The following is a 72,089-nucleotide window of genomic DNA, read 5'->3' on the forward strand; positions in this document are numbered from 1 at the left end:
TGTCCCTGGGCTGTGGCCTGGTCCTGGCTAAGGATCATCTAGGAAGCCATACTATTACAAGAACATCAGAGCCCCATTGAGCTTTTCTCCAGTTCTAGCCATGACTCCTGGCAGTCAGGAGAATGCCTGCTTCTACCTCTTTGTTTATTAAGAGAGAGAGACAGTAATGGAAGAGGAGGACAGCTTTATCTCTCCCTTGGACACTGAGCCAATGGCTGACACTTCCTAAGAAGTTAGAAGAATAACCCATCTGCAGGTACTGAGTCCCTAATAAATGAGCTATGACAAACTAAAGCGAGACATCCTGAGAGAAGGACACGATGTTAATTATTTTTTACATCCCTGTGATGTCTCTTGTAAAAAAAAATTTAAAAAAGACAATTTTCTTTGATTCATGGTTTCCAGAAAAATCTATCATGATGGGAAGGCATGATGGAGCATCTCAGCTCATAATTCTTGCTAGGTAAGGAGCAGAGAGCAGGTAAAAACAGTGTGTGTGTGTGTGTGTGTGTGTGTGTGTGTGTGTGTGTGTGTGTGTGTGGTTGTGATTGGTGGTGGTGGTGGTTGTTGGTGGTGGTATTTAAACAATCCCAAGGACCTGTCCCCAATAACCCAATTTTTCTAACTAGGTTCCACCTCCTAAAGGTTCTAGAACCTTCCAAAGTATCTCACATCAACTGAGAGATCAATTGCTCAAAAACCATGTCTGTGGGGCATATTCCAAATTCAAATGAAAACACATATCGGCCTTCTCTATGAATGCAAACTTACTGTGTGCACAGGAGTATATTTGCACATAAATGCCCCCACACACACATACCCACACCAAATACAGGAGTAATTACCAGGTTATTACCTTATTAACAGTAGCTAAATAAATTTCTTGTCCAGCCTAGAACTCACTATGTAGACCAGGCTGGCCTTGAACTCATAGAAGTCTACCTGTCTCTGACTCCCAAGTGCTGAGACTAAAGATGTGTACCACCATGTCTGGCTTTTGTTCATCTTCTAATTGATTCAAAAGTTAAAAACCAATCCCTAAGGAAGTTTACTATAAACGTCATCTTTGAATGATACATATGCTTATAATGTCCCTTTTCTTTGTTGTGGTATTATTATTATTATTATTATTATTATTATTTATACATCCATTTTGTATGTGGAGTGTACAGGTACCAAGGTAGATCTGTGGAGATCAGGAGACAATTTGTAGATATCTCTTCTTTCTTTCCATCATGAGGGTCCCAGAGTCTAACTCAGGTCTTCAGGCTTGGTAGCAAGCATCCTTACTTGTAGTTACATTTCACTGGCCTCAATAATTCAATTTTTAACACATCAAATCACCTGCAGATCCTCACGTCTAAATGCTAAACTGTAATGTAACTACAGCCACACTTTGGGAAAAGACTGTCCCTTGCAGTGAGCCACAGTTGAAGTTCAGACCTATACTGTCAGACAAGTGCAAGAGACAGCTGTGATGGATGCTCCCACTCTGTACTCTCAGAACCTCTGATTTACAAATCTGAGAAGCTTCCTACAAAAACTCAAAGATGTTGTTGGACATTTCTCTCCGACCTACCAATTCCCAAATAACCACTCAACGCTTAATGTTGCATATAAATGCTCAGCTGATAGCTCAGGCTTGTTACTAGCTAACTCTTTTACTTAAATTAATCCATATTTCTTATTTATGCTTCGCTACTGGGCTCATGGCTTGTTACCTCATTTTATACATGTCCTGCTTCCTGGTGGCTGGCTGGCATCTCTTCGACTCGACCTTCTTCCCAGAGTCTTCCGTTTCTGGCTATCCTGCCTATACTTCCTGCCTGGCTACCAGTCTGTCAGCTTTTTATTAACCAATGAAAGTAATACATATTCACACTGTACAGAAGGATTACTCCACAGCATAAAGATGTTCCTAAGGAGGACTAACACCCACAGGCATTTGCAGATGGAGACAGAAGTCAGTTGCACCAGAAGGAGGATGCAGAAGTGGGCCAGAGCTGTTTCCAACATCTAGAGGGCACCATTGTGCACTTCTGATTCCAACCCTGCCTAGCCTCTGCTCAGCCACTGCTCACTGGTAGCTTGAACTGTATTTGTGGGCATTTACACTAGGGAAAACAGGAATGCTATCAATTAGGGCTTTCCCCATCATACCTCCAAGCCAGCTGTTAAAACAGAGCAAGCGATTAGGAGAGCCTGAGAAAGAGAACACATATAGGAGGGATGACCGGTTTGGAAAGAGCGTTGTGTGGGGACTGTTGCTGGAGAGAACTTTGCTACATCAACCTAGTGCTGAGCTCCTGTCTGGGTTTAAGTCTGGCTGGGGAAGAAGGATATTTCTTTGACTACCTGTCTACAGCCATAAAACCTTTAAGGGGCCCACATTTCCACCCTCACTACAGTACCAGCATGGAGGAGTGGTAGCAGGAGAAGCCATGGGGTGTAAATATCAATGCTCATCCCTTAATATTTTCTTCCTTGATATATCCCAGAAAATACCAAGCAAAGAAGTATTCACATATGATAGACCATACAGAAGGCAAGGTTAAAAAGTGATACAGAAGTGGGTTCTCTGAGCTCCTTCTTGGCAATGGAAGATGGTTAACAGAGACTCAGAACTGGTCATCATGTAGCAAATGACAGAGTGCTCATCCTTAACTGCAACTAAATTAGTGTCAGAATCTCTCCCCGTAGCTCAGATATTTGTAGTTGCTCTTTTTTTTCTTCACTCTTCAAGACCAGGGGTGAGGAAGCCAAGGGAGGGTGCTTGCTTCAGTCTTCATAATGAATCAACCAGCCACTAAAGAAGAGAAGGACGGTGTGTTGCAGACAGAGGCGTGGCATAATCAGGACAAAGCTGGGGAATCTGATTCTGGAGTTACAAGAATAAAAAGTCAAATGTATGATTTAATGGCTAGGGAGGGAAGTATCCATATTGATTGAGTGTGAACACGTCACTGTATCGTCCGAATGGAAAGCTATTAGAACATGGTGGGAGGCGTGTGTCCAGATGTCTGCAGGTACACATATGTGTATGGAGGTCAGAGGACAAACCTGAGTGTCTTCTCTCAGGTACTGTCCATCTTTATATTTGAGACAAGTTCTCACAACAGCCTGGAATTCACAGTGTAGGCTAAGCTGGGCCCCAGAGCTCTATTACCTGCCTATTTCTGTCTACCCAGCACTGGGATTACAAGTGCATACTATGGGACCTTTTCCCTTTTATCATGGGTTTTAGGAGTCAAACTTCTGTCATGCCTGCAAGGCAATCATTTGACCAGCTGAACTGTCTCCCCAGCCCACAACATTGTGTGTCAACTTGCATTTTGTTTAAGTGTGACAGAACATCGTTTTATTCATTCATTCAACGAAACTTTATTAAAGTCGCTACTATGTGTCTGGTGTTAGCTCACCTGCAAAGTATCATAGCAGTGAGTTCATGGGATCCTTTACCAGGTAACACCTTTGGGCTTTTCTGCTGGAAGGACCCAGGACTACGGAGCCCTTGTGTATTAGTTACAGAGTAATTACCAACCAAATCTCTATTCATTTACTCTTTACTACCTCTTTATCTTGCCTTTATGTATGTCTTTACAAACAGAACATTAAGTGTTCAATCTAGAAGCCAGGGTGAGAGGTGGAGTCAACAACAAGCAAAGCCCATCAGCTAGGCACACACACACACACACACACACACACACACATACACATACACACACATATATTCACATACACATACATACATACACACACATATATTCACATACAGATACACATATATACACATACACATATACACACACACACACACACACACACACACACACACACACACACACACACACACACAGGGTGTGGATCTTAAATTAGCATTTTCAGAATCGGTTAGAATCAACCATTTTTGTTTTCCTACAGATGATATTTTTGTGTTCTATTATAAAAACTCATTAAAAACACGAAGTCATTTGTAATCAGATCTAATTTTTTCTTCATCAGGACCTCGCGTCCTTATTCTGCCTGCAGCTCTCTCCCCACCACCACATATCCAAAGACACCGGAACACACAGCAGACCCCGTGAACCTAAACACATTGTGGAAGACAAAACACGTCCCATTCTGAAAATCAGAACGATTTTAATAATCAGAATAATCTAGTGTATAATCACAGTGCCAAATATCATGCCAGTAATTATAATTATTTCCCTCTCTAAATCAATTGATGTGTAAGCTCAAAGCATGCATTTCATTACAGCCTAATTGGATTCATAGAGCTGTGTTCTCCTGGTAACCCTAATCCCTGTGATAAAATGGAAAAAAAAAATCATCATTAAATTTGATTTACATACTTCTTTTTCAGTACCACCTACATTACCCTCATAGCAAGGATTTTCTGTTAAAATTTTGTTTTGAATGAAGAACTGTAATCATTTATAATAATCCGAGGAGAGTCTCTCATATCTTCCTCAGAGTTAAAATAAACATTTAACACTTTCATTTCTCACTTTCAAAATGAAATATTATCTCAAATCCTGAATTGCTAAAAATTTCCAAAGAAATTCTGAAATCACTAATATGGTAAAGGATCCCCTTTATTCTACTTTTCATGAAATATGTGAAATCAAAATGCATGTTAGTGCAGTAACTCTACTTGCTATTGGTGTGTGTGTAGTGTGCATTGGTGTAGTTGTGTGCATATGTGTAATGTGTATGTATGTGTGTGTGTCTGTAATGTGTGTGTATATGTGATATATGTGTCTGTAATGTGTATGTATGTGGTGTGTGTGTGTCTGTAATGTGTGCGTATGTGTGGTGTGTGTGTCTATAATGTGTGTGTGTAAAATGTGTGTATGTGTGGTATGTGTGTATGTGTGGTATGTGTATATGTGTGTAATGTGTGTATGTGTATAATGTGTATCTGTAATGTATCTGCAATATGTATGTTTGTGTGGTGTATGTAATGTATGTATATATGTAGTGTGTATGTAATGTGTTATATGTGTGATAGGTAATGTGTATGTGTGTAGTATGTATAATGTGTGTGCATGTGTGGTATGTATGTGTGTATAATATGTTGTATGTGTGGTGTGTCTGTAATGTGTGTGTACATGTGGTGTATGTATGCATGTATATGTGTGATGTGTGTGTGTGTGTGTGTGTGTGTGTGTGTATGTGTGTGTGTTGGTGTATATGCATGTGGAAACCAGGGGATGGGTGTCTCCCTTCAATGCACTCTGTCTTTTCTTTTGAGACACCCTTGCTGACCCTGAGGGGGCTGTTTTGACTAGACTGGCTGGCTAGTACGTCTCAGGGGTCAGCCTGTCTCCAACACACTGACTTTGTCTCTAGCTCATCCGCTTCAGGGTCCTGCCATCTTCATCACACTCAAAAGGCCTTTCCAGTGACAATCTTTCCTGCTGCCATCACTCAAGACAGACACTGTAGAGCCCCCCAAGGACATTTAACTGTTTTTCTCAACGTCTTGGTGTTGATTAAGTGGCGGTCATGCCAACGGAGGAGAGTGCTGAATGTAGCGGTGACAGACCACATGGAGGGGAGAGAATACAAAAGGAGAGGCCATATGGAAAGGGAGCACAGAGAGAGCACACTCGCTTTTTAGGCTGGGACACCATCGCAGGTTGATGACATAATTAAGGACATAATCCTTACACTTGGTTATGGAATCGTCTGATGAGCTCATCTTAAAGAGTCCTGTGAGAGTGGACAGCAGGACAGGCATGACAGACCTTTACAACATTCCTACGCCCCTACACCTGTAGATTCTTTCTTTTTGTTCTGTCCTCCATTTTTTCAGGATTTCGACTTGTTTACCACAAGCCACTATCAGCTCCAGCTTCAAACAGCCAAGTGCATGGCAAAGCCGTTCTTCATTGCTGGAGTTCATAAAAGGAATCCAGGATTCTAACTGGGTCCTAAATGATCTAGCTTATAATAAAACCCATTCCTATAGTATTCCCCAAGCTTCTGCCAACACAAATCAGCCACTGATTTGACATTTAAACTGTCTCCTGTGGCTTAAAATTTGTCCTTGTTCCCTGTAGCAAGTTGAATAGTTCTCTACCAGTGTATGGATCTGGGGACAATGTGGGGATGAAGTGAATCTTACACAAAACCGTGTCTATTTGCAGCAAATTCTAGGTGAAGTCATAATGGGGTGTCTGAAAAGGAGTAGTCAACCTCCCCTTCCAAGAGGAAAGGAGACAACTTGGTGGATTTGAGGGGTTTATTGGATTTTCATAGTCACCCCAATTTCTCCCCCGCTCTGATTCTGATATTCAAAGTGTCAGTCAATTAGTTCATTTTCCCAAGAGACATCTCTACTCACACTGCATTCTGGGAGCCTGTAAAACCAAACCGACTGTGGCTTCAAGATGTCTCAGCATCATTAGTACAAGAGGGAATATGTTACTTTAGGATAGTTGTAATTATGTTTGTTCAACCATATTTAAACCCAGGTATTTCAAGCTTTGAGCTTGTAAAGTCAACCAGGATTTCCCACAGTCTTTTTTATTGTTCCTATCAAAATAATTCATTACGACAGCCATTTGGCTTCATAAAAAATTCCTCTCAGTAGACATTTTAGTCTGAGCAAAAATAAACAAAAATAAGCAAATTCTTTCTTGATGGATGTAACTAAAGAGTTACCAACCCCTATTGGTTATCAACGACCTTAAACGTAAGTAGACTAGATGCCTTCATTGGAACGGTCATTTTCCAGAACTCTTCTGATACAAAATGCTTTATGGGTCAGGGTTCAGAAAAGAAACCAAGAACATTCCAGGGGGGCTTGGGTGCTTTGACAGGTCACTGGAAGAACTAGAGGAGGAAATATGAAAGAAAGCCACCATGTGCTTTTGAGTTCACCATTCATTTGCAGAAAATTAACATACAACTCTTGCGGCCCAGGCCAAAAACTCCAAAGACTGCCATGGAGGAACGTTTGTTAAGTACTCAGGCTGCTCTCCTTTGTTTCTTTGCCTGCTTATAGTTATGTAAAGTCATTGAAACATGAAAAAAATGCATACATCTCTGGGTTATGACAAAAAAAAAACACCTCACGGGCATTTCAATAGTCTCTTCCCAGAATAAGGTTACCTAAGATGTAGTTTTCAGTTTGTGTCCTTACAAAGATGGAGGGAATTATGCTGTCCTGGATCTCAGCTTCCCTGGCTTCTTGACACAAATCTCAGAAGGAGTCTCAATTGATAAAATGCCTCCATTAGATCAGGTTATAGGAAAGCCTGTAGGGCATTTTCTTAGTTAGTGATTGATGGGGAATAGCTGGGCCCATTGTAGGTGGGGCCAACCCTGGGCTGAAAGAAAGCATGCTGAGTAAGCCACAAAGAGCAAGCCAATAAGCAGCACCCCTCTATGGCCTCTATTTCAGATTCCAGCCCTGATTTCCCCCAGGACTGGCCTATTACTTGGAAGTACAAGCAAAATAAAGCCTTTCCTCTCCAACTTGATTTTGGACATGGTGTTTTACCACAGCAATAGTAACCCTACCTAAAAAACTAGCTGTGTGCAGTGGGGTGCTCTGGTAGACCTTAACTGCATAAAAGAAAATATAACTTAGATTTCAGGCTTAGTCTATTTCTAATGATAAAATAAAATAATAAGCTAGCTATTTTAAGAGAGCAGCATATTCTTTAAAAATATATTGGTACACTGTAAAAGGAAATCAAGTTTATAAATAAAAATAAACTATTCTTGTTCGGGTTTTAGAATTTCTGGTTCATAAAAATTTAAGAGGCTTGGGGTGTGGCTCTTTCTTTGCTACTGGCTTGCTAGCTAATTACTGGAACATCACTCCCTTTAACATGTCTCAGCTTCCCAAGGTATAAAAATGGAAGGCTCTAACTCCTTCCCATTTCCAAGAAAAAAATGAATCAGTGTCGTCTGCATTGTGGGTGCTGACGCACATCTAACTTGAATTTGGTAAATACCTCTGAGGAATGTCAGACAGTGTCCCATTGATTTGATTAAGAGGAGGTGATTGCCATCTTTCTCATTTCCTAACCCAACCCTTCAGAGGTAAAGGCCACGGAAAGAACTTCAACTGGATGCTGTGTGGCTTTAACAAAGAAACGGGAGTGGACATTTTGTCCATGTTCACAGCAGGTTCTGTTTATGAGAAGCTACTGTGTGCTTCTTTTGCCTGGAATCATTAATGGCATTTGAAGCATAACTAGAGGGCATACAATATTAAAATAGTCTGCTCTCAAACACTTCAGACCAGATGCTCACAACAGTCAGCATCAGGCTGAAGCATCAGGGACCATTACTGTGGCACAAAGTGAGGAGAAAACAAAAAGCACTTTGCCCTTAACTTAGACTCAAGCATTTGAGGAAGTGTGAGAATTTAAGGAACAAGTTTTGGTAAGCAAAGTAAATTCATTTATCAAGTTTGAATTTCTTCTATTAAAATTTCATTTTAATACTGTTTCCAAAATTCTTACACAACTAAATAGATAGATAAATAAATAAATAGGTCTATTTTTATCTCAAATCAGAGCGACTGCCCTCTAAGTGTCCTTGTACTTAGATTGGAGGAGTACATCAGTTATAAAAACTCATGTTCTAGGATTACATGTCTGCTCACATGCCCCCAATCCACTAAGATTTCAATATAAATAGAAAAGCTACAAAATACCACCCAGTGATGTCATGGTCCAAGACCTTTTAAACATCTCAACTCTGCCAGCTGTTTCTCCAACTTTCTGTCATCAAGAATTAAAAGACTCTTCCTTCAAGATATTAGACATTTGTTTTTGGATTTAGCAGTAGAAATACATGGAAGTGTCTTATCCTGAATGGATTCTTCAGAGAATTAATGCCAAGATCAAGCATTCCTTCTACCTTTGTTAGGAGAATGTCAACTTGGGCACACACAGTTATTCTCTACCACACACCGTTTCTTACATTTGATTCTCTTTGGATTTGGCTTATCCTAAATTTCAGTTTCAGAGCCCTTCTGTTAGGCCAACTTCAAATCCACTGTGTGGGAGATGAAGCCATATGACCTGAGTTGGGGAAAGAGTGAGGGGTTTGCACAAAGCTGAAGGTAATCCAAGGTACAGAGTTCAAAGGTGAGATCAAAATGAAAAAGTTATGTGGTTGAGTTATCAATCAAAAAGCATTTGTTTTGTTTTGTTCTGCTTTGCTTTGTTTTGCTTTAATGAGAATGGCCCCCATAGGCTCTTATGATTTAATACTTGCCCTGATTACTTAGTCTCTGGGTGGGGCTGTTTGGAAAGGACTAAGAGGTGGGGCCTTCTTGGAAGAGGTGTGTCACTGGGGCAGGACTTTGATGTTTCAAAAGTCTTGTGCCATTCCCTGCCAGTCTCTCTCTGCCTCCTACTTGGGGTTTGAGACATGAGGTCTCAGCTGTGTCTGCTGCCATAAAAAGGCATTTGGAACTTCTGTCATTCTTGTGGGCAACTTTCAGCATTTAATTGAAAATAAAAATCTAGATATGAAGTGACTTGGGATACTATGACTAAAAACAGAGGGGAGTGAAATATGACAGAAATAAAACCACCAGCGACATAAATAATGAGGTCAAAGGACAAAGACTATAAAATCGTTGTGAACGGGGGTTGTAACTCAGGAGTAGAGATCTTGCCTACCATGTGAAACACCCTTGGTTTAGTCCCCAACAGCAACAACTACAAAACTTGATTGGTGTGCTTAAGAAAACAGAGAAAGTTAGTTTTGCTTTTTTGGTTTTTGTTTGTTTGTTTGTTTTTTTCTGCCAGAGCTGAGGACCCAACCCAGGGCCTTGCGTTTGCTAGGCAAAGCACTTTACCACTGAGCTAAATTCCTAACCCCGAGAAAGTTGTTTTTAAAGGCAGAATTTCTCAGAGGACTCTTATTTTCTGATGTGTAAATGAATATGTTGGGTCTCTCATAGATATATGACTTAAATGCATAGTCTCCAGATGGCAGTACTGTTCTGAGTTCTGGAAACTCAGGAGGTGGGACTGGGCATAAGGAAGAAGGTTATGGAGGGCAGTTTCTTGGTAGTATATTATCGGTGGCTCCTTTCTGCGTGATGTTTGCATCTTGTCCACCAAGATGTGAACTGTTCTGTTCTGCCATACCCTCCCCACACCATGATAACCTAGAATTTCTAAAACCTTAAGCCAGATTGAATCCTTTGTTCTTTAAATTACTATGTTAGCATTTTGGTCACAGTGATGGAAGAAGCAGCCAATACACAGAATTGGTATCAGAAGTAGGGTTGTTGCTGTGACTAAACCTAACCACATGGGTTGGCTTGTGGAAGAATTTGGAAGAGTCTGGAAATATGAGGTAGAGAAGTCCTAGTGTGCTCAGAGCCTAATGAATGATTCTAGTGGGATCTCAGAAGCTGCATTAGTGCTAGAATGCTAACCCAAAAGTATACAGTAAAGGCCAATTCATGAGGTTTCAGAGGGGAACAAGGATTCCGTTGGGGATTGGACTAGGAGACATTCATGTTACACTCTGACAAAGAATTGTATGTGTTTTGTCCATGTCTTAAACTTTTTGGAGAGGCTGCATTTAAAAAAATGGACTAATAAATGTGACAGCAGAGATTTTAAGAGAGGCCAGTATTTAAGATGTGGCATCGTCATTGTTGGTTGATTTTAATGAGCTTTAGAGTGAAAACTGAAAACAAGGAGCAGAAGAGTCTGAAAATCTTGCTGCCTGGCCAGAATGAAAATAACGAATTAAAATTTGTAGTCAATAAAGAGATCAGTGCTATTAAAGAGAAGCCAACCATCTTTCACTGGGAAAAAAAAGGAAACGGACCAGACCACGTCCACCATGGGGCCAAAGGGATGGAATGGCAAGGTCATGTGAAAGACTGTTTCTTGAGAGGAAAGAGCACTGGGATACTCTATTTTCAAAGGACCCCATAGGGATGTATTCTTCCAGGTTCTACCACCCAGGTATTCACAGATGACTGCAACCAAGGTCTAAGGTGACCATGCAGTTGGCAAACCTTGGCCTCACCCATGAGGTGCTTGTTTTGCAGGGACACAGAATGCAGGAGTTATGTGGTGATTGAGGCTTCTCAGGTCTTTAAGAAGGTGTATGGAAGTGGGTGGTTCTCTGTAGAGAGGCCCTCAGAGTGTGCTGAATGAAGCTGTGAGTGCAGGGCCCACACTATGATGTACCCTTGGCATGGTAAAGATACCAGAAATGTGGGACATCTTCCAATAACAGTGGTAGGCTACCATTCAAGCCAGCCCAAGAAAACAGTCGGGTGGATTGCAGATGGTGAGAGGATAGGAATGGAGTTGCCCAAGCTTGTGGGAGCTCACATCAAACAGCATTTACTTTGGATGTTGGACATGGAGCTATAGGATTTAATGACAATCTTCTTGGTTTTATGTCTTAGGTTCTGTGGTCATTTGACTAAGAATGGCTCCCATAGGCTCATATGGTTGAATGCTTAAGTCACCAAAGAGTGGAACTGTTTGAAAGGATTAGAAGGATTAGGAGGTGTGGACTTGTTGGCGTAGGTGTTGGCTTGTGGAAGAAAGTGTGTCCTTGGGAAGAAAGTAGGCTTGGAAGTTTCCAAAGCTCATGCCAGGCCCAATCTCTCTGTGGTCAGGATGTAGCTCTCAGCTACTTCTCAAGTCCCATGCCTGCCATGCATGCTGCCATGCTCTCTGTCCTGATGATAATAGGCTAAACTTCTGAAAGTGTAAGTTAGCCCCCAATCAAATGCTTCCTCTTCTAAGAGTTGCCCTGGTCATGGTGTTTCTTCATAGCAACAGAACATGAACTAAGACAAGTCCCATCTCTCCTTTCTATGATCTAATTTGGACACTGTGTACCACAATATACTGAAAGTATATAACTTTATTCTTAGTTTTTAAAAGTTAAATGTAAGTATCCGAAGAATTTTAGTAGCTTCTAGAATTTAGATTAAATGCATTTTCTATTATAGGATAGGCATCAGCCTTTGAAGGCTAAGGACAGAATGTTATGGCTTGAATATATAGTGTCCTCTATAGGCTCATGATTTGAGTGCTTAGCCCCAAGATGGTCATATTACCAGGTCATTTGGGAGGACCTGGAAACTCAGGCAGTCTGATGACCTGGAAGAAGTAGGTCACTAGGGGTTTGAAAGTTTGTGCATGTGCTTTTGGAGACCAGAGTATAGCATGAATCTTAGAAGGTCTTATTATTAAGAATGAACCTGAAGCCAGGTATTGGGGTGAAAGCTAGAAGATCAGAGAAGCAGAACAAGCCACAGCCACCTCACCTCGCCATGCCCTCAGCTGATCCTATTTCCTCAAACTGGAAGCCTCTGAGTCCTCATCCAGAATGAATCTCAGCTGAACTGTGTCTCAAAAGCCTGAAAGCTTAACCCACTCTAGTTCCTGTTCCTTATGCCTTAAATACCTTTCTGCTTTCTGCCATCGCTTCCTGGGATCAAAGGCATGTGTCACCATGCCTGGCTGTTTCCAGTGTGGCCTTGAACTCACAGAGATCCAGACAGATTTCTGCCTCTGGAATGCTAGGATTAAAGGCGTGAGTGCCACCATTTTCTAGCCTCTGTAACTAGTGGCTATTCTGTTCTCTGACCCCAGATAAGTTTATTAGGGTACGCAATATTTTGGGGAACACATTACCACCACACCAGAGGTCAACCTTAGGTGTCATCTTGTATCACTCTGATTTTATTGTTTGGAGACACAGTCTCTCACTGATTCTGGAGTTCAGCAAGTGGCTAGACTGATTGGCTGGCCAGCTGAGCCCCCATCCCAACCTACCAGTGCTGGGGTGATAGGGGTTTGTACCATGCACAGTTTTCTACATGGGTAAGGGATTTCCAAAGTCAAGATCTCAGGCTATACAACAAACTCTTTAACGCCCATCCACCTTCCCAGGCCCTGAGGCATTAAGTGATTATCGATGAGAAGCTGAATTTTAGAACACCGGATCTCTGTGGAATCAACAGACACATGAATGTATGATCACCTCCACTTTTAACAGTGAAGAGGCTCAAAGTTGGAAATAAGAACTGGGTAAAAGCTAGACTGACACTTTCTGGCTCTGACTCCCAGGCTCTAGAAACTTCTGCAAAGTGTACTAAGTCCCGCTTTCACTGTAAAACATGATGAAGTCACTTTTGTAACTATTTTCATAACAAAGACAAATGTTGATGTATAGCCAACAAGACATGGAACAAACTGGAGAAAGGCACGACACTGGAGCCTGACATGGCCCACATCGTGTCTCACTAGGTCCAACGCGGCCAAGTTCTCCCCAGCGCTGGAAAGGATTGCTGTTGAGTCAATGGAGCACCAGATGAAGCTGTTGGCTTGCCTTCAGGAGCCGTGTTCTAACAAAGACGAACCTTCTCTGAAAACATCAAATCCACACTCAGCCAAGTGAGACACACATTGTGCCGAAGCAACTGTGCCAAACCCACATCTCTCCTTTCTCCAGCCACTGTTTCTCCACCTGCGAACGGAAACACAGGGAGCCTCAGTTATTTCTACCTGTCTCCCAAGGACTTTGGAAGGGCAAACACAGACAGGGGTTATAGAAAACTTTACAAAGCCCACACCAGTAAAATAAAATCTCCCAAATCAATTTGTCACCTCTGCTTGCTTTACATGGCCAACATTTATATTAATATGCATCTGTACATATTACCATAAAGTCCAGGACCACCTTAGTGGTCTCCGGTCTAATGCTGCTGTGAAATCCTACCTGCCATGCAGAGTCCTCACACAGGGAGCTCACTTGTTCCCAGTGTAACCCCATCAATGTTGCACTTAAGACATTTTCGTGACTTAATGGTCTGATTTTTTTGATTCTTTATCACCTTCTTTCACTGATTCCAGTAATGTCTCTTGTAACCACAAGGCAGGCAACCCTCCATGTGACACTTCAGATACTTGGCGGCAGCCATCATATCCCCCTCCTGTCACAAGACCAGTCCTCATGTACCATTCTGGGCACCTGCCACAGCATATGCAAAATTTATCAGCGTCCCCATTCCAGGGTAGCGGAACCCAGCCTGCCCATAGATTAAGTTCCACCCCTGGGTAGTTATTTTCTATCCTGGGAAACTGCTGCCTATGCCCTGTAGTGAGACAGGGTAAGCAGTTCTTCACGTGCATTCAGAGATTATAAAACTCTACTACCTCAATGCCACAAAAAGGAGTCCAATTTAAAAAAAAAAAAATGATTTCTTGCCACCTGTATCTATCTGTTTCATTTTCTTAACAATTCATTTATGAAGTTTTCTGATTTGACAGGGTAAATTTTGTCAGTGTTTCCCCTTGTGGTACACGGTGTAACGTCCTAGTTAACAAGTGCTAATGCAAGGCCTGTCACCTTTCCTTTCCAAGTTTATCATTTAAAGGCCTAATGTGAGGTTTGTTTTGAGTTGTGCCCAGTGTGAAGTTCTGTGGAAATTTAGTGTCAGAAGCATCTGTGTTTTCTTTCTGTTTTTATTAGTATGTATTCATTTTTATATGGTTTTCCTTCCTTCCTTTCTCCTTCCTTCTTCCCTCCCCTTCTTTTTTCCTTCATTCTTTCTTTCCTTCCTTTCCCACAGACTGTCGTGTATCCCGGGTTTGGCCTTGAACTTGCAGTGTGACTGAGGATGACCTTGAATTCTTGATCCTCCGGCCTCTGCCTTCTGAGGACTGGGATTACAGACTTTACACCCAGCTAGAGTAATGGGGTTTACTGTATCCTTTCTTTATGAGCATCTCATGTCCTCTCGGATCATTTCTTTATATCGGCTCTCTTTATTGCTCTCTTTCCCCCTTCCTCTTCCTTTTCACACTCTTTGTTATCTCCCTTTCTATCTCATGCCTTTCCATTTCTTCTTAGCTTTTGCAAATCAGACAAAATGTGTTACAACCTGGCAGAATAAAGTGGATGGAACTGAGGACCATCATGTTGAGCTAGTGAGTCCTGTAAAGGAATCCGATTTTAACATTTAATTAGTCAGTATTTGAAATCTCTCCAAGCCTCATGTTCAGGATTGGACATGCATGCTATCCCTGGAATTCAAGACACTAACTTACATTTTTGAATGCCAGGGGATAATCAAGACTATCATGCTAGTTCTCAAAACAAAACCTACTAACCTAACACTACTTAAGTATTGAGAGCCGAGCAAGGCCATCTCACCAATAGCTATAAGAGATTGACAATTGGAGTTCACTGAGTTCCCACAGTTCCATGCTCCTTAGAAGACCAGTGGATGAAGGGTTCCTGTCTTTGCAACCTCTTCTAAGTACTCTCTGAGCTTTACAGCAACAAGGATGTGCAGCAGACCCATGGGGGTATACTGTGACATCTGTTTATAGTTTTTTTGTTTGTTTGTTTTGCTAAGAGTTGACAAGTTTAGAACTGAGGTGTTGGGAAAATTATTCATAGTCCTAGAGGAAGACAGGGAAATATGCTGATCAGGCTTTTAATGAGGCCCCCTTAATGTGAACAGATGTAAAAAGACACTGAGATGTAGTACTAGAGTGCAGGCAAATGAACACGCTAGTTTTCCTGCAGGCTGAGAGGTGTCGAAGGGCACAGTGATTATGTCCATAATGAACAGGTTATTTGTGAAGCAGAGTTTTGTTCATTGTTAGTGATGCAATCAATTTGACTTGCCCAAAAGACTTGACCTAGAATAAACAGACCAACATGTTAGTCAGAAATATAGCTTTATTATCATAATATTTCATAGTCTAAAAACTTTCTTTTTTCACCCCGGGAACAGAAATACTCTAACTTCTATACAATTGACTGGCCCTGCAGAATACTGGAATACAGCTTCCAAGCAAGCCACACTTACAGTTAAGAATCTGTTCCTAGTTTGGGGGCTGGGGGAGGGGTGGGGGGAAAGAACAGTTCAACAGATCTTTTCCCCTTACAAAATAAATAATAAAGTTCAATTTTTATTTTAGTTAAACCTTACTATGGTTTCTCAAAAACTTTGGTGATTTATTCAAAAAGTCACTGCCTCAAATTTAAGGTTGATTGCCTCAGGGGGCAAAAAAAATATCTAAAAATAACCCATAAATGGAACTTGGCCATGGTGTGAGTGCATGATCCCTTCTGTGAGCCAGCTCCCATACATACCTCAATAGCAGATTTCTGTCTCTGGGCAGTCTATTGAACTTAATGTCTTTCCTTTGTATGGGGGTCAGAATCCAGTTAAAACTTAAAAGAATTTTTTTTAATTTTGTAATTAAATCTTGAAACTATTTGTTTTGTGTAATGTCTACAGAGTAGATACAACATTATGGTGTATAACTGTTAAAGAGGGCTGTCATTCCTTCTAGGCATATTAAATCAACACCAAAAATGAATTACTTTAAAGAAAATGGGAAACCAATCTGGCTATACTACCTTCAAAGCCAAGCTGTTGTTGTTGAGCACACACCACAGGACAGGGAGCATGCAGTACCATCACCGCCCAGTCATTTCAATGTGGAGAAAGCTACAATGCAATCATGATATAAACATCAATTATAAATGACTATGGTGGAGATTGCTTATCCAAATAAATGATAACATTACAGTTTTCACAACATCCGCCTCAACAGTGATAGCCACAGCTATGTTCTTTCCCCATTTGGTATCTGCCCATACACCACATGGAAGATCTGCCCCCAGAAGTCAGAAGTCAGGGAAGACTCAAACATCAGCCTTTCCCTGAGGATAGGCTCCAAATATCTGAAAATATTCTTTTCAATTTATTGGCTTCCTAAGTAACTTCTTTAATATCTATTTTTAATATAATGCTACTCAGATGCTTGTTGCAATAACAATAATTCTACTAGTGTTAATTAGGTTACAGTTTTAAATTTTAAAGTAAAAGAATTTGATTTACAGAAACAAAGCTATATAGTTTTAAAGCCACCACCACAAACACATACTTTTCATGAATATTTAAAAATAAACTATTAATATGCTCCACATATATATATGTATATATTGTGTATGTGTGATATATGTATATACCTATGGACATTATCCCTGTTTTACGAAGGATGTCAGCATGTGTACACTCTAGAGACCTGATGGTATTGTGCAATTCAAGGAAAAGGTTGAAAATTCCTTCTAGAAGAAAAGGTAAAGACGGGAGATTCTTGAGAGTTCTTTTATGGGGACAATACCATTTGGGGAGGATGGTGTCAGAGGTCAGATCCCCCATGCATCCCTTTTTTTTTTTTTCCCTGAAATTACAATAGAATACACCACACAGTGAACACCCTAGGTGCATGACTGACAGGTAGGTAAGTGTACACTAGTCATAGAAGTAGCAGGAGGTGACGTGAGCTTCCGGGTGGAAAAGGAAGACAGCAAAGAGAAGGGCATGCTTGCTCATGGTTAACAGACAGCAAGCCCGTGGTACTTCCAGGGAAGCAGGTAGTAGCAGAAGGCTGGGTCTCCCTGCAACATGATAAGGATGTCCCTGGTACACCAAATGTGCTCTCCTCTGGCACATCAAGCACGTAGGCACCACATCAATGATGCTGCTGACCCCAAGGGTTTTAGCAGCTATCTAGACAGAGGCTAGTAGACAGCTCTGAGGGTGTGGCGTGCTTAGCCAAAGAAGGCAGGTGGGTGCGCCCAAATCTGAACGAATGTGCTCTGAGGGACCCCAGATCTGAATCTAACAAACCTAAAAGCCATCTGGCAAAGTGGAATCTGAGGTGTAACAGAACACATCTGGTAAGCCACCCAGGAAATTAAAGTCTGGATTCACCAGAATCCACAAAGGTAACCAGAGCTTTTATTATAGAGACTTTCAAATGTATCAGAGGGAGTCTAAACACAAACAAACAAGGACAAAAAAAAAACCCTTTTATTTCACTGCCCTCACCAGAACTTTACACTCCCAGCTGGGGTGGTGGCACACACTGGTAACCCCAGCACTCGGGAGGCAGAAGCAGGAGGATTACTGCAAGTTCATAGCTAGCCTGGTGTATGTCAAGTTCCAGGCCAGCCAGGGCTCCATAGCAGAGCAAGGCCCTGTCTCAAAACACTAGATATGAATAATACATTTTTTTTTCTCAAAAAGTAGAACTTCACAGTCACATTCCTTGCCTCATAATTCAGAGAGCAGTGGACACCAAAGCCTGGCATCTTGTGTGGCCCAAGGACTAATGGCCACTGCCTAGAAGCCCAGATACCAGGACTGTTGGAGACTGGGCCAATTATTTCAGAAGTTACAGGTTCATGTTTACCAGAATGATAGAATAAAAGTGCTTCATGTTTTACTTTCTTATTTCTTGGTTTTTTTTTTTTTTTGTAATTTGCCTTGCTTGCACCTAAATTTAGGTTGAAATACGATCTTGGTTCACAGAGACCCTCTTTTTAAAACTCTGGTTAATCAGGGTGTCCCTCTATGTTGTGTTCCTGATTCTGCCCTGTTGTCCTACAGCAACATGTCCCAAAGGCCCCTGGAACATCATTCCCCAGGCCCCATGCCCATGGTGATGCTTCTGAGCCGCCCACGCTCTAGATGATATTCACGATTGCTGTAGGCTTCTTCTTAGCCATTTTGGGCCTGAAGTTGCCTTTCCGGCTCAGGCCTAGATGCTCCCCTTTCTTAGCTGGTCTGAAGAACTCTCTCGGAGACTCAGCCTGTTCGTGAACAGCCTTGGCTGGCTGCATCCCAGCTCTTTCGTCCTTGGCTTTCTTCAGGTAGCTCCTCCCCTTGAGATGGAAATGGGCCCTCAGCTCTGGGTGGTTACACACAGAATGTGGATGCCCTCGGCTTCTAGAGGGGTCGAGGAGAGGAACACAGAGAAAAAGGGGGGCTTCTTTATACCTTAAAAGAAAAATAATTAACCACTCCTGTCCACCATGGCGACCATGCTCCCACTGAGATAAGTCATAGATACTGGTATTTCAATTGCCTATGGTTCCTGTGACTGAATGAGTCTAAATCCCAGAGAGATAGTACTAACTCCACTACTAATGAAGAAACAGGCATAGAAAACGTAAATGACCAGCAGAATGCTGTACAGACATGCAGCATGGAACTTACCTCTCTTTACACTTTAAGTGACCACCGGAAGACTCAACAAAAGATGTTGTGTATATATTTTAAAGTATATGATTTATAGAAATAGTACATATAGAGTAGTAATATAGACTATATATCACATATATATTATACATATATGTGTATATAACACACACACACACACACATATATATGTAAACATTATACATTAGTAAGAAAAAATTACTGTAGATAACACCCTGGGAACATCACTCCAGTGTTGCTATAGTATCACTCACTGACCAGCTGCTACCTATTTAAAAGTGGAAAGGGCATGCAGGTAAACATTCACACAAGCCTTTAAAAAAAAAAAATCCATGTGTAGATATCTTATCAAACACAATCAGCTTAGAAATCCACCCGTGGATATCTCATCAAATGCAGCAGGAAAGCATACAGTGTAAACATTATCCAATGGCCCAAGTATAAAAACAACATACTTACAGACATCTGGGCTTCCTATTCAAGGAAATGTCTGTGAGCTGATGGGGAACAAATAAGAGAAAACATTAGTTCACTTGAGGGCTGGGTGTGGTTTGTGTATTGGTATGTGGGGTGGCGGGAGGTGGGGGAGAATGGAGTATTCAGTGAGGGAGGGCACTTAGCCCAGCATGTGCACGCAGCAGCTAGAGAAAGACCCTGGATGTCTTCCTACGTTAATCTCTACCCTGTTCTCTCAAGACAGGGTTTCTCATTGAATCTGGAGCTTACTGTTTTTTATTTAGGCTGCTAGCCAGTAAGTCCCAGGGATCTGCCTGTCTCTTGCACTATCCCCACTGCTGTGATGGGGTAACATGCACACAGAGCCCTGCTCCACTTTTTATGTTGGTCCTGAGGATCTGTATTCAGATCTTCATGGTTTTGCAGCAAGCACCTTACCTGCTCATTCGTCACCTCATTTCCTGGACACAGTTTTAAAACTCTATTGTAGACAATTGCTAAATGGTCTCATTAAATAAAAAACCCTGAGCCAACCGGGTGGTGGTGGCACATGCCTGTAATCCCAGCACTTGGGAGGCAGAGGCAGGCAGATCTCTGTGAGTTCGAGGCCAGCCTGGTCTATAGAGCTAGTCCAGGACAGGCTCCAAAGCTACAGAGAAACCCTGTCTTGAAAAAACAAAAAACCAAACAAACAAAAAACAAAAACAAAAACAAAAACCCTGAGCCAGATATTGGGGTTAAAACCTGAGAGATCAGAAGAACAGGAAAAGCCACAAGCTAACTTCACCTTTCCAACCCTCCGCTTTCAACATGGCAGGGGTAATTCACCAACCAGCTCTGGGAGCCATGCTTTCTGCTGACTCTGGGAGGTGGTGAGTCCATGCCTCCATCCAGCAGTGTGTTGCCAAAAACATCTTTTTTGTTGTTGTTTTGTCTGTACTAGCAAAAGCTAAATCCCCACACAGTGCGCTGCATGGCTTGGAGACATCACTGTGTCCTGTGGCGGGAATCTGCCCTGCTGAACTCGCCATACTGTGGCTCAAGTCCACACGCCATGGTGTCTGTGCCTTGACATCTCTATATCTCACCCCACCTGAGACATGAAGTAGAAAGCTGTTCTTAGCTCAATTTTATAATTTCTTTTTAAGTTCTCTCAAGTTTTAGGTGGAAAGGTGAGCTAACACATTGGGCAGCCATATAGTCAAGAAGTTTTCCTCTGTCCCGCCTGGTCCTGCAGCTGCTCAAACCCAAGTAAATACACAGAGGCTTATATTACTTATAAGCTGTATGGCCTAATGGCTCAGGCTTCTTGCTAGCTAGCTCTTTTAAATGAACCCATTTCTACTAATCTGTGTTTTGCCATGTTCCATGGCTTTACTAGTCTGCTGGCATCTTGCTCCTTGGGCAGCTGGCTGGTGTCTCCCTCATTCCTCCTTTCTCTACCTGTCTCTCCCCTTGGATTTCCCACCTGTCTCTAAGCTGCCTTGCCATAGGCCAAAACAGCTTTATTTATGAGCCAATGGGAGCAACACATATTCACAGCATACAGAAAGACATCCCACAGCACTCTGTCTTCTTTAAGCACACTGAATTCTCATGAAGGAGGCCTGTAACTAGATGGTGGCATTACCTAGGGAGCCATCTACTGCATCTGAGTGAGCACTCAGTGAACCTCTTCGTCACCTGTTCTCAGTTTTCCAAGAAGTTTGCATTAGAATGTCTCAATAATTTCAAAAACAAACAAACAAACAAACAAACAAATAAATAAATAAATAAGCTTCCCAGTAAATCCAGGTTGGAAAAAACATGTTTTTACAAACTGGCACAATGTGGCATTATTTCTCAGGCTCTGACTGTATTTGCAGCTGATTTAGTACAGCTGTCACTAGTCACAAAGTACCAATGGAAAGGAAATGAGCGTCAAATGTTATTTCCTAAATATATCATTGCTAAAGTGAGAACATATGAAGACCAACCCCACAAATGTCCCCAAGGCCACCTACCATCGAGATGATGTCCGTTCCTAATAGCCCATGCAATAAAATATCTGCCTGTGCTTTGTGGCTGGGCTCAGAGTGCCTTCGTTGGCAGCAGAAATTGATGAGTATCATATTGAGATCCAGATGTCATCGGTCCCCTTATGGGGAAGCCCAGGGTATTGCCAGCCCTAGGTTCCCAACCTCCCTCAAGCACCTCTCACTAGGATGAAGTCAGGTCACATCTTTGGGCAGATCCAAGAGGGAGAATGATGTAGGAAATATGGGAGAAAGGCCTCCTTGGAATTTGGACCAAGGGGAAATATGGCATGCTTAGTATCGGTAGAGGACTTGGTCTCATGTCGCTTCAGGCCAACTGCTCTCCTTCACCTTCTCAGTGTGATCCTCCAGCAGTTCACTCCTGATCCCCTGCGCCCCTCACCCACTCAGCGTGACCCTCCATCAGCACCCACTGGCTTCTTCAGCTCTACTCCAAGGAGCATCCTAAGCTACCACCTCCATCCTCCTTGGCTGCTCCCTCCCAGCCACCACCTTTCACCTCCTATCATAAAATCATCCTAGCCTCTCTCATGGTGATGCTCTTCCATCCTGGAAGCCTTCCCATAGCTTCCCTGTGCACTGGGAATAGATCTAAACTCCTCCTGTGACCTGCAGCTCCCTGGCTTTGCCTCCTACCACTTGACCATGCCAAGTTTGTTCCTTCCTAGGCACCGGCACCACAGTGTCCTTGCATAGAACATCCTGCTCCTGACTTTCCACAGAGCTGTATCCTCATCTCACTTAGGCCGCAGTGCAGTGCAGAGCTCTCTCTGTCCATCGCCCCAAAGCATCCCTCATCCCAAACATCTCAAATATTTATCATCTTCCACTGTCTTTGCAGTAGTTACCGCCATGCAAGAATGTCATTATTATTGATTCGCTCGCTGTCCCCTCCACACAAGAGAAAAAGGACCTTGTTTGTCTTGCCCCTGGCATTGGCACCTCATGTGCCCTCTGCCCTCAATAAGTACGAGGTAAATGAGTTACTGCTAGTCCTCAATTAGCAGCCCGGAGGGAATGATTGCAGTCTTAAAACAAGATTAGCCAAGCTGTTTCACAGCCCTCTATCTGAGTGGTTCTGAGAATGGTTATTGGCAGATGGGATATTAGGCCACTTTGTGTCTGATCTGACAGCTTTTTTTTTTTTTTTTTTATAGAGCACAAAGATAAAGTATCTGAGTAAGCATGCTATATTTTTAGAAATCAGCCAGGTGAAAAAGAACATAAATGCTCAAGGGGATTGAGGGAAAGATGCACATTGTTTCAGAAAAAGCACAAAAGGTGAGGAGCAAGAAAGCTTCCTCCCCCACCCCCCAACCAGAAGATGCAATGCTAATAGTCACTTTCTGGAAGAGGCAACCCACTTAGCACGCTGAGGATGGCCCTTCTCTCTGGAGTGCATCTAGGGGAGAGGGAAGAGAAGTGGGTAGTGGGAGAGAAGTGGGTCCACAGTGTGCAGCCTGTAATGAGGGGTAGGAGCAGAGCAGGGGTGGGGGGCAATTTTCCTAATCACTCGGAGGAGAGACACCGAGGTGCTAGCAGGAAGAGATGAGCTGTGAGAGAGTCAGGCAGAGTGTCTGCTTGTTCTGTGTGTCACAGAGTAAGTAACTATTCTGGGTGACTCCAGAAGCTTGGGTCAGATGGGTGCTTTGTAACACGCTAAGCTGTGCCAAATATGTGATTCAAAGTTCTCCCTCCTAAAAGGATCCGGGTTATTCTATCTCCATTGCTGATTCACCTTTGTTACAGGGCCTGCACTTTAAACTACTAGTGGCCTGCTGCTAAGGCCAGACAATGGCTCTGGTGCTGCCACTGAAGGAAGTTCTGACTAAATATCTACTGTTCCAATAAAACTCAAGATTCAAAGTCTAGGATGAAAACTTGTAAGCTCAGAGAGTAAAAATAGCCACTGGCTAACTTTGACTCTTTGCTGGTGTCCCTGGAAGCCACTCTCTTCCACTCCACCTTAACAACAACAACAACAACAACAAAAATGACACTAAGCTCCTCCCTGCTACTTCCTGTTAACCAGTTGCTAACTCCGCCTCTCTGAGCCCCGGTTAACTGTATTTAATTAAGGCAAATGCAAAACATCTTTACATAGTTAACAAAAGCAGCAGAAACAGATGTAACACACGTTCACATAGTTAAAGTAATATTCCACAGCGTAAACAAATGTAACACATTTTTGCCCAGTTAAAATAATATCCCACAACACTCCACAGTCGCAGAGAGTGTGGGAGAGCGGACATAGCTCTCTTACTATATCAAAGGCATGGCTCCTCATTTTCAGGCAGGAGTGGATGCATATGGCTACAATGAGAGAGAGACAGAGACAGAGAGACAGAGACAGAGAGAGAGACAGAAAGACAGAGAGACAGCGACAGAGAGAGACAGAGAGCACCAGTTGTAGGGTCTGCAGACTGCCCAACTTGACTCAAGGAGAGGTGGACGAAGAAACAGAGGAGAAACTACCAATACATGTGCCTAATCCCTTCTGAAAGCGCTCCTCACTCTGGGTCTTCCCAAGGCCAGACCTCCAGTCTACAACAATTAGGCCATTCCTCTCACTACAGCCTGATCATGCTAGTCCCACAGCTCTCCTATCTAAATTGTTCATTACAATCTCAACTGCACTTAATAGCATTTGGATCAGCCAAAGCTTCCTTAGGTTGAACCAGCTGGCTTACGGCAGATCATGTGGTTGAACCAGAAAAGAGATCAACATAAATACTTAATTTCCTACCATGTGTGAATGAATTTGTTTGTGTACATTGTGTAAATATATATATTTATGTGTATATTATGTGAATTTGCACGTTTACGTGTGTATATATCTGTGTAAGTATATATATGCTGCATGTGCACATACAGTTTTGCATATGTATATCTGACCAGAAGATGAATATTATTCAACTTTTTATTACAAGATTAAATATATATGAAATAATTAGTGCTATGACTCTCAGAAGACTCAATTTTGAAGCTGGGAAAATAGGCTAAGCAAAGGGCATGAGCACAGAAATATAAAAAGAGGAGGCACTTATGGCTTCCATGCTTCCTTTCTGCCTTCGACTGCTTTCTCTTTTAAGACACCGCTGGCAGAGTGCAGGGTTTTTCACACATGGATGTGCTTGGGGTAATTCATCCACCTATGCACCCCAAATCTTAATGCTGCATTACGGCTTCAGGACTCTGAACCATCACGGGTGAACTGATAACTTAAGAGGCCAAAACGGCTTTGAGAGCACGGGCCCACTGACTTCATTTCCTAGAAGAGTTACAGGTCCCGGAAGGCAAACTGTCATGGCTCAGTAAGAAGCCAGTGAAGAGTGTTCCAGATGCCAAGCCTTTTCACCTCACATCTGTGCTCCATGACCGCAGGCCAGAGCCCTTCTGTGAGAGGGAATTATGGGAGAAGGTGGCCAAGAGGGTTCGGAGTATCCGCCCAGTTGCTGCTAGTCAAGAGAGAACGTACTCTAACTAGATAGGACATTCTCGGGGTTTTCCTAGAAGAAAAGAGAGGAGTCAGCTTGGGGAGTGATGGTCTGCCTCAGGGGGATTACACAGAGTACATAGGCACCGCCACCTGGGAAAGAAAAGATAGGGTATACCAGCAGAGTTGATTTGAATATAGTGCTGAAACCTTGGAATGGAAGCCAAAGAAGAGCAGGTAAGTGTGTACCTCAGACTTCGCTTCCTCCCTGGAGCCCTGGTTCCATGGCTAGACAGAGGCTCGGCCTGGCCCGGGACTTCCAATGCTACCTAGGAAACCTCTGTGAGTCACACAGCTCCCTTCTCCTCTGTCCTAGCTCTGTCTGGATCCATTCCCGCTGGACTCAGGGGGCCACGGCTGGAGGCGGGTTGGGTTGGACTCACCACGTGCTCAGTAGTGTCACGGCTGAAGCCCGAAGCCTGCTGGCTTCGATAATACTCCAACTGCTTCTCCGCCAATTCTACCCTCTGCAGCAGATTCTCAATGAAGTCGTGGAGCCTTGCTTTTCCTTGAACCTCCTTCTCGGCAGCTGCTTCCAGGAAATGGTTGAACGTGACAACTTCTCTGTAAGGACCAGACACAAAATGACACACTGAAAGTCACTCCCTCATTGCATCCTGACAGACACCTCCAGGGCCTCGGTTGTGATGACCAAAGGGATCAGACTCCATGTTGACAGAGGGAGACAGTCACCACAGAATGTAGAAATAAATGCGTGTGTCAGGAGGTAAATTAACAACATGGAAACTAGGTCCAAAGCGACAAAGCTGACTCAGAGGGGGCAGTATTTCAGAAAGCAAAGTCAAGATCAACCCTGTAGACGGAGACACCTGCGGGAAGTCCCAGGGAAGAAGCCACAGAGACACCTGGGAATTGTAAACCAGATACATACAGATGGATCTAAACCAGTGCCAGGATGTGCATCTAGAGGAAGGAGCTGGGAGGCTCATAGGTCACCGTGAAGATCCCAGACTTGGGAAAAAATGATGTGAGAGACCACTGGACACCACTGAGAACCACACCTTTATTTCCCTGAGGAATGGTAGGAGATTTCTGGAGAGGGAGGAATGAAGGTCAGTGCCAAGGCTAAAGCTCAGTAGGTAGAGTGCCATCCTAGCAAGCACAGAGCCCTAGGTTTGATCCCTGGAACCACATAAAACTGAGCACAGTGGTGCATGCCAGTAAGCCCAGCATTTGGGAGCTGGAGGAAGGAAGATTAGAAGTTCAAGGTCATCGTCAGCTACCCAGTGCGTTCGGGGCCAGCCTAGACTACAAGATACTCTGCCTCAAAAATAAAACAAAAGGCGGGAGGTGGGGGGAGGGGCTACTGTATTCCGTTTATAACTTGCTTAGTAATTATACGCCAAACCATAGAACACTTGATAAAGGTACCCAACAGAACAATGGATCTCAGTGTAAAAGAACGAAATGTTCATGTTCTGGCTTCCGATTCCGCAGCACAGTTACTCTTTCAGAAACTACTTCTTGTTGTTACGTTCTGACATGGTGTCATCTGCAGTTGACTGCAAAGGTTAAAATACCCCTCAGCCATCTCGCTAGGTCTCTGTGTGATTCCCCACTTCTCCCATTGAGTTTCACCCAAACAACACAGGTGTACCAAACTGAATGTAGAGCTACTGAAGTCCAGCTGTGCTCAGAGAAGTGAGGTAGAAAAAGTTTTCCTAGGGTGGGCAAGAGAGTTTGCAGCAGGAGCCTGCAACCTGAGTTTGGTCTCCAGAACCCACAAAGAAAGGAGACTGGATCCCAGCTCCCGGAAGTTGTCCTTTGACCTCCATGCCCCCAGCCACACTCACCCACACACCCAATAATAATGAATAAAACTTTAAAAGTCAACAGTATTTGTGAAACACTTAAAAACAATGTCCCTCTTCTTGCTCAGTTGTTTTGAGGGAAATAGTTATTGTTCCTAAAACCTGTGGTTTGTGCTAACAGTTTATCCCTTGTTGTGCGGTGGCTGAGGCAGATGTCACACACCGTAGATGGTAAAAAACAAAAAAAGCCCAAGACAAGGGTTTATGGCTAAAAAGAAGAACAGGTCGCAATCCCACAGAACAGTGGAGCTAATTCCTGGTTTTAATTCGGGTTCTTGCCCTGCTGACTCAGAACACTGCAAAGCTCTGGAAAGCCAGATGCAAAAATAAGGGCCGACCTTCATGGAATTCAGTCAGGGTACAGGGGGGAAATACCCTTTAACCACTCCTAAGTCACTTCCTGTCCATTTGTTGACTTATCACTTAAAAAAAAAAAAAAAAAAGAGCACACTATAATTAAATTCAAGATTTGATGGAAAAAATGCCTATTCAAACTAACATTTGACTCTCAAAGGGGAAAATGCCAGTGTCCCGGTGTAAGGAACTGACATCAAAGTTCATTTCTATGGCGCGATTTGCAGCCCTGCGACTCTGATTCAGCCCCAGGACTTGATGGCATTTTCAAATCCACAAAGCTAAAAATGGCCCAGAGGGAAAGCCCTTTCTGTGTGGCCAGAACTTCAGTGAGAAAAAAAAAAAATTGCTTACTCACGCATTCACTCATTTATAGGATAGCCATAAACTCAGTTATTTATTTATTGTGTGTGTATGTGTGTACTCTCACAAGCATGCATACACATACTACAGTGCACATGTGGAGGTCAGAAGACAACCCACAGAAGTGAGTTCTCTCTTCCTACTGCGTGGATTCTGGGGTTCAAACTCAGGTCTGCAGGTAACAAATAACCTTTCACTTGCTGAGCCATCTCACCAACCCATTATATTTACATTTTTAGAGATTGAAGCTCCCCCTACCCCCCACGACTTCATTGTTGAGGAGTCAAAGGCAGCTAACCTTGGAAAAATCCAAATGCACTGTCACGGGATCAGCACACCTAGAGGCAAATTCCGGAAGTGACAGAGGTGGTTAGGAACGGGCTCAGTGAGTAAAAACAGCTGTGTGTGGTGGCTCCCACTGAGAAACCCAGCATCAGGGAGGTGGGGACAGATAGAGACAAGTGGATCTATAGGGACTCATTGGCCTGCCATCCTAGCTTACTTAGTGAGCCAATGAGAGACTGTCTCAAAAAAAACAAGGTGGACGGCACCTGAGGAACTACACCCGAGGTTGACTTCTAGCTTACACACACACACACACACACACACACACACACACACACACACACACACACATGGAACTGAACATTAATATATTATGGTATTCACAATTTGCATCTACGGAGCTACACATTATTAAGGAGGGGGCAATGTATGGCCCCCTATCACCTATTATAGCTTGCTATTCAAAACTATGTGTTATCTTTCTGACCTCCTTCTTTCCAGCACCCAGGCAGAGTCTTACCTTCTGACATGCTGTTCTCTCTGCCAGAATCTCTCCCTAAGTCCTCTGTCTTAATACTTTCCCTGGAGGAACCATGCCCAGACACATCCTCAAGTGTAGTGATGGACGGCTGTGTACTCCCACAGAACCTTGACCCTGTCAGGGCACACCCCACAGGAGACAAGTTGTGTGACTTACCCATTTCATCATAAAATCATTGAGTAGGGGGAGAATATTAGTTATTTGCCTTTCTGTGACAAAAAAAAAAAAGTTACAAAAGCACCTTAATAAAGAAAGTGCTTATTTTGGCTCACAGACCCAGAGGGTGCCATCCCTTAGTGGGGAATTCACTGTGTCAGGAGCTTGATGGAGCTGGTACACCAGCTTCCACAGTTAGGAAGCACAGAGGGACGCATGCTGGTCCCAGCTCTCTTTCTCCTTTTGATTCAGCCCAGGACCCCAGCCTATAGAACGCTACTGCCCACATTTGGATCTTTCCCCTCAACTACCTTAATTGAGCTAATCCCTCACAGATGTGCCCAGAGATTTGTTTCCATGGTGATTCTAAATCCCATCAAGTCAACCATCAAGATTAACCATCAGGGCTCTGTGTGTAGTCCACGGGAGTCCAGGAGATAACAGAGACCTAACACATTCCTAATGGTGTACAAATGTCCAAGCACGGCTCCAGCTGAGCATCATGCCCAACAGAAAGACCCTACATTTCCTTTGTTCTTTTCCAGATCAGTCTTGGGGCATAAGCCGATGAATAAACCATAGACACCTCCTACAGGAATAAGGTGGAATCTACAACGGGTGCCTGCCATCTACTCTTAAAAATTACTTTCATACCAGTTGGCTTCCTTTTCCCACAGGAAGACTCGATCAAGTTACTTAAATTTAATTTTACATTACTGATTTATGAACCTCTTCAGGAGTATATGAAACGATAAAAATACCTCCAGCTAAAAATAGTCTAACTATTGATCATCTAGCGCCTCAGATGGCCTGTAACGTCAGCTCTGAGGTAAACTGAGAAGCTACAGTCAACCCGGCCAAGCACCAGGAATCTAACTGCAAGCTTGGAGGCCACAGTAAGGTTCCCTACTCCCCAGGGAGCCACCCAGTCTCGAAACTGGCTTCTCCTTGTTTGTGAGGCCTTTTGCCTCACCTTTCTCTTTTGGCTTTTTGAAACACAAGTATGCTCTTCATTAAGTTGGGTTTTTTTTTGGGGGGGGTGCGGCAGATTGGGAGAGATAACTCAGTGGGTAGCGTGCCTGCTGCAAGCATGATGACCTGAGTTTGGATCCCCAAAACCCACATAAAAGCTCACTTGGTAGCACATCTTCAACTCCAAGGCTGAGTGGAGGAAAAGAGACAGATGAATCCCGAGAGCTCATTGGCCAGTGAGTCTAGTGGGACTGATGAATTCCAGGTTCAGTGAGAGACCCTGTCTTAAGAGACAAGGTAGAGAATGCTAAAGGAACACACTGGTGGATGAGTTCCCTGGCAGCAAGGACTTCACCTTGCTTATACCACTGTATTACCAGACCCAAGAACAGAACCTGACACTCATCAGGTTCTCTTGGAAATAGCCATCTCCTGCAGGGCTCTCGCCTGGAAACACAGCAAATGACAGAAGAGGGAAAGAGAGTCTGTCTGCTTTAGCTGCCAGAGCAGAGAATGGAAAGCAGAGATGGAATCAGAGGCCCCTCACTTCCATTCCAGGCTGACAGTGGCCAAGGCCCCACCCTGACTGGGTGAGGACTTCTGGAGAGGCGAGTTGGAAGCTCTGAGCTGGGTATTCCAGAAACGTAGCATCATGACCCTGTGATGCTACTACCAGGCTCCTGCCTCCCACACCTCCAGTGCCAGCTGACTCTCTCTTTATTCACATCAGAAAAATAAATGATGTCACCATAGCAGCCACCTCAAAATAGCTGAGAACTGAGCTATTCCAAAATGGGCCATGCTTGGGATTATGTAAGTCCTGGTGCTTTGGATAAACCTCACATCGTCAGAAGTCTAGCAAGGACACTGTGTACCTCAGCAGGGAGATGGGGCAACTGGGTTTCACACTCAGCTCTGTTAGGGGATCTGTTCCCAGGCAAGTCACTTCCTAGCTCTCAGCCTTTTTGTCTTTAACTGAAAAACAAAACAAAACGAACAAACAAACAAACAAAAATCCCCTCATCCCTCTGAAGGAGGTACAGGGCACCTCCCAGTTTCAAAATCACCAACCACAGGGGGCATTTAGGGACTCTCTGTTCCCCACCTACCACAGCAAAAGCACCCCTCCTCTTCCTTCCCTTCCCTTGGCACTCTCTAGATGGAAGGGTCTACTTTTCAGAGTCTTAGTAACTTAAAACTGTGGCCTCTGCTCAGGCGCTTAAAGCTAAAGCTGCCCTGTGGTCCAGCATGGCGGCACACACTTGTAATCTCAGCACGAGGAGGTTGAAGCTCCCAATAAAGTTCTGAGTTAAAAAAAAAAAAAAAAAAAAAAAAAAGGTCAGGGTGTGGTAGCACATGTCTTTAATCCTAGCACTTGGGAGGCAGAGGCAGGCAGATCTCTGAGTTCTGGGTTGGAGGCCAGCCTGGTCTACAGAGTGAGTTCCAGGACAGCCAGGGCTACACAGAAACCTTGTCTGAATGCCACCTACCCGCCAAAAAAGGTGAGGGAGGAGGCTGAGGCAAGGCCTCAGGCAGTAAGGTGTTTGTTGCCTTGCAAACGTAAGAGCCTGAATTTGATCCCCAAAACTCACTTTTAAAAAAGAGGGGTATGGTGCCATTTGCTTGTAATGAGGGAGGAGACAGGAGGAGAATCCCTGAGGCTCACTGACCAGTAAGCCTACCCTATTTGGCAAGTTCCAGACCAGTAAGGGATATCTTAAAAACAATGCCTCAAAGAACAAGAGTATAGTTGTGCATGCGCGCACACACACACACACACACACACACACACACACACACACATATATATACAAAGCCCTGCCCCTGTGTTTGCACAGGATATGCTCTGGGTATGCTTTCTGCTTTCTGCATATACACCTCAGGGAAAAATATGAATCTTATGCTCTCTAGACATCCCTAGCACCACACTGGGCACATCAAAGATAGCCCAGTGGCATGTTCCAAACTTATTGGCTGAAAATGTGTTAACAAATTTGGTGTTACTGTGGTACCAAGTAACCAACGGAGGGATTATCTAACTCCACTGTTCTGGTTAGGGATCCCTTACTGCAAGGTGTCCTGGATTGATTTACCTGATTAGAGACAGTGCTACCTGGCAACGAAGACTGCTTGTCAATAAGTAAACGCATCTCTTTCTCATCATGGGGCTTTTAAAGTCACACTGACTCTGTGAGGATGATGAGCAAATTCTTTTTTCAGATTTGCACAGCAGCGCGCATAGATAGCAAGCCCAGGGGGAGAAAGGCAATGGTACAAAAGATGGCCTACTCAAATCACCTCCTCCACTAAGGACTGTGTAACTGCTGAAAACTGAGTTAAGGCAGCCTGGAGGTGACTCCAGGGCTTTGTCTGTTTTGGTTTTGAGTGTGCTGTGCTATTGAGACAGCGTCTCATTCTGGAGCCCAGGCTGACCTGGAACTCATTCTGTAGCTCGGTATTCTAGTTTCCTTTCTGTGGCTGTGATAAAACATTTTGATCAAACAGCAACTTAGGGGTGAAACTGGTTTATTTTGTTTACAATTCCAGGTCACAGTCCATCACTGAGGAAAAACCGAGACAGAATGCAAGGCAGAATCCTGAAGGCACACCTGCTTCCTGTTCTACCCAGCCTTGCCTCCAAATGAGGAACTCAATTCACTGTCAAACAAGCATGGTGAGAACTAGGAAGGATGCTGCTGGCAGGTATGAAGGTTTGTATTCAGCTATCCTTACTTAGTTCTGGTTCGCCGACCTAGGGAATGGTGCTGCTCACGGTGGGCTAGGACCTCATACAACAATTAAGAACCAAAATAATGGCAGAGACACGCCCACAGGGCATCCTAGTTTAGGCACTCACTCACTTGAGACTCCTGCCCAGATAATTCTAGGGTGGGTCAAACTGACAATTTAAAGCTAATCAGGGCACCCAGTCTGGCCTTGAATTTTAGAGGCGATCCTTCCGAGGGCTGTGATTACAGGGATGTTGTACCATGTCCAGCTGTCCCTGAAGCTATTCATTTCAGTTTCAAAGAAAGGTATTTTTTAAAGCTAATTACGTTGGCTTTTTTTTTTTTTTTTTTTTTTTTAATGCATTTGTTTGTCTTGACCAAATCCGCTCTCTGGATTTTAAAGTTTACCCAGATTTAAGCGAATTTGAAATGGGACAGTAGCAACCTATATTTGCTCAGAAATGAACTTTAAGCCTTGACCCCAGAGCCTGGAGAGCTCACAACAGGACATTTATTAGGAATTATCTAGAAGTTTCCTTGGCTGAAGAGGGGTCTTTCCTTACAGAAATGCCATGTCTCTGGGAGGTATAGTCCTCTGAGAAAATGGTAATATGGGAAGGGACCCAGCTAGGCAAACATAATCAAACCAACTTAGCTGGGATACACTGATGTGGCTGATGAGCAGCTGTCTCTGTGCCCCATTCAGATGGGGGGGGGTGCGCGGGGCCAGGCTCTGCAGACACTGAGGGACAGAGGGGGCTCTCTTTGTCTTTGTTGTACTCAGACCAAGAGACTCAGTGTCCCTAGGAACAAGACCCTTTCAGTTCCAACTCATGTACAGAGAATGTGTTTATTTAAGGCATGAATACAGAAACTGGTAACATGGCCTCAAATGGAGGCTGAGAAAAACGATGACTTTATATTTCAACTTTTAAGGCAATTTCTCTATATTTTTATTCCAAGTGTTTTATTTTTATTTTTAAACTAAATATTCCTTTTCCCCCCTGTCATCCCAAACATGACATATTAAAAAGCAGTGATGCCCAGGCTGTATAGTTTCATGGTCATGTGCATGCTTAGCAAACATGGGTCTCTGGCATCAATTCCAGACAATAAATAAATGCCAGATTATAACTCACACAAATGTGAACAAAGATGTAATAAGAAATTAGCTAGACTAGGACATTTAATTCTAGGAAAATGATGCATTCAGTAGGGCTTTGGTTAAAACAACAATATAGCCATGTCAAGGGATATCATGCAGTCCACAGGAATGGCAGAACTCTGTCTACTGAACAAAAGACACCAAAGAGGCATGCCAAGTGAAAGCACAAGCAGCTGTGAGGTCCAGGGGTGTGGCAGTATGTGTCAGGAGGACATTAAAAGTGTGTGCCTTGGTTGTGTGCACAAGACAGAGGCCTGGAAGGAGGCTTAAAGAACTTCGCAGTGTTTTTGACTGAAGGTGGATTGGGGTGGGCTTGGAGAGGAGAGAGAACACATTACCGCCCCCCCCACCCCAATGTGATGGGATGTTTTGTTTCACAAGCCTCTCTGTTCAGGTGGCAGTTCTGGATGAATAGAAACTGCCACTATCTATCTACCGACAGGGTGCATGTACTTACTAATTAACTAATTAATTAAATAATGTTGAGGAAGGGTCTCAAGAAGCCTAGGCTGGCCTTCAATTCCCATCAGAGCTGAGGATGGCTTTGAACTCCTGATCTTCCTCCCTTTTCTTCCAAAGTGCTGGACTATAGGATTACAGGTGTGTACCACTATGGAGTTTTATCAGTGCTGGCAAATGAACCCAAGGCTTTGCACATGCTAGGCAAACATTCTACCAAACAAGTACATTCCCAGCCATTAATCTACTCTCTGGAAGAACAAATCACTGGTTGAGGAGGCCACCATCTCAAATGAAAGTGCATCCTTGACAATAACAGGCATCTGACCACACGAACCCCCTTCCGTTAGCCATCATTCTGCAGTCTAGGCAGCCCCTACCCCTAAACCCACACCCATTATTATTTGTACTATGAGCAAATGATAAAATACAAAAAAAGAAACAAATGCATTCATCTGTGGCCCTTTTGATTTACTGCTACTAAATCAAAGGAAAGTATCAGGAAGTTAGCCCAGGCTTCACTCTTCCAGCATCCCCATCTGCTGTCTCGCAGTATTGCAGGGGGTGGGTCTTCTGGGTCACCCCTTGGATCCAAACACCCACTTTCTCCCAGGAAGCACCAGAGGCCAGAACACCACAACAAAAAATGATGTAGCCATTAGAGATCACTTTCCTAAGAACAACGAAAGTCCTGTGGATGCTCAAGCTTGATCGTCAACTGCATGTGACTTAGAATCACCATAAAGCACACTTCATGGTGCGCCTAGGAAGCTATGTCCAGAGAGTTCTAACTAAGCTGCCATCCTGGTTTCCTTCCTCTTGCTGTGATCTAAAAAAGAAAAGTGTAACTTAAGGGAGAAAGGATTTATGCAGATCACAATCCCAGTTCATAGTCCATCATAACAAGAAAGTCGCTATGGCAGGAACCTGAAGCAGCCAGTCATATCCACAGCCAAGAGCAGAGAGAAAATGAAAACATGCATGCCTACTTGTGCTCAGCTCCCCCTCTGCACTTAATACATACAGTCTGGGTGCATTGCCCCACTTAGGGAATGGAGCCACCCAGAGTGGGTGAGATTCTCCCACATCAATTAATATAACTAAGACAATCCCCTACAGACATCATGCCTACCAGTCAACCTCATTGAGACTCTGTTTCCAGATGATTTTAAGTTGTGGCCAGTTGATAATTAAAATTAATCACAGTCAGGAGAACCCAGCTAATTAACTAGAGTGACATAATCTCATGGGCTGAGTCCAGGACTGAATAAAAAGGAGAAAACAAACTGAACATCCACGCTCATCTCTCTCTGCTTCCCGACTTCCCTGCCATAGTGAACTCTGCCCTGGAACTGTGAGCCATGCTAAACCCTCCCTTCCTTAAATCGCTTTCGTTGGGCACTTTGTCACAGCAGCGTGTAAAGTGACTAATACAATAACTGATTCAAAGTCATCCTAACTACATAATTTTTAAAATGTCTACTGTGACGAAATGGTACCTGGCCATCTCTTCAATGAGGGCATCTCTTCAATGAACGCCTAAATATTTAGCGTTAGCAAATGAAGCTCTCTTGACTATAGTTTCTCTGGACATTTTAGTTACTATAATTTAAGAAAGAAAAGAATCAGGGGCAAACAAGCCAAAAGTATTTGTACTTGGGACGTATTTTATATTAGAAGGAGATATCATCTCATGTTCTTGACAATATAATCTACACACACTGGCAGACCCTTGCCCACGGCGGGCAGGCTGTGTTATCATTCTGTCCAAGCCATCCATGGAAGAGTTTCCAAGGTAACCAGGAGTTAGCTATTAACTAGATTAATGATGCCAGGTTGGCCACCATACCCAAGAAAGGCATATAATAACAAAGATTCCTGCCTCCTGGCACTAGTGGACCAGTGAGGAACGTAGCCAAGACATGCGCACAGAACACACAACCATGAACATCTGCTTGTAACTTGGGAGTCGGGGGAGGAGAGGGGCGTTCCCCAAGCCGGGGTTAGCATCCAGGTCTCAGCATCCCACTTACTCCTCTTTCCTCAGGAGCTCCTCCTCGGATTCCGTCAGTCGCTGCTTCAGCACAGCGATCATTTCCACGGCCACATCCACCTGTCTGTTCAGGGCCCGTTCTCGCCTCTGAACTTCCTGCTTCTTCTGGGTCAGCTGCACAAAGGCTGCCCGGACTTCCAACAGTTCGGCGGTTTTCTGGGCCAGCTCTTTGGTGAGTTTATCGATTCTCTTCTCGATGGTCCTGTCCACCGCCTCTACCATGCGATTGAACTTCTCTCGGACGTGGGCCTCGAAAGCAGCTTTGGTGTCTGGGGTGGGGAGTCCAGGGCTCGATCGGGGGCCTTCCAGGGAGTCAGCCCGAATGTCCACGGCCGTGTAGGTCTGCACATAGGACACGGGCCTCTCTGCCACCATCTCGAAGGGCTTCGGGTCCTTGGCGTGTCCGTGGGAGATGCTGTACAAGTTAACATAGCTCGGCTTCTGCTTGGTCACCTTCGCGTGACCCCGGAGCAGTTTGCCCTGCTTCGGGAGTTCTGAGGACCTGACTAGCTCCGTGTCTTGGAGAGACGGCAGGAGGCTGCTGCATTTTGTCAGGAGGGTCCTCTCCTCGCAGCTGTGACTGAATTCCAGATGGGCCCTCAAGGACGACAAGCTTCGAAATCGGGTGTGGTCTCCACACCTTGGGCAGCGGAATGGCAGGCACACAGCGACATTCTCCAGCGAGTCCTGCCAACGGTACCGGCTTTCCTCAAAAGTCCTCTGTTGCATCCCTCTGAAAGTCCTGGGGGGCGGGGAGGGGGAGACACCGGTTGACATGTCTGTCAGAAGCTACTGAAATGACACCACTGGCCACGATGGCTGCCCCTCTCCAGGGAGGCGGTGACTTTTTGTTTTTAATTAGCGTTTTAGTATCAGCTAAGGAACTGGTTTAATTGTGGCTCTTTCATGCTGACTTTGTTCTTAGTGGCCCTCTCCCCCATCCCAATGCCCTCCCATATCTATCTGCCTGCCCTTCCAGATGATTCCCTTTCCCCCCATCCCATTATCTCACCTCTACTTTCAAGTTACATGATTAGCCTTCCCTCTCTTTCCTTGAGATGTCCTTTTATCCTTATTTCAGGACTTACACTCACCCAAACACACACACACACACACACACACACACACACACACACACACACACACACACATTAAATTCTAAGACCCTTGCTTGAGGGAAAACAGAATACTCGTCTTCCGAGTCTCGCTTATTTCATTTAACACAATGCCCAGTCCCTCTCATTTTCCTGCAAATGTCATTACTTTAACAGCTGAATAAAACTCCATGTTGTATTTGTACCGCATTTTCTTCACCCATGCTTACATTGGTGGGCACCTAAGCTGGTTCCAATGCTTAGTGATTATGAACAATGCAGAAATAGATGTGGGTGAGCAAGCATCTCTGTGGTGGGATATAAAGTCCTTTGGGGATATGCCCAGGAGTGGTGTAGCTGGGCCATATGATAGTTCTATTTTTAGTTTCCTGAGAAATCTCCATGCCAATTTCCATAGTGACTACACCAGTTCAGGTTTGTTGGGTTTTAAGCAACTACTGCATATGGTATTTAGAGTTGATTTTTTTTATGTTGAAATTAAAACCTAAACCCTTACGCTAAATGCAGCCACATCCACCCTCCTCCGTACTGTACAGTATCATTTCAGGTGGGATGCAGGTGTCAAGGCCTGCAGAGGCAGAAACATGTCTAATCCAACTCCAACCTAGCTGAGCGAAGTGACTAACACACTTAGGTAGATGGAAAAGAAAAACAGAGCAAGGCCCCAGGGAGGGAGGACAGTGGTCTAGAAACAGAACTCAAGTATTGTGCCCTCCTGAATTTGGCATACTACATGGAAATGCATCCCACATGAATAGATCTTAAGAGAGCAAGCTTGGCAGTCTTTTCTCAAGTTTGGGGATGATGGATCTAGCTAAGCACAGTGGCTTTAAGCACACTGTGAGCTTAAAAAACCTCACATTTTGTTTGGTATTTTTTATTTTTTATAATAGCACCCCCACCCTCAGCCCCCACCCCTCTGTGTGTGTGTAAGTCAGAAGACAACTTGTGTGCATGGGTTCTCTTCTTCCATCATGTGTGTCCTGGAGATTGAACTCAGGTGTTCAGGCTTGGTGACACATGCCTGCTGAGGCATCTTGTCTGCCCATGACCTTAATATTTGTAATTACTGGTGTGATGACATGAATTAAAGTGTTAACATAACAATAACGATCCAACACGACTGAAATGTGAAAACCCAAAATGTCAGATTATCATTTGATATAGACAGAGCCATGGTTGCTAATAGAATGTTCTAGGTGGAGCTGCCTTGCCTAGCATGCTGTTTTTAGCTCGACAACTTCTAGAGTGTTGGAACCAGGTGGGCATCAGTCAGCATAACTCCTCCAAAAACAGGAAGTACTGCTGTCTTTGCAAATTCATCACCTTTACCCTAGCAACAGATGACTGACTAATACAACCCAATTTTGCAAGGGGCCCAGTACTCACTTCCTCTAAGAATGATAATGAGCACCGGGTCCCACAGAGAAGGAGCTCGGATAGCATCTTAGGGTGAAGAGTCTGTGTTACACCCTCAACTGCACCCAGAAGCTGAGATGGAAATGGTGCCCGGTTGGCCAGGCAGGCACATTTTCCTGGTTACTAAGTCTCTGGACCCCAGCAAAGGGGAACCTTCCGGTGCTGCGCTGGGATGTTTAACGGGATGCAAACCCTGGCCCAGCCCAGGACTGAAGAGGCTGGCAAGGGGTGCAGGGATAGATACTAAGAGGGGATTCCAGAGCAGCAATGGGAAAGGAGGCATGTTTGGATGGGGAAGATGGGATAACCACGCACTCCCCAGCACCAGGCTTCCACCCGCGCAGCGGAAACCCGGGGCACAGGTTAGCAAAAAGGGCTGCGATTTCCTGTGCAGAGCTGGGCAAGCTGGGCAGCCCCTGCCTGGGGTCCCCCTCTTTCCTAGCCCCCCGCTCTGGCTGGTGATTGCGTGGATTCGTGCTCACGCGAGTTCGTGCAGGTGGCTGCGGGGAAGCCGGCCATTCTGACTCCCCGTGACGCTGCGCAGCCGGGACTAGCACCCGGTGTGTCCGTGGGGCAGGGGGCGCGGGCGCACGGCTCCAGCCGAGCCCACTTACCCGACTTGTTGCTGCCGCTGCAGCCGCCGCCGGTGCTGATGCTGCGGGAGCCGCGCGAGCGGTTTTCAGCAGAGCCGTAAATCAGGCTGAGCCGGGTCGGCTCCCACGCGGGAAGAGCGGCGACCGGGGCGGAGCGTGGCGCGGGCGGGACACGGGGGCGGCGCCCGGGGACGCGAGGCTGGAGCTCCGGCCCCCGGGCGGCCACCCCTGGGTCCACCCCATATGGGCTCCTCTACCGGAGATCCTGGGCCTTTCCCTCAATCCAGCTCAGGATTCCGCTGACATCACGGGGAGGGATCCAGGATGATCCCCAGGGAGGGAGGCGGGGACGCATGCCAGCCTTGCCCAGCTGAGATGCTGCAGGCCCAGGAAAGTGCTTCCCAGTTCCAGGGGCCAGGGAAAGTGGGCCTGTAGACGGAGCCTTGTTGGCTAGCCCCTGCAAAGAGCTGCCAGCAGGAAGGCCCTGGTATTTATGCTAAAACTTCATGCAGGCAACCTGGCAAGAAGGGACCACATGACTACCCTACTCCAGCCCTGGAAGGGAGTGTCCTGGGGCTAAGTTAAACAGAATTGAAGCTAGTAAACGTGCAAAAGTTAATAAACGCTTAAATTCAGCACCCCTGAGGTCTCCGTTCTGAGGGGATGCCCCAACACCCGTCTCTCAGTGGAAGAAAGATTTAGCCTCCTGAGAGGTGTCATTTCTTAATTGAAGTCTCAGCTTGTGTGTGTGTGTGTGTGTGTGTGTGTGTGTGTGTGTGTGTGTGTGTGTGTGTGTTTGGAGGGGCTTTGAGGGGCTGGAGAGATGGCTCAGCCGTTCAGAGCACACACTGGTCTCGCAGAGACCCTCCACTGATGAGATCTGCTACTGCTGTCAATATTATTTCATTGATATTTACTAATAATTTGACGAGAGGGGCCTGAGTGCCTGTAAATTTCAGAAAAACAGGACCGGAGAGTCACTCCCACAAAATGGGTGTTGGCCGCTGCGCTGGGCCCAGCTCTCTTGGAAAATGTTATTCTTCGCTGAGGTTACCATTTTAGATCACTCTCTGAAGTATATTTATTCCAACGGTTTATTGAGGGAGAGAGAGAGAGAGAGAGAGAGAGAGAGAGAGAGAGAGAGAGAGAGAGAGAACCTGAGGATGCACACAAGCCAGAGCCAGGGTGTATGGGTCATTTTAAGTAAGCAGGACGCTCTCTCGAGCTGCCTTTGGGATAGTGAGATCTGGGGGATAGAGGTCTAGGGCTCAGCCCTCTCCCATCATTAAGGCAACTTGTTCCCTTTCCCTGGTCCCAAAGTTTCTCCACTTCAAGTGAAATCCTGGAGATTTTTCTAGGATCTTTTCTCCAATAATGGCATAAATATTATCAAATTCTTCATTAAACTAGAATTTGTGTGTAACAATACAATATCCATTTTAAGAGCACCATGGAAGAATGATTTGATACAGTTTTAAATAGAAGCAAAAGGGAACTCTTTTCAGTTTAAAAAAAAAAAATCCAAGAACAATTTTATTTAAAATCCCCTCTAAGTAGGTCAAGGTGACGAATGTCAGTAACAGGTCACTCTACTTTATGTTGTGCTAAGGGTCAGTGATGCTAAAATAAAGCTGACTTCCTCAACTCCTGCCTTGAGAGAACAATGCATGCTGGATCTTTCAGAAAGCATATATGGTTCTTGCTACTTCAATACACAGAAAGTTGAATTCACAAATCCACAATGGAAAAAAAAACCTCTATGAGGGAGTTGAAACTTCAAAAACAAAAACAATTTCATATCCTCTTTCATGACTTATATCCTTCTGTCTGTGTTCCATCCGTCCTAATTGCCCAGGATTTCCCTCTCTTGGTTCCCTTCCTGAAAATTAGATTATACCCCCCACTTACAATTGTCATCCTGTGTACATGTACACATTATGGGCTAGGGCTTGCTTATGAGGAAGAACATTATTTCTGAGTCTGGGCCACTTGGCTTAATACACTTTCCAGGTCCATCCATTTTCCTGCAAATGTCATGATTCTGTTTTCTTTACAGCTGAACAATATTCCATACATTCTCTGTACGCCTCATCAGTTAACAGACATCCAGGCTGGTTCCATTCCACTGCTGTCATGAATAGAGCAGCAGTAAATACAGATGTGAAGTGTCTCTCTGATGGGATGCAGAGTTCTTTGGCAATGCCTAGGAGTCAGACAGCTGGGTCATATGGTAGTCTATTTGGCTGTATTGGGCTATGCTTTGATCAGCAGTGAATCAAGGCTCCTCTTTCTCCACATCCTCTCCAACATCTGTCCGGTGTCTGGATGGTAGCCATTCTAACTGGGGCTGGGGTGATATCTCAAGGCAGTTTTAGTTTGCATTTTCCTGAAGGCTAGAGATGTTGAACACTTCTTGAAATACTTAAAAATTAATACAAAGAGGGTGTGCACCAGGGTTGAATCCGGCATTATGGGAGATTTGGCTTTGGCTCACAGGCAGAAAGGACCTTACAGTTTAACCCAGAGGTTTCTGAAGTGTCACTAGGGGCACAGTGCTTTGCCCCCAGCAGCTGGAGCCGCTGACCCTTGTGAGAAATATGTATTATTGGTGATGTGTCATACACACAGAAACCTGTGTTGTTAGTGATGTAGTGTATGCAGTGATTTGAAACCCCCCGAGTATGGATCCCCAGCAATCTGCGGTTTGACAAGCCTTCCTGGTAATTCTGATGATAAGTCATTTCCTACACAGCATGGCTTTAATTATGAAAATTCGCTGCCATCATTTCTCAAGGAAGGAGTAAGTGAAGCTGTTCCAAGGGGCCTTAAACATTCACTGTCGCGGCTCAGCTCTCTGCTGGTCTGTCTCCCAACTCAATGAGGGGCCGGCAATCATTCTTTCCATGGTGTCATAGTATACCTACTGTGTGCCAGCACATGTCACTGACATTCTTTAAGCTTTAAAGTCATAACTGCAATCTGGCTTTAACGCCTCCACCAGCATAATCCTCTAGAAAACTCTATTTCCATTACATTTTGGTTGTCGTAGCAACCACCAAGCAACAGCATGGAAAGTGTCTCAAATACAGCGGCAGTCTGTGAGCCTGAGTGAATTTGCAGGGAGTAGGCCATCCACAAAGGCTAGAAATAGACGTTGTTTAGCAAGCTGCACCCCCGCCCAGTGCCTAGGATGAGCGCTATGGGGTACTTGTGCTTTGTGGTGGAGTCAAACTGGAGCCAGACAAGAAGATGGGCGAATGCTCCCTGTTGCAGGCCTCCACAGAACAGTGTTTGAGCCAATGTGAAAGGCCCCAGACCTAATACCCGCTGTACCCCTAGTCAGCGGTGGGAGTTTGGGTTTAAACTGGGCAACCGGCCCTGGGCTTCAGTGTCCTCGTCGGCAAAAGGCAAGAGTTAGATGGACTGAAATCTTTCCGATGCAATCATCCTAGTAGAGGGTTGTCATCATTCCACCCCACTGTCAGCCCAGATGGGTGGCCAAGACAGAGGACAAAGCAGGTAATTGTGTTGGTGGAGTGCTTTGTCGATAGACGAGTAGGCAGAACTCACTAGACACTGCTTCTTTTGGTAACAGCTACATGGGTTGAACCCTTCCCACATGCCAAGGATGAGTCTCAGTGGTTTTCACATTCTGAACTACTTGGCTTTCCTAACAAGGGCAGGAGAAAGGGATGACAGATAGTTCAAAGTGAGCGAATTTACCCATAGACAAGGTTATAACTCACTTTTACGAAGCTAGTTCATTACATATCTAGGATTTGAACCCAGGTTCCTTAAATTAAGCATCTAGTGTGGGGCTGGGGAGATGGCTCATCAGTTAAGAACACTCTTGCAGAGGACCAAAATTCAGTTCCCAGCACCCATACTCACACCACCTGGAACTTCAGCTCCAGGGGGATCCTACACCCTCTTTCTGGCATTTGCACGCATCTGCACACACACACACACACACACACACACACACACACACACACACACACACACACATCTCCATCCATATTCAAGCCACCCACCCATGCACACCTACCCATACTAGCACCCTCACCTACAGAGAGAGAGAGAGAGAGAGAGAGAGAGAGAGAGAGAGAGAGAGAGAAAGAGAGAGCACAGATTATTCTATCATATGTCTGATGCCTAGGTCCTCCCCTAGCCGCCTAAGGACATTTGAGAAGTAATCATTAAGCATGTAATATGTGGTCTGTGCCCTAGAAAAGTCCCCTGTGTTCACAGATTTTCAAGCCCCCTCCCTTCTTGGCAGTTTGCAATGTGAAGAAAAACCTTTGAGACATATTCCCTAAGCAAAATGGTTGCGGGGAAAGCTAGAAATCATGTTGCTATGGAATGAAATATAGCAAAGAGGATACTGTTAAAATATAGGGATTGTTAAAGAAGGAGATTGAATTATGCAATGGTGTGAGGTATGAATTATGGAACCGATGCCCTGTCAAAATAAAGCCTACTTTCTAGGACCTAAAACACACAGGTAATTTTATTCCCATTTTAAGTGAAAATTACCTGTGTTCTTAGATGCAGAAAAGCAAAGAGTATTTTGTTATAGGTAAGAGAGAATTTGAATTTGAAAATAAATATACATAGACTTTTCCCTAGCACAGAAACATAACAAGTGGAACACATTAAAATGTGATTAACCCGCACCCCAGGAGTACATCCTGAGATGAATCACTTTAACCTTATACTCCAAAGCTGGCCCAGAATGGTTAACTGAAGCCCTTTATATTTTTTTTATCCTTTATTGGAATATTTATTATGACTAAAAAGGCAAAACGATCTCCTCTGTCACCCCCATCAGTGCAGGCTTGGCTTCTTAGATTGTACTAAGCAGTACATTTTACCAGGCATAATACACTAAAAATTAATTCAACATATAATTTCGTTAGAATGTATTATTATGGTGTTCTTCAATCTCTACTTTCTAATCTAATTCTACCCTAAAGCTAATTTTTCTGTTATTTTAACCTTTATTGAAAACCAGCATTTTTGTGTCCTAATTATAAGTCTCAATGAGTTTTTACAACTAGACAGAACTGTGTAACCAGCAACCAGATTACAAAATGCAACAGTTGTCTGGTGGTGTTCACCATAGGACCAGCACTCAGAAAATTAGGGTAATCATGTAGTTGAGGACTGTCTGGGCTATGTAGCAAGTTTCATGTCAGCCTTGCCTACAAAGCAAAAACAAGTTTGTGATACCACACAGTTTTTTTGAGGTGCTGGGATAAAAACTCAGGGCTTTGGGCACGCAGGGCCAGCAACCTACCAACTGAGCTACATTCCCAGCCCTTCCCAGTCATGTTTAAGACATCTTTTACACTTGTGTGTGTGCATGTGTGCATGGTCTCATGTCAGCACATGTCCAGTCATGACCACCATTCGTGTGAAGGACAGAGGATGATTTATGGGAATCAATAATCTCTTTCCACCCCCTGGGTTCGAACCTTGGCTCACTAAGCCATCTTGTCGGCTCCTAAGACATCTTAGACTGGGGGGAGATCAAGTCAACTTACATGCCCTTTAAAAGCTAGCTTCCTTTTTCCATTAGCTCTGCAACCCGTCTGTAATTAAATTTTGAGCGATGATATTTGGAAATGGTGTTTTTAAAAAATGTGTTTTTAAAATTTTTATGGTCAGTTTTTTATAATGGTTATTTTTTTTAATGTGGTCAATTTATCTAGCAATTTTTGCTGGCAATATAATTCTTTCCTCTAATACATCATAGGCTTTTTCACAGACCAGGTAACTGTTTATGTGAAGGCTCCCTGATTCATTGGTTAGTTTACCTAACATTGTGCTGATCCTGATGGTCTCTTTAGAATGAGTTTTGTTCTCATTATGAATCTTCCAGCTTTGATTTTCCCCTTTAAGTGCTTTGGATATTCTTGGCCCTTCACATTTCCATAGGAATTTTAGAGTCAGATGTTACTTATTGCCCCCCCCCCCAATTCCTGATGGGATTTTTACTGGATTAATATTGAATATATAAATTAATTAGTTACTTAATTAATTAATGTATGATTAATAAAATATAATTAATTTATAATTAATTAAAATATTAATACCTTCATTACCAGAACTAGATGGTAAGACGCTGCTGCTAAACACACCACACACTTTGGATGCAGGATACAGACTGGAAGCTTCCTTCCTTCTCCTTAACAAGTATAAAGCCAGAGGGGCTTCTCAGGTTATTTGGGAAAGAAAGGTTTCAACATCCTTACTATAGTAGCTTGGATGAGAAATGCTCCCTTTGTCTCAGACATTTGAACACAATCCTCAGTTGATGACGCTGTTGAAGGAGGTTTAGATGGTGGGGCCTTGCAGAAGGAAGTATGCCACTGGGGATGGGTTTGGGAAATAAAATGTTTAGCTTACTTCTAATTTGTTTTCTCTGCTTCATGCTTTCTGCTCCTGCCACCATGCCAATCCCTTGCTATTTTTCCTATCATGGACTCTGACCTTCTGGAACCATAAGCCCAAATAGACTCTATACTCTACAGTCTTGAGATGATATCACAACAGAAAAGTCACTAATACACTTATCCATCTTTGGACTCTGCATACGACCATACCAACCTGTCAAACAAGATGTGCTCACTGGGGTTCTGATTGTTTGGAGTGGGGGCAGCTAACCAACCCTTTTCTCATTGGATTTGAGCCCTTCCCCACTGGTACTATAAACTGGCTCAAATGCCTCTGGTTGGAGACTTCTATAGTAGGCATGAATGTATTTCTGATGGTACACTAAATGGACATGCATCCAAACTGCCTGCTGCCTTCTAAATATTTATGTTTATACCCCTTGACTCATGCTGTTTTTAGCCTTGGCCAGAGAAGCTTCCTTTTGTAGTGGGAGGTAGTTAATACAGAGATTCGAAACTTCCACGTTTCTGAGAATAAGTGACTATTGAATGCTCAACCCTAAATGGAACATCTCTATCTTCCCCTCCTGGCCTCCAGAAAAAAGTCACAGAAGTGGGCATGGAAAGATTGTAAGAGCCAGATGATGGATGGGGCAGGATGCTATAAAAAGCCATCTTCTGGTTATAAACGCATTGCAGATGTGGTTGCCTTGTAAGACCCTATGCACTCAAAAAACATGAAAGTTGAGAAGAAACAAGTTGGGAAGAAGAGATCAGCAGGAGTGAAAGGGGTAAACAGAGGGGAATTTGGGGGGACTGTGATCACAATGCCTAATACGCATGCATGAAACTGTCAAAAAAATAAACAAAAAGTGTTGAGCTCTTTACAGTTTTGAACTTTCCAAGAATTAAAATTTTACATTCTATGCTGGGCATGATGGTGCACACCTTTAATCTCAGCACTTGGGAGGCAGAAGCAAGCAGATCTCTGAGTTTGGGGCCAGCCTGGTCTACTTAGTGAGTTTCAGGCCAGCCAAGTTTACATAGTGAGACCCTGTCTCAAACAAACAAACAAATGAATGAAAATTTGCATTTGTTATTGCCAACATTGCAATGAAGCCAATTTTTGTAGGATTCACCGAATACAATTTTTTTTACCTTAATATTATAAATGGTGTGATTTAAAAATCTCTGAGGATTGGGACTGTACCTCAGTGGTAGAGTGCACAGTATGTGTGAGGACTTACATTAGGTAGAAATCCCCAGTATGAGTAGAAAAATGAATAAAATATAATTTTCTGTCTGTTTCTGGATGGTATAGAAAAATATAAATTAAGGACTGGAGAGATGGTTTCCTAGTTAGTTTCTGCTGTCAACCTGTCACAGCTTGAAGTCATCTGAGGGAATGTCAGTTGAGGGCACGCCTGAATCAGATTAGCCTGTGAGCCTGTGAGTATGATTGATGGCCCAGTCCACTGTGGGGTCCTGACCTGGGTAAGAAAGCTAGCTGAACATGAGCCGGAGAGCAAGTCAGTAAGCAGCATTCTGCATGGTCCCTGCCTGCAGATTCCTGCTTGAGTTCCTGTCTCCGCTTCCCTTGATGAAGGATAGTAACCTCTTACTATCCTTCTAAGGATAACTAAGATGCAATAACACTTCCCTCCTCCTGTTTCCTTTTGGTCCAAATGGTTTATCACAACAGAAAGAATACCAGAACACATGGCTCAGAGGTTAAGACCATGTGCTGTTCTTGGAGAGAATCCAAGTTCAGTTCCCAACACCCTTGTCAGATGATTCACAACCACTTCTAACTCCAACTCCATGGAATCTGACACCCTCTTCTGGACTCTGTGGGCACCAGGATTCACACACATATACCCACACAGAGACAAGCACATATACACATAATTTTCAACATAATAAAAATACTTATTTTTTTAAAAAATAATGACCTTGTATTCAGTCACATTGCAGTTTTAATTATTTGCTCAAATAGTTTGTATATTATATTGTATTTTCTTACCATAAGGATGATGTCTATGAATAACGGCAGCATGATTTCTTACTCCAGATGCAATATCCTTTAAAATATATTGTTATGGCTAGAGCCACTTGTTAAATGCTGGATGTAAGCATGATAGCCAGTATCCATGTCAATTTCAGTCCATGTAGAAAGATTTTTCAAGATTTCACCACAGGCTTTTTATAATGTTCATTATTTTTCAATGTTGGGGAATGGGGATGTAGCACAGATGATAGAGTGTTTGCCTAACGTACACACATCCTTGGGCTCAAATCCCCAGCACCAACCAAACTGAGTGTGATGCCACACACTTGTCATCCCAGCCCAAAGAGATGGCAGTCATAGGATCAGAAGTTCAAGGTCATCCTTGGCTACACAGCCAGTTTGGGACCAGCCTGAGATACATAAGAGAAACATACTCTTATCCGTTACTCCTGGTTTCCTAAGAATTAAGGGAAATGGGAGTACAGAGAGGGACGAACTTGGTCTAACTATTGCTGCCCACATTAAGATTTCCCTGTTCAACCTGTCTCCTTGTTGTGGTAGTAGGGTTGTGTTTGTTTTTAAAATGTCAACTCAGTCTTACTTTCCTAGAATGGCCTCAGGGTCATTTGTCTAGCACATCATTAGAGATTTTTATGTCTACATTTATGAAGATGGATATGACTCTTTATTGAAGTTGCATTTGTCTCACAAAAGGTGGAGGAGAAAAAAAGTTTCTCTGTATTTTTTTTTTTTTTTAACGAAAGATCTTTGTACAAGTCTTGGGTTACATCTTACAAATTTTTTTAAAAGGAATTTACTAGTAAACCCATGTGACTTTAGACTTCCTGTACTGGCTGGTTTTACATGTCAACTTGACACAAGCTAGAGTCATCAGAGAGGAAGGAGCCTCAGCTGAGGAAATGGCTTCATGAGGTGCAGCTGTAAGGCATTTTCTCAATTAGTGATCAATGCGGGAGGGCCCAGTCCTGGGCTGGTGGTCCTGGGTTCTATGAGGAGGTAGGCTGAGCAAACCAGGGGAAACAAGTAAGCGGCACCCCTCCATGGCCTCGGCATCAGCTCCTGCCTCCAGGATCCTGTCCTGTTTGGGTTCCTGTCCTGACTTCATTCGATGGTGAACAACAACATGGAAACAATGTGGAGACAATGTGGAAGTGTGAGCTGAATAAACCCTTTCCTCCCCAACTTGCTTTTGGGTCATGGTGTTTCATCACAGCAACTGAAACCCTGCCTAAGACACCTTTTAGAGATTTCTAGGTGAAAGTTAAGTACTTTTAATACATACTAAAGTATACTCTTTATATTTCCCATCGTATGTTAACTTGTATTTTTCTAAGGATTTTTCCATTTTACCTCACCAGGCAAATTAATTCAGGATAAATTTTTCATATCTTCTTACCATTCTCAGGTTTCTTAGATTGTTTTATTGCTGTTTATTTGTGTGTGTGCATGTGTGTTTATGTGTAAGACACGCGGGAGTGCACATCATTGCACTGAAATAGTAACTACCACACTGAGCATTTGGGGACAAATAGATGGGGAAAACCGAAAAGAAGTTGAGGAGGAGGTTATTGGGGAATGTGAGCGCTGTTTGAGACCATTGATGGGCCTGGGTGGCGGTGGTGGCTGATGATACATAGCAAAAAAGTTAAGTGGAGAAAATGTTACTGAAAGCTAGAAAGAAAAAAAGAGAAGACATCTATTACAGAGCGGTGGGAAGCTTAACATATTGTTGCCTAGGGTAGCTTGAAAAAATGTAAAACACAGCCATTAAACTGGGGGTGATTTCTGAGAGAAGTTTAAGGCAGGTGGTTAAATGTGTTCCTTGGCTCCTACTTGCTGCTCATGGTGAAACAGACAGGCACAGAGAGAAGCTGCAAGGATTGAAAAGGATTCGAATCCAGGATGTGCTAGTTTTGAAATCAAAGGCCGTTCTCAGTCCCAGATTTTCCAGATGGCAAACAATGTTGAGGTTAAGAAATAACTTTCAGGCATGTCTCAATCTAAGGCACTCACGAGACACGTGATCTCCAGATGAAGCAGATTGTAGAACTGTGGAACTCTTTGTGAAGAGTTGAAGAAATTTGAAAGCAGTACCTCTGGGAACTGTTCAGTGAGAGAGAAAGTTCTGCAAGAATTTGAAAGCTATATACCTCACCAGCCTCAGAAGACACCTAAGGTGGAGAGGATCTTTGGAGAAAGACATGGATGAGTATAGCTTTGGCTCATAGACTCCAGTGAGACTCAGACAGATATTTTAAAAGAATTACACTGACTGAAATTGTTCTTGGGCAGGAAGGGGTCAAGACAACAGAAAGTGACGGGAGGTCTTTGATTCCAGAGGGTGATCCAAGATGGCATGGAACCAAGGATCTAGAGAGTGGACCAGAGATGGAACAATACCAATAAGACACAGAGTAGACCAAAGAGGATGGAACTGGGTATCCAGAGAATGATTCAAAGATGTTACAGAAACTTAAATCCAGAGAAAGGACCAAAGATGGCATGGAATCAAGAGTCCAGAGAGTGGACAAAAGCCATAGAGAATCAGTTGTAGGGAACACTGGAGCTGGATCTTCATAAATAACCTGGCAACATGTTGTACTGTGGGTTTCAGAATTCCCATGTATCTATGATTTCTGCCTTCTTCTCATTGTCCTCCTTTTCACTGGGAGGGCTTACAGCAGTTATGATGGGTCTGTCTTGCTATTACAGGTTGGGTGTTTAGGAAGCCTAAAACCAATCCCACTCTGATCCACAGAAATGACTCTAAAGCAACATGACAGGAATCATGACCTCACATCCAAGAACCCTACCTGCCCCTGCATCCTATGATGTTTAAACAGTCTGGGATGGGCTGGGTTTAAAATTAAATTTTCGATTACAGAAGTATACTACTATTACAGAATGTCTAGTCATAGAAGACAGTGAATAGGGAGTTACTATTCCGGACATGACAAAAAAAAATGTGAGAAATCATTTATCTTGGGGTTTCCATTGCTGAGATAAAACACTATAACCAAAGATGACATGGAGAGGAAAGCATTTGTGGTGCTTACAACTCACAGGTCACACACTCCATCACTGAGGGAAATTCGGGCAGGAAGGAACTCAATGCAGGAACTGAAGCAGAGCCCATGGAGGAATGCTTACCAATTTGTTCTTCATGGCTTGTTCAATTTCTCTGATAGCATCCTGGGTCAACTGCCCAAAGGGGTACCACCCACAATGAGCTAAGCCCCGCCCCCCACCCAATCACTAACTAAGAAAATGCACTACAGTCTTGCCTATGGGCCAATGCTGTGAAGGCATTTTCTCAGTGAAGATTCCTTCTTCCCAGGTGGTGCTGGCTTGTGTCAAGTTGACATAAAACTAGCCAGCACATTGTTGTTTACAGATAGACCAGGTTGTGCTGGGCTGTGCTGTGAGAAGGAGAGAAAGAGAAATTGATGATGTAATCCTTATTATTCTCCAGCTTTCAGTCTGGAGCCACTTTCCAGAAAAGAGAACCCTGAGTTAACCTTAACGTTGAGTTAAGGAGACAAGGTGTTGGAAACAGGGAAGGTGGAGGCCACCATGATTTAAAGAACAAGGGTCCAGAGAGGAGCTGAAAGAACCCAGAGTTGACAATTCTGCTGAGTTACAGATGAGACGAGGTGAATGGATGGCCAAACTGTACAAAAGAATGGGAAAATCTGGTTGCTAAAAATTTCAGAATCCTTAGAAATCATATGAGACTGGATGATATTTTTCACTTCAGACTTCCAGAATGGGGTTAAAAAAAATCCATTTGGATATTCAGCGAATTCATTACTAACATCAAAATAACCAAGTCTTAGGAATGAGAATAAGGCAGCAAGCCACTCTGGTGAAGTGTTAGAGATCAAACTAGCCAAGCTGAGTAGCAGGCAATTTTAGCAAGCTGCTGGACACAAGGGCAGTTGAAGCAAGAAGCTAAGAGATCACATGTTCAACCACAGGGAGGAAGTAGTGAGGACAAACTGGAAGTGAGGTAAGGGTATAAACTCTCAAAGCCCATCCCCAGTGATGTTTTTCCTTCTTCAAGGTCACACCTCCTAAAGATGCCATAACCTCCCTAAACATCACTGGCAAGTGGAGCCGAGTGTTTAAATACCTGAGCCAATGGGGGACATTTTTATTCAAACCACTACAAAAAAAATCCAGATGCTTAAGAAATTAGCCCCCACAGGATTCAGCATTCATTGAAAACTTACTAGACATAAGAAGGGTGAGAAATATGATAACCAAGAGAAATAGTAGAAACAGATTTAGAAATACAAGATACGGTAGGGTTGTTTTGTTTTGTTTTGTTTTGTTTTTTGTTGTTTGTTTGTTTTGCCAGAGCTGAGGACCGAACCCAGGGCCTTGTTAGGCAAGTATGCTACCACTGAGCTAAATCCCCAACCCCATGGGTTGGTATTCTAAAGACTTTGAAGCTTTAAGACTAAATGCTCAAGGACCTAATACAACTATAATGGGGGGAAATACAGAAGTTATAAGAGAAGCCAGATATAACCCTTATGCCTGAAATGTGTAATACATGAAATATAAACTCACTGAATAAGATTATTCTACAATTAAACACAACAATAAAAAGAGATCAATGGACATAAAGAACTAGTTACATAAAATACAGATATAAAGCAAGGGTAAGAATTAAGAAAGCATGAGCTCTCAGAGACCTCAGAGATAAATAGCATCCGTTATTAGAGCCCCAAAAGAGAGTGGAAACAAAGAAAAATGAAGTCATGACTAAACTTTTCAAATTCAGCAAAATCTATGAACACACATATCTAGATTACTTTTAGTTTCTAGAGTGAATTCTGAATCAGATCAAATAAAGACCAGCCCATGTAGGATAGACACAGCCCTGTACCATGAATGCATATGATTTCACAGCCAAATTCTCCCTTCAGTGTGTGCTCATGAGGTTTGGAGGGGTTCTTTATAAGTATTTTCCCTATGTAATAAACACGGTATGAAACTTCATCCCTCGTGTGTACTGGAGATGAAAAGGGTGGATGTCTCCTGGGTCCAGTGTCTGCTATTTTGTTTTTTCAGATGGCAAGTCCTACTGTGTACCAGAGGAGCATGTGCAGAAGCATCCCAAACTGCTGTTACATGCAAGTAGCAGCACACAGTCCCTTAGGAACCTTGCAGCCCAGCTCCTGCACAGGCTGGAATGTCGCCTCTCTGACAGCGCTCCCTTCGCAAATCTGCCTTTTGTTGAGTGTGTCCACCCCCAGCCTTAAATGTCTCTTTATGGGATGAGTCACTGTCCCTTTGCTACTTTTAAAATTCTCTTTGTCTTTTGACAGGTTAGCATTGACTAACGGACTAAGTGTGGAATCTTTAAACGTATCCTGCTTGGGATTTGTTGGGCTTCACACTTTGTTGTTTTTCATCAACTTTGAGACGTTTTGGCTCTTATTTTCTTGGCACGTGCTCTCTCTCCCACTCCTCACCCCTGAGAATCCTACCTACCATGTGTCCTTGATGGTAATTCACAGATTTCTGAGACTATTTACCTTTCTCTATTATTTTTATCTGTGGGTCTGCCCAAACAGATGCACTTCAATGGTGTCAGAGCTCACCAATTATTTATTTTTTTAAGATTAATTTGATTTTTAATTGTGTATGTGATGGGATATGTACATGTTTACATGTGGATGGGTGCCCACAGAAGCCAGAAGAGGGCATCAGATCCTCTGGAACTGAGTTACAGGTAGTTATGAGCCACCATATTTAGATGCTGAGGACTAAACCTGGGTCCTCTGCAAGAGCAACGTGTGCTCTTAACCACTGAGCCATCCCTCTAGCCACTAACCAATGCCTGTTTGATTTTTGCTCTGCGATGCATTGAAAACATTGTCTTGACAAAATCTGACTTGTGAAATATTAATAAGTTTTTTCTACAGTTCTCAAATGACAAGTTATGTCATTGGTTTTACTGTGTGCTCAGTTTCCCCACATCTCTATCTCCTTTGACCATATTAAATTTCATCTGTTTGTGCTACAAATTGCTACCCAGAATAAGGACTGCATTTTTAAGATCCTCTCAGCTGAGTGTGCCTATTTGGCTCCCATCCAAATGGAAATGGAAATTGTATAAACAACTCCCTCATGTCCTCTCTGAAGGGAAGGGGTCTGCTCTTTTCTCCTTTCCCATCTCCTCACTGTTCAACCTATATATGGAGATGTGAGCCAGGTGCTGCCTGGATGAAGGCAAGTAACTCCCTCAAAAAGGAGGAATACAGATTGATAAACCAAAAAGGAACTGCTACATTTAAATAAAGCTTGGCACATGAGTAGCTTTTACCTACTGTTTTGTGACTTGTTGCTATGGGAACAAAATCAAGCCTGTTCGCTTACATGTTCTCTATCACCTCTTTCACATTGTTGCAGCAGAGGTAAATCCTTGCAGGTGAGCTCTTACGGCTCCCTGTGAAGTCTCCTGTGGCTACCATAACAAATTGCCACGGATTGGGTGGCTAAAGCCTCAGAAATGGATTTTTTTTTCTTACAGTTCTGGAAGCTAAAGTTAAGGTATCCCCAGGGTTCCAGGGGGATCTGATGCCCTCTTTTGGCCTCCACAGACACTCACACACATGTACATACACACATGCACTTGAAAACATCCTTCTATGTGGAGCAAGGTAAAGATTTATTCTCATTAACTTGTCAAGATGAAAGGGCTGCAGAGTGTTATTCTTTACAATCATGCCATGGTGTGCTTATTACTATCACACAGGGTCAGTTAGCCACCATTTATTTCCTGTTTGTCTTACTTCAGAAACAGTAATAAGTATTCAAATTATTCCTCCACAGTGAATAAGGGCAACACAGAGCTTATCCACATGCTTCTTGGGTGTTGGAGATCCAGTTTATCCGTAGAGTAGATTGGACACAGGAAGTGACTAACATGGTTAAACTGCATAATATAAGCAAGGCGTCTCTAGGTCTGAAACTTACGAGACAGCAAAAGTCCTTTCTCTCTATTTCAGTAGTTCTCAACTTGTGGGTCGCGACCCCTTTGGGGTTGAATGACCCGTTCACGGGGTGGCATATCAGATATTTACATGATGATTCATAACAGTAGCAAAATTGCAGTTATGAAGTAGCAATGAAAATAATTTTATGGTTGGGGGTCACTTCCACATGAGGAGCTATATTAAAGGGTCACAACATTAGGAAGGTTGAGAAGTACTGATCTATTTGGAAAACACACTCAGATATCAAATAATTCATTTTTAATAGTCTTATTACATTACTTACTTATTTTATTTATTTATTTATTTATTTATTTATTTATTTATTTATTTATTTATTTATTTTGTGTGCATGTGTGTGGGGGTTAAAGGATAACTCACAGGGATTGGTCCTCAGTTTCTGCTGGTGGGCCTCAGGGATTGAACTTAGGTGGTCAGGGTTAGTGGCAACAGCCTTTACAGAATGAGACATCTCGTTGGCCTGATTTTCTAGATTTCTATTAATACACTTCTTATTTTCCCTCTTGTTTACTTGAGCTGATGGCCCTTATACCAGACCTGTCTCAAAACGACAAAAACAAACAAAAATTGTCAAGACAAGGAAATTCAGTATAAATGGATGGGGGAGACCCTAGGCTAATTGGAAGGTATACACTCCTTCTCTCTCTCTCTCTGTCTCTCTCTTTTTATTGCTGAGTATCAAACAGAGGATCTCACCTATGCTAGGCTGTGAAAGGTAAGTACTCTACCCCTGAGTTATAAGCTCCAACTGAGTATGTGAACTTTCACCCTGAGATAAGGCTCAATAGAGAGGACTAATCATCCAGTCTCTTGATTCTAGAGCTTTCAGAGATGATAGAAAGAAGAGGTACATAAATCTAATAGATAATAGATGCTGTGGCAACTGGGCATTTGGAACATCACTGTTTGGTCTGTGGAACTGGATTTTTACTTTTATTAGATTTTAATTATTTACATATAAGTAAAGTCGACATTTCAATCTCACGTGGCTAATGATTATAATGTTGGGCATTACAGTCACTACATCACATTGGACTTTACCCTGATGAAAAGAGAAATCTGTATCTTCTCCATGTGCACCCCCTTCGGAGTCCTGAGAACTTCACCCACATGCTCAGAATTGCCATTTAAGCTGTGAATGGTTCCATGTGCAGACCCAAGAGACAGAAGAGCATCCCTTTCCCCACCTTTCCCCACCTTTCCCCACCTTACCCCACCTTACCCCACCCCCATCGGCCTCGAGTTAATGAAGATGGGTCTAGAAATCACTACTCCTAGAATGTAATGATGCCTTGACTGGAAGGCAAATCCACTAGGAGACACACCTCGGGGTGAGGCACTCTCAGAGGTGTTTAGCTGAGGAGCAAAGACCCTGGATATGGATGATGCCATCCCATAGGCTGGGATCTTGGGCTAAATAAAGCCAGAGAAAAGAAGAAAGCAAGCTGAGCGCTAGCGTTCATCTCTCAGTTTCTCAACTGCACGTGCTTAGCAACCTGCCCCATCCTGCTTCCCTGACTTCCTGTCCAGAATCGGCTACATCCCCTCAAATTATGGACCAAAGTGCATCCTTCCTTCCAGAAGTTCCTTTTATTGGGCATGTTGTCACAGCAACGAGAAAAACTAATACAAACAAACAACGGCAACAAAAGCAAGTAAACCCCTCTGCCTTTTCCTTCAAGTCTACAAGTGAACTTGAGAGGAAACCCATTACCACAGGAATTCCTGAGAGCTCAGGTTTTAGTAGTATTTGAAATTCAAACCCAAGTTTATCAGTATACATACTTTGCTCCCAAAACACTTTTATAAAATGGAAATGATTTATCCATGGGACTTTTTTAACCTCTTGGACCACACTTTGGGAAGGCTGCTTTAAAAAAAAACAGCTGAAGACATTTTAGTAAACTGGGGTAAATGTCACAGTAAAATATCGAATACTTCAACTATGAATTCTACATGGTGACTTTCCAAAATCAATTCCATTTCCTTAATTACAAAATTAATCACTTGATATTATTAAGCAAATATGAGGCAAGATTGAAATGATGATGTTCATTTCCTTATACATTAATTTAAAAATATTTTATTGAAAACAGTATAATATTTTTCTTGGAGAATGCAAGATTGCAGCTCAGAGCTGATTCAATTACCCAGCAACTAGGCTGCAAACCTTTCAAACACCTTCTTCTGCCTTTTTTGTTGTGAGCATATCCTTTAACAGCTGAGCCATCTCTCCAGCCCTTAAACGTTAAAAACAACAACATTGCTACCTCTTGAAGGCAATATTGATGTGTATGTGAACAAAGCCATCATTTTCTACTCACCTGGCAAAGAGCCATGACTTTTCCAATGATCCAAGGACAAATGACTCGTTCAAGTACTTTTATTAGAGAGAAGTTTTTGCTTTCTTAGGAGAAGGGCATTTGTTCTGTCTCCCTGTCTAGTTCAACATCACACAAAATGAAATTGTTACTTCTGCTGCCCAGGAAACCTCAAAGGATTACCTCTAGAATCCATTTTGATGTAGCCAGTTGGTTGAAGAAAACAACTAATTATCTAACCACTTAAAGATCTGGTTAAAATGTGAGATGATGTTTATTCCCAACTTCCTATTTGCAGAATTTTATTGTGACTAGTGGTCTCTAAAGATCATTTTCCTTCCAGGTCACTCCAGGTGGATGTAAGACTGACTGGTGGGTGAGAGAGGGGTAGTCTTTTTAAAAGGCAGAGTCCTGGGTCCCCAGTCCAGAGTGATTTCAAGTAGGGAAGGGGGCAGAAAGCCAATGCAGAGATTTCTGCTAAAGCTGCTGAAAGTTCAATGCCAATCCAACCACTGAGTGGAGTCCTCTCACTCACCATACACATGTGGGACGTGGAGACCACCCAGCTAAGGAGGTGGTGGCCATTTCAGTTTTTTGAGGATCACCAAGACATGAATTTTAACATGGCATTGTTTACAAGTTTTTGTGTGAGGCTTGTAAACGGGATGCCTCTGGGGCAACCTCAGACAAGTGAAGGGGTACCATGGAGGAGGGAGAGACTGACCTCCCTCCAGGATACCACTCCGTTCTGTCTATATATCGAGGTCCTTCTATTTTGTTTGGAAATAGGTTTCCACTGTTCAAGTATGCCAACACTGAGATTAGTCATCTAAAAATGGGACCATGGTGTAACCAGTGTCCACATTTGAAATGATTTTCACTGAACCTTAGGAATCAGACCTTAGTCCTGTTAGAGAGATGTAAAAACACTTGAGAGATGCATGCTTATCCTTTCTCTCTCAGTCCACAGGTGTTTGTTCTCCAGTTGCGGATTTTCAGACATTTCATGAACTTGAAAGACAAACAGCTCAAAAACCTGCACCCCTGAGATATGGATGGGCAGATAAAAACCTCAGCTCTCAAGTGTCCTGTTGGTGCTGAGCTTGTTACAGCCTAAGTCAACAGGGCATGGCAGGAGGAATGCTCAGCATGACGTCCCAGACTTGGCCACTAAAGGTCATGCACCCTCTTCCCTGTTTCCTGCACCCTCTTCTTCTTTGGAGCCTTGACCTACCACATGAGACCCTGACCACCTTTGAGCTTGCCTTGCTGTAAAGGCCTGGAAAGGCCCTCGGATTACGAGTCACTGCAGATGCAAGGCTCTCAGTCAGCCAACCCAGCCACCAACACAGATAGATGAGTGAAGCCGACCTCAGTGTTCAGCTCATTTTCCAGCTAACTACCATCAAACACACAGAGAAAAACAAGTAAAATAAACCTAGAGAAACCATGGTGAGCTGTTAGCTCTCAAGCTCATGGAAAGCTGTTACAAACAGCAAGTTAGACAACCGTCACTCCACACAGCATTAAGAGACAAGAGAGTGGTGTCAGACAGATAGGAAATGGAATCTCAAAGTCATGATGCTTTGCTTTTTTTTTTTTTTAAATCACAATATCTTTTCCTTTGGGTTGTGAAAATTTCAAACTAGGACCTGAAAAGAAAGGAAGGGAGGGAGGGAGAAAGAAATGACATCAGGGAAAGACATTTGCCACAGAACAACATGTAGTCCAGGCCAGCCAGGACTACACAATGAGACCCTATCACAACCAGAGAAAAGGAAAGCAACATGCTAGAGTAACCCAGAAAGGGAATGATCCCTCCCCCTTAGACAGCAGGGCCATACACAAAAGAGCACAGACCAACATGGGGTGTGTCAAAGTGCCAAGACACACTTAACCACACTTTGTGATTTTTTTTCAGCTTTGTCTAGGGAAAGCTCCAGGGATGTCCCGGAGTGCCATCCTTGCCAGGCAGCATCCAATACAACATTCCATCAAGAGATCGAACTAGACCTAAGTGGGAATGAGTGATAAGTTTCAAAACAGAAAAAGGATCTTTGAGGGCATCTGTGAAGGTGGGCCACAAGAAATCAAGGCACCCCAAGAGAGCCACCCAAATCCAACCTTCCAGGCATGTCAGCTGCAGAGCCTGCGGAGCCTGCAAAGCCAAATAGCTGTCAGTCCCCAGCTGACACAGTGGAATCTTCATTTTGGAAGGTGCAAAAGGTATATTTTAAACTTTCTATTTTCACATTCACTTAAATGGATGAAGGGTCTGCTGCAAGCTGTAAGAACAATCTTTTCAACCCATTCTCTTCTTTTAAATGACTCCAATTGGGGCAAATTCATCTGCAATTCATCCACAAACGTTACATTTCATGACTCCTAATTTAAACTAGAAATGTGTTTTTCTCTTCATTCAGTGGAGAAAGCTCATTTTTTTTTTTCTGGCATTGTTAACATGGAGTAAATGTCCTATAGTGAACTAAAATTCTCATGAGGATCCATTTTTATTCTATATGAATGGCTAGGTTTCACATCTGAGAAATGTAAACGAAAATATCTCACAAAAACATCTCCTGATGAGTTTAATTGTGGTGGTTCCAGTGGTGCTGTCCCCAACCTTGTCCCCAATTTTCTACATAAGAGGAAAAAATTGTGACAAATATTGAATTGTGTCTCTGCTATGCACTGAAAAAAAAACCTACAAAAGTCCTTTAAAATCAATCTCCTTTGTGAGTTATTATTATTATTTTTAAACTTCAGGTTTCTTTTCCTAAAGAGTCTCCTTTAAAATGTTAATATGGGGCCCAGAAGATGGCTCAGCCAATCTAGACATTTGCTGCCAAACCTTATGACCTATATTTAATCTCTGGGACTCACAAAGTGGAAGATCTGACCTCTAGACGTGTACCATGGTGTGGACACACATACACACACACATATGCGCGTGCGTGCACACATGTACACTCTGGACTTGGTGTGTGTGTGCAATTTTTTAAAATTAATGTGAAGCTTAACATATACTTATGTATCTCCCCTGAAGAAAGATGACTTGTTTATGGCTCTGGCTAGAAGTGTTACATCTTTGTGAATCTCTGTGTGTGCATATTTGCATGTGTATATAAGAATGCTAGTCTTTACATGTGTGTATGGAGGCCAAAGATAGACACAGTGGAATGTCTTTCTCCACTTAAATTTTTGAGACATGGTCTCTCACTGAGCCTGGAGCTCCTCATTTTGGTTAGACTGGCTGACCAGCGAGCCCCTTGGGGTTCGTTCCCCCATCTCTTCTTCAAACCTCTGAGGGCACCACCACACCTGCTTTTAGGTAGATATTGGCGGGGGTGGGGGGTGGGGGGGGTGTCAAAACTTAGGATTCCATGCTCTAAATAGCAAGCCCTTTACCTCCCGAGCCATGGCCCCAGCCTGGGTCGCACCTTAAAACTGTATGCGTACAATACCTCACACCAGAGACTGGGGATGCGAAGATGCTGCTCCGAGTAAGCTTGTTTTGTTCTGTTTGTTTTTTGGTTTTGTTTTTGTTGTTTTTTTGGTTTTTGTTTGTTTGTTTGTTTGTTTTTCCTGGGTGGAGAAAGTCATTTGGAAACTGAGGCTGAGGACGTGTGTCAGTTTTGGAACCACAGTATTGTGGGGGAAACTAGGACTCAACTCATTTACACCCCTAAACCCTTCCTCCTCTCACAATGGGTCGTGTAAGAATGTATGTTGGTTCATTCTGTTCAGTTGAAAGCTCCGCAGAGGCCTCCCCCCCCCCCCCCCCGCCGCCGCCACGCTCCTCCCCCACCCCCGCAGCCCCCCCCACCCCCGGCCCCGTTCCAAACCCTGCCCTTCTCAGAAAGCCCACTAAGTGGCAGATTTTCCCCTGGAGCTGCTGAAGACCACGCCTGCAGGCTATTTAAGTTCCAGTCCCTAGACCTGCCATGTGAATTCTCTCCCTCCTTCCTCCTCCTCCTCACTTCTGGGGGGCTTAAGAGTCACCCTGGGGTGCTTGGCTCATTAAACCTGTACTTTTAATTCAGCTGGATCTGGCTTATTGCGTTGGTGGAGAAACTTGCTACCAGGGATCCAAAAATACCACATTCATTCATTCATTCATTCATTCATTCGTGGGCATTGGGTCTCTTACTTTAAGTCACAATACTGATTACGGTTGGCATTTCCATACATTGCTTATTTGTTCTCTGTCTCTCCAACCTGATTGCAAGTCCACAGGTCAGGGAGCAGAGCAGCTGAATACCAGTGTATCCCACTCAGAACTCAGCCTAGCACCCCCTGCAGAGTGGAAATTCGATGCATATTTGTTAAACATAGTAAACACAACAGAAATGACAGAAATGATTTTCCTATTCTGTCTCCCATCTCTAAGCTCCAGCAGTATCAAAAAGCCTGTTTACCATCAGGAGCGAGCAGCACTGGGCAAATGACACAGCCAAGGCTGGTGCCAGGGACTGGGGATCTGTCTCTAAAGACCTGATCCCTCTCAGGACCACCCACTGACATTTATTCTCAAGTATTAGCTGTTTGTCTCATTCAGAAGCTGCTCCCAATAGACCCTGACATAGTCTGCAGTTGACTTTCTGCAGAAGAAAAATAACATTTATAATTCTTTGTTTGCTAGACATTTTGTTTTATCCTTTTTGTGGTGTGTGTGTGTGTGTGTGTGTGTGTGTGTGTGTGTGTGTGTGTGTGTGTGTTGGTGGGTCCTCTCTATGTAACTCTGGCTGGCCTGAGATGTGCTGTGTAGAGCAGGTTGGTTTAAGTTCACGGAGATCTACCTGCCTGCCTGCTCTGCCTCCCAAGTGCTGGGATTAAAAGCATAAGGTACCACACCCAGTCCATGTATTTTTTTTTTTTTAATTTAAAAAAAACCAAGATGTACTTGATATGAAATTCAAACAAATATAACTCTTCCAAGAGTCTGGTTCTATTTATTTCCTTCCTTCCTTCATTTCTTTCTTTCTTTTTGTTTTGTTTTTGTTTTTTAAGACAGGGTTTCTCTGTGTAGTCCTGGATGCCATAGAACTCGCTCTGTAGACCAGGCTGGTCTCAAACTCACAGAGATCTGCCTGCCTCTGCCTCCTGATGCTGAGATTAAAGGTGTGCACCACCATCACCTGGCACTGGTTCTATTTTCAAAGAAAGCCTCTTTTCGCTCCTTCTGTGGCCTTTCACTAAGGATTTATTCACTTGCTCCTCCCTCTCTCCATTCCTTTCTCCCTCTCTTTCTCCATTTTTCATCCCCTCCCTCGCTTGTGTGTATGTATGTGTGTGTGTGTGTGTGTGTGTGTGTGTGTGTGTGTTCTCAAGTACTTTGAGAGCAGATGTATTTGTAAGTGTTAGTTTTCAGAATATAGTTCAGAGCATGAACAAATCTTAGCGGTTCACAGACGTCACCTGAAAAGTTTTCTCAATTACTTGAGTAATAAAACCCCAACTCTTCTCAGAAACAAACAAACAAACAAACAAACAAACAAAAAGCCTTTGAAGGTCTGCTATGGGATGGTCCTTCTGGATGCTGTGAATATGTGTTGCTACCATTGGTTAATAAATGAAGCCATTTGGCCAATGGCGAGGCAGAATAAGGTTAGGTGGTACATTCAAACTGAAGACAGAGATGAAGAAGGGTGGAGTCAGGGCAGACACCAGCCTGCTATCCAAGGAGCAACATGCCAGCAGACCAGTAATGCCACAGCCACTGGGCAACACATATATTAATAGAAATGGTTTACTTTAAAATGAAAGAGCTAGCTAGCTAGAAGCCTGAGCCATAGGCCATACAGTTTGTAATTAATATAAGCCTCTGTGTGTTTATTTGGGACAGAAACTTCCACCTATATAAAAAGGTCTTAAGATAAAAAAAAAAAAACAAAAAAAAAAACTCTGGATTATTAGTAAATGTTTCCTTGTGTTGATTATCCCATGATTTCTTTAACCTTCCTTTGGTTCTTTCCACCTCTTTTTAAAATTAATTATTTGAGAATTTCATGCAATGCATTTTGACATTATTCACCCCCGCCCCCGTCCCCTGAATATACCCCCTTTCCCCACCTACCAAACTTGGTGTCCTCATTTAAAATACAACCAGTTTGTGCTGCCCACAGACTACTGGATGCGTGGCCTGCTACTGGAGCGTGGTCAACCTAGTGGAAAACGCACCCTTAAAGAAAACTGATTCTTCCACTCCCAGCAACCCTCAAGGGCCACACAAAACAGCAAACAAACAAAAACCATGATTCATGCCCACCGTCCCTCTTCATGACGCGATTTTGTCTGAGTGGCACACATTCAGGTCTTGTGCACGCTGCTGGCACAGCTGTGGGTTCCTAAGTGCAACTGCTCTGCTGTGTTCTGGAAGGCAGCTAGGCTAACCATTACATCACTGATGCTCTGTTGGGTTCTGCTAACTCTATTTCCTCACACTCTCTGGCTCTCACGGTCCTTTAGTCTCCTCTTTCCCAATGATCCTGGAGCCCTGGGAGGAAGGGGATGCCATGAGAGTCATCAACCACTTTCTGATTAGATTTAAGGCCAGGAGGTGAAACCCATTACTGGGGCCAAGAACCTGTGACCATACAGGTCAGAGGCCCTAAGGGGGTACCTAGCACTCCTCTGCTAAACCGACACGGTATTAAACTGACTCCTAATGACTTACCATTAAGCCATAGATTAAGGCCACTCTCAGCCCTGTTTATGGAGCAGATGGTGATTGACCCAGAGACCTACAAATGACCAAGGTGTGGAGAAAAGGAGATGGCTCAGTCCTAAGGGGTACATCAGTATCACCGCCCCCCCCCCAATGAATCTGCTAAACAAAACATTCTAGAAACCACTTACCAGCATAAAAGTCATGTAATGTGTTAAAAGAAGAGTGAATATCCAGTTCTGAGAACTGATCTCAAACTGGGACGGTTGGTTTTGCTTTCTAGGGAAAGCCACTGAATTTCTCTCTGTGTTCATGTTCTTGTTAGGAAAAAAAAAAATCAAGGTAAGAATTTTATTTCTGTATATCTCAGAGATACTGCAGAAATAAAACCAGATAATAGAACATTTGCTGTCAGAATATTGAAAACCTAATCCATACATTTTCAAAAGTAGTTTATGAGCCTTTTGGTCCTGGTAGCCACACCAAGTTCATGCTGGTGTGAGTTAAGGAAGGCATATTACCTTAGACCAATGGTTCTCAACCTTCCTGCAGCAACCCTTTAATACAGTTCCTCATGTTGTGGTGACCCCCAGGCATAAAATGATTTTTCTGCTACTTCATAACTGTAATTTTGCTGCTGTTATGAATCATAATGTAAATATCTGATATGCAGGATATCTGATATGCAACCCCTGTGAAGGTGTCATTTGACACCCAAAGGTCAGGACCCACACATTGAGAACCACTACCTTAGACTTAATGTTCTTTTTGTAGTTTTGTGGTAAAGTTTTCAGTGATTAGAGGGAATATTTGGGTAACCCACCAATTCCAGTGTACTTTCCTCTAATTCTGAGGAATGAATCCATCCATCCTAATCGATTTTTAAAAAAGAAAATGCACTAATGTTTATGCCCACAATTTTTACTGCCTTCTACGTTGGTCAGAAAAGCTGCTTCTTGCAGTGGGCAATAGTCAATACAGAGACTCCTAACCAGTCAAGGTGCTGAGACAAGTGTCTGTGAGGTCTCAGCCTTCTACAGTAGAAGGCTGCCTACATTTCATTAAGCAGGAACTTAATATCCACATGAATGCTTAATCCAGTGAATCAGTGGGTTACTACCACACTCATGAGTCACCCTTAGGCCTGAAGCAGAGGCCTAACTTCCCTATCAGATCTTTCCTTTCTATCTGCATGTATGACTGCTCGAAAGAGGAGGAAATGGCTGCTGAATTGATAACAGCCAGTGTGAGCTACCATGCTTTCCCTTGGAAAATTAAAACATGTGAAACCTTATTTGGGTTCAAACTCATTCTAAAACCCAAAACCAAGACCGTAAAGTCTCATGGCAACCAACATGACTGTAGATCTGTAACTCAACTTTGTCCTACCGCTTCAGTGGGGCAAATGACCTCGGGTTCTGTCCCTCTGAGTTGGAAAGCCCTTCTGGGTAGAGGACTACTCTCAGCTGTCAGCCTTCTCTGACTGACTCCCCAAGAGCCTTTCCCTACCAGGGTGACCCTGTGGGCTGCTCCTTCGCCACCTAAATCTCCCTGCTATGGAAAAGCAGCCCAAAGAAATAAGAGACTATTCTACATGGGTTAAAAATAGACTCCTAAGATGCATCCCACTGATAACTCCTCACGACCACACTGGGCCGTGAGATCAACTGTATTAGAAGAAGAAGACACGAACAAGAAAACTTTAGGAGTTAATAATTCCAAAACTATTAAAGTGAAACCCTTAGAAGGTGAGTTCTCTCTCTGCTTCTTACTGCCTAGAAGTGTTTTGGCCTTGATCAGTACTCATGATTGAAAATATATCATATTCTCAGATACGTGTTCTTTTAATTATTATTATTTGTGTGTGTGTGTGTGTGTGTGTGTGTGTGTGTGTGTGTATACATGTGTGCATGTGGAGGTCAGAAGTCAACCTTGGCTGTTATTTTTCAGGTGTTCTCCATCTTGTTTTTTGAGGCGGGGTCTCTCACTATCTTAGGGCTCACTGATTGGTTAGGAAAGCTGGCCGACCAGGGAGCCTCAGGGATCTGAATGTCTCTGCTTCCTGGGTTGCTGAGGTTACAAGTGTATGCTACTCTACCTTGTTTATTTATTTTTTTTTATGTGAGTTCCAGGGATTGAACTCAGGTACTCATGCTTTCAAGACAAATGCTTTATCAACTGAGCCATCTCTTCCAAGCCAAAAATGCATTTGTAGTTTGTCTTCTAACATTCATAATTGTTTTTAGTGTCTAAGCTTTCTCAGCCAGACATGGTGGTGTATACTTTAATCCCAGCACTTGGAAGGCAGAGGCAGGTGGATTGCTGTGAGTTCAAGGCCAGCCTGGTCTACAAAGGGAGTTCCAGGGTAGCCAGGGCTACACGGAGAAACCCTGTCTCAAAAAATGACACACACACACACACACACACACACACACACACACACACACACACACCAGTACATCCTGAATGCTTCTGCACAATCTAGGAGGAATAAAGGGGCTGTGGGTGAGAGACAATCAACGGAAGAACAGATCTCCACCCCCTGCTTGTGTGGAACATCTCTTTCGTTCCATTAAATGGAAAATCTGACTCACCACAGCACAGCAAAACAAATCCTGAGCTGTAATTGAGTAGTTAAGGTTCAGAAGGCATAGGATGTTGTGAAAAAAAATTTTTTTTTGGAAAGTGGGACTTCAGGAATTTTGTATAAGACAAAATATCCTGTTACCACCATTCAACACTGAATTCCACAGTAGCATTGAAAGTGTTTTACATTCATTCAGTCTTAAAATATTGGGCTGGAGGGGTGGTTCAGGAGTGAAGAGAGCTTGCTGCTCCTGCAGAGGACCCTAGTTCAGTTCTAAGCATCCACACTGGGTGGCTCATAACTGCCTAGAAATCCGCCCTACAGGGGACTCACACCACTCTGGCCTCTTGGGACTTGCACACACATGGCACACACACACACACACACACACACACATACACACCTAAATAAGTAATAAACACACTGTCTGTGGCTTCCTTTTTGAGTTAGACAATGCTAGGGCACCAGTAAGAATAGAGGAATAAACTGGGAAGTGAGTTGTTCCTTCCTCCTCCTCTTCTCCTGTTCTTTTCTCCTTCGGGATGTCCATAGACATCCCTCGTTTCACAGGCCTCGGCTCCCACCAGACAGCATTGTCTATACAGTCATGGCCACACTCTTTAAATCCTTCCCATACCTTGGTAATTGGTCCTTTCCTTATGTGATCCTTAAAGCAGCTCATCTGCTGTCCATAGCATCAGGAACTTGAGGGATAAACTAGAAACAGTGTGTTGCATTTTTACTCCCAACAGATTCCAGCAGAAACTTATCACTTGGTTTAGAGTCACTTGACATCATACCATAAGCACTTTCCAGTATTTTAAAATATCATTTATAAACATTACCTCCATTGTTCCATGATTTAAGCATTCAATAATAATCAAACATTGTGATTAGTTCTGATTTTCTTGTCATTATGTAAGTGACCATGATGAAGACTGTCATCTGGAGTTCCTACTTTCTTTAAAAACATTTTCTCCCGTGGTGGTTTGAATAACAATATGGCCTCTATAGACTCACATGTTTGAATGCTTGGTCATCAGAGAATGGCACTATTTGAGAGGGATCAGGAGGTATGGCCCTGTTGGAGGAAGTGTGTCACTGAGGGTGAGCTTTGAGGTTCCAAAAGCCCAAGCCAGGCCCAGTGGCTCTCTCTTCCTGCTGCCTGTGAATACAGATGTAGAACTCTCAGTCCTTCTCCAGCACCACATCTGCCTGCATGCTGCCATGCTTCCCACCATGTTGATAATGGACCTCAGAAACTGTAAGCAACCCCCAATTAAATGCCTTCCTTTTTAAGAGTTGCCATGGTCATGGTGTCTCTTCACAGCAATAAAACCCTAACTAAGGCACTCACTCCCCCACTATGGTTTTGAACATGTTTGCATGTAGTAGTTTCTGAAAGCTTTGCTGAGAGCAGGCTTGAAGATCTTCATATGTACACTCAAGCTGTCTCTCTACCACTTATTGACATGGCCATCTTTCCACCATTGCTTTTCTATGTCTTCTTCTACATCAGTTCAGTCTCTATGTGTCATAGACTCATTCCCATGCTTTGGTCTGTTCCAGTGGCCTCATTTATCCAATTCTTTTAACCAAACCATATCATTTCAGAGCCAAGCCTTATAATAAGTCTTGATCCTCAGAGAGGAAGTCAGGATACACATAATTCCTGAGCACCAATGCTTGCCCACGCTGTCCCTCTGTGGGAACACCTTTGGGCAAGCATCAAAAAATGTCTATCGCTACAGCCTCATTCTTTCTTGACAGAGTCATCATAAATGGAAGCACATAGCATGTAGCCCTTTGAAATGTATTTCCCTCACTTGGCACCATGCTTCCAATAGTCATCCAAGTGGTTGTGTGAATCCAATCATTGCTCTTTTATTACAAGCACAACACTCTGTTGGATGGTGGTACTAGTTCTGTGTATGCATTCATCATTTGGGTTGTCTCCAGAGTTTTATTTGCTATTACAGAGAACAGCTATGAATAGTAGTGTATGTGGGGTTTTTTTGTGGGGGAGGGGGCTGAACATATCTTTTCATTTTATTGGGGTGCATGGGCTGGATAGTAAGTGGATGTTTAATTATGTGTGTTGTGTAGTACATCTCATTGAATTTTGTCAGCAAAGTTGGGGGGGGGGGCTGCAGAGGCCAAGCCCTTGATTTTGGTATTCTGAACCTTACTAATAGTTTTAAAGTGCTATCGATTGGTAGTTTGGGTTGGCATTTCCATTGGCATTGAAGCCCTTAGCATAAGCACAATTTACAAAGTATGTTCTCTTTGGTGAAATGAACATTTAAGTTGTTTGCCCGTTTCTTAGTTGGGGGACTTACTGTCTTATTAATGAGCATTTAAAATTTCAGTGTGTGCATGTGTGCTGTGTGTGTGTCAGAGGAATTGGTTTTCTCTCTTTCTGCTATGTGGGGTTCAGGGATTGAATCCCAGGTTGTTGGTCTTGACTACGAGTGTCTTTACCCACTGAGTTACTGCACCAACCCTTCCTGTTGAGTTTAGGAGTGTTTTCTATACATAGAATATGAGTAATTTTTATAGGACATATGATTTGAAAATATGCTGTCTTATTCCATAACTTCTCATCTTGTTAAGTATTTTTTCATAGAGCAATTTCTAAAATCTGATGAAGTATAAATTATAGGGCTTTTCTTTATGGATTAAGCCTTTAGCATGAAGTTTATACATCTTACCTAAATGGAGATTATTAAGACTTTCACCTATGTTTTATAGTGTTGTTTTTTCATTTAAGAGAACATTAAGCAATACATTTTAACTTAATTTCTAAATTAGATATTTCCATTAAGCATCTTTGTCTGTGTGTTTCCTATTGCTTTGGGTGGTCTTGGCTTTGCCTGTGGATGACCCATTGCTAGTGTTGAAAAGACAACCCTTTCACCAATGACTATCCTTTGTGCCTTTGTCGAAAGTTTGATCAGACTTAATACTCATAAATAAGAGCTAAGTTAATTATGGCAGTACTTGGGAGTTGATGATGGAGTATGGGTGGTAAGATGGGGGTGCAGATAGGAGGCGCTGAAAGAGGAAATATATATGCAGTTATCCCCCCTTAAATATTTATGAAGTATGAATGGGAAGTATACTTTTTTTTGGTTTTTTGAGACAGGGTTTCTGGCTGTAGCCCTGGCTGTCCTGGAACTCCCAAAGATCTGCCTGCCTCTCCTTCATGGATGCTGGAATGTTGTGGGAGAACTGTTCATGTCATCAATCCACTGTGTCAATAAAGCCACCTTAAATCAAAGAATAGAGTCAGCAATTGGCTGACTGGGATTAGCCATAGAGTTCTTGTAGGATTTAGGAGGTTTGCTAGAGGGACAGGAAGAGAGGAGGGAGGGTTTCCAAGGCTGGTGGATCTCAAAAACCGTCGAGAGAGAGGGTCAGCCAATCGACTCTCTGCTTTGCTTGGATTTATCAGGTTTTTATCTCAGTTTCTGACTCCTGAGTTTTTATTATACTGGAACAATTTATAAAATCACTATACTGGGAGTAAAGACCTGTGGCACCACTGTCCAGCGGGGAAGGGCACTTTGAACAGCATAGCTTTTGGAGCCTTCGGATCCACATCCATGTATTGTCTGCTGTGGACTATGGGTGGATTTGTCAGGTTCAGCAGCCCCGTTTCTCTGACAGCTAGTGGAGCTTGTTCATGGTGGTTTTTCTCCCTTCATAATCTTCCTTTCTTGACTCTCAGTGCAGAGAGATCGTCGGCCACATCCCCCAGACAGGTAGTATGTGTTTAAGTAGCTGCTTTTTTGTTAGAAAAGTAGATGGAGAGTTTCCATAAGCTGAAGAGAGATCTCCGCTTCTGGCGCTGTGAGATGTGGCACCAGTGACCACGGTGAAACTTCAGAAAGTCACCTTAGAGATGGCAATGGTATTGAGTCCTCAGAGATTTGTATGATAAGTGGTGACTCCCAAAGACCTTGCCTTCCAAGAACTGACCAAACCCATCTATAGCAGATAGCAACAGCAAGTGTGTGATGATAAAATTAGATGTTCTCTCTGTGGTGTATCTGTGTGTCTGTGTGTCCCCCCACATGTGCACAGACACACAGGTACTCTGTACACATGTGTATGGAGGTCAGAGGTTAAGCTCAAGTGTTGTTCCATTAAGAACTCTCCAGATCTCTCACTGGCTCCGAACTCACCGAGAAGGCTAGGCTGCCTAGCCAGTGAGCCCCAGGATCCTCCTGTCTGTCTCGCCAGTGTTAGGATTACAAGTGTTTCCAGGATTGAACTCAGGAGCCAAGGCTTACAAGACAAGCACTTGAACCATTGCCTCAGGGCAGTGGTCAACTCTTATCCCTCACTATTGTGGAATCCAGAGCAGAGAGAAGGCCCCTTTGGAGCAGTGGTATACCGTGGAGCTCTATCCTTTGCACTGCATAGTAAGGTACAGTGTTTCCTCTCTTCTCTTCCAAGTTTCCTACTGCTGACAAGCCAGTTAGTTCAGTGGAATGAAGACCACTCTTGTCTTCCAAAATAATGGCTTGGCTTCATCTACAGAGGGTTGAAATTTTCTAATAAAAGGAAATGCCACAAACACATTTTGAATAAGCTGTGTGTGAGCCCTTTCATAGATTTCTATGTCAGAACCTAGAGAAAGCCCATCATTCCTCCAAATAAGTTTTCTGGTCACTTAAACAAATAGAGCATTCCATTCCTCTTATTATCTGTCACAATGAATACTTTCAAATCAGTGTATGACAAAGTTAATATTTAAATATTAATTTAACTTTAAAGCATTGATGTCTTACACATTCACTATCAAACTTTGAAACAAGCAGACTTTTAGAAGATTACATTTATACTGTTTCAAATATTTTTTAACATTCATTTTATTTTCTCCCAATCTAATTCCTGAAAGAATAACTGAAACATGCTAAGAGGTTCTCTCCTCTCTCCTCAGAATACTTTCTCGAGTCTAATGAGAAATACACAGCACTAAGAATGCTAAGCCCCAGCACTGAAATCTTCAGTGTTTACCCAACAAATATTACCTTTTCTCTCAAGTTCAAGTTTTGAGTTTTGTAGACACAAGAATTCCCATAGCGATTGATGCTATTTTAAAGTACTGTAAAAATCAAGATGGGGAGATCAGACTCCTCTCCAAGTCCATTTTAGTTAGTTTTCTATTGTTGTGGTAAAATACTGTGACCAAAAGCATACAGGGAAAGGGTTTATTTTAGCTTACAGTGTATAGTCCACTGTGAAGGAAGGGCAGGGCAGGAACCTGGAGGCAGGAACTGAAGCAGAGCCCATGGAAGAACGCTGCTTACTACTTGCTCCATATAGTTAGCTCAGTCAGCTTTCTTATACGACCCAGCACCACCTTCCCAGGGTTAGCACGACCCATAGGCGTCTGGGTCATCTCACACCAATCATCAATCAAGAAAATGACCTACAGATTTACCTATAGACTGTTCTAATGGAGGCATTTTGTCAATTGAGGGTTCCTCTTCTCAGATGACCCTAGCTTGTGTTAAGTTGTCAAAACACACACACACACACACACACACACACACACACACACACACACACACACACAAATTGCCCAGCACAATGTCTATAGTGAAAGATGTTTTCTAAGATGAAATTCAAGTGTCATCTCTCAGGGCTGGGAAGATAGCTCATGGATAAATATGCTTGCCAAGGTGTTATCTATCAAGATAGATAGGTTCCACGATTATATAAACATCAGGACAGATTTTTAGAATGATGTAAGTTTTAAAAAAATAAAGAGGTTACCTGGCAAAAGTACTTTGATAACATGACAAAAAAATTAGGATGAAGCTGGGTGGCGGTGGTGCACACCTTTAATTCCAGCACTCGGGAGGCAGAGCCAGGTGGATCTCTGTGAGTTCGAGACCAGCCTGGGCTACAGATCGAGATCCAGGACAGGCACCAAAACTACATTGAGAAACCGTGTCTTGAAAAACAAA

General features: G+C 43.3%; 1 protein-coding gene and 1 long non-coding RNA gene across 2 annotated transcripts; both read right to left on the bottom strand.

Moving 5' to 3' along the window:
• Positions 1-12,688: 12,688 nt before the first annotated feature.
• LOC118569820 lies at positions 12,689-14,506 on the bottom strand. The gene is made up of 2 exons (XR_004943091.1): positions 13,859-14,506; positions 12,689-13,491 (listed from the first exon to the last, which is right to left on the bottom strand). It is a non-coding gene; the product is annotated as an uncharacterized LOC118569820 (long non-coding RNA).
• A 1,190-nt stretch (positions 14,507-15,696) lies between these two features.
• Positions 15,697-39,493, bottom strand: Znf365 (zinc finger protein 365). The gene is made up of 5 exons (XM_036167708.1): positions 39,100-39,493; positions 35,932-36,693; positions 25,426-25,606; positions 19,514-19,551; positions 15,697-18,781 (listed from the first exon to the last, which is right to left on the bottom strand). Exons 2-5 carry the CDS (start codon positions 36,678-36,680, stop codon positions 18,520-18,522), a joined length of 1,230 nt encoding a protein of 409 aa, XP_036023601.1. The 5' UTR covers positions 36,681-36,693; positions 39,100-39,493; the 3' UTR covers positions 15,697-18,519.
• Positions 39,494-72,089: the final 32,596 nt, after the last annotated feature.

The sequence above is a fragment of the Onychomys torridus genome, chromosome 18 (assembly GCF_903995425.1).
Source record: "Onychomys torridus chromosome 18, mOncTor1.1, whole genome shotgun sequence".
Lineage (NCBI taxonomy): Eukaryota > Metazoa > Chordata > Mammalia > Rodentia > Cricetidae > Onychomys > Onychomys torridus.

Excerpts from the sequence above, each read along its gene's own strand:
- Znf365 (XM_036167708.1), bottom strand. The coding sequence starts at position 36,680 with ATGCAACAGAGGACTTTTGAGGAAAGCCGGTACCGTTGGCAGGACTCG. Across the intron at positions 25,607-35,931 it reads GAGCTCCTGAGGAAAGAGGA|AGAAGTTGTCACGTTCAACC; the intron begins GTAAGTGGGATG and ends TGGTCCTTACAG. Across the intron at positions 18,782-19,513 it reads AATAGGAAGCCCAGATGTCT|AAGCCGAGGGCATCCACATT; the intron begins GTAAGTATGTTG and ends CGACCCCTCTAG.